The 72089-nt window shown below is 42.0% G+C and overlaps 1 protein-coding gene across 3 annotated transcripts; it reads right to left on the minus strand.

Annotated features, from left to right (window-relative positions):
* Nucleotides 1-3646: 3646 nt before the first annotated feature.
* Nucleotides 3647-31100, minus strand: C3H15orf39 (chromosome 3 C15orf39 homolog). 3 transcript variants are annotated; one of them, XR_010090465.1, is made up of 4 exons: nt 30714-31100; nt 14165-17605; nt 3928-5672; nt 3647-3891 (listed from the first exon to the last, which is right to left on the minus strand). XR_010090465.1 is itself a non-coding variant. In XM_063449270.1 (4 exons), the coding sequence occupies exons 2-4, from the start codon at nt 17556-17558 to the stop codon at nt 5669-5671; spliced, it is 3432 nt and encodes a 1143-aa protein (XP_063305340.1). In that variant the 5' UTR covers nt 17559-17605; nt 30714-31100; the 3' UTR covers nt 5583-5668. The 3 variants fall into 3 exon arrangements, 2 of the variants coding, with proteins under 2 accessions (XP_063305338.1, XP_063305340.1); XM_063449270.1 differs by lacking the exon at nt 3647-3891 and adding an exon at nt 12795-12828 and having other exon boundaries at nt 5583-5672; XM_063449268.1 differs by having other exon boundaries at nt 3647-5672.
* Nucleotides 31101-72089: the final 40989 nt, after the last annotated feature.

The following is a 72089-nucleotide window of genomic DNA, read 5'->3' on the forward strand; positions in this document are numbered from 1 at the left end:
CTCCAATCTAGGGGACCAACATATCCAAAACTCACCCAGATCAGTTCAGGGGTTTGGGATTTCCATTGAAGTCATAGTTTTGATCAACTGTTCACATGGTCCTATGCCCAAAACAGTTCCAGGAAACTAGGGATAACGGTCGGTCTCTCTTTCTGGAGTACATAAGTACATAAATTACATAAGTTTTTAAAGGGCCAATAGTCGTTTGGCAAGAGGCTGGCCAGCAGGCCCCTCCAGAAGCCCACGGCGAGGTTAGTTTCGCCACAGGGAGCCATAACCACATAGCCCAGGACCCTTCTTTTCCATTTGGCAGGATTGTTGGGCATGAAGGCGCTCCGTGATTCGGATTCTGGTTACTTGGGCGACTGGTCGGAGATATCTCTAGATGGGGCTCCAGCCCAGAACAAGGTTGGTGATCCAATACAGCATTTCCAGCTTAGCAGGTACAGTATAGATGTCAGGTCGACGGTAAATGTACTCCCAAAAATCAGTATTAACAATAATTTTAACTCTTGACTTATTATAGTGCTACTCATGATCCTGCTGTATTTATAGTTAGGTTATATTTCCTTTTCTGAAGGGTATCCTGAGCACTTGGTCAGTTTGAGCAATATTTAGTTAATAGTCCCCCTACTCCCCCCGTTTCACAGGAACTACATATACTGTAAGTATCAGCAGGTGCTTGTTTTCCCTGTTTTTTTGCACCCACTACACAAACACTCACCATATTCACTATACACCCTGCATCCACTACACACACACACACACACTTGACATCCACTGCACAAGCTCTGCATTCTCGTGGCCGGATTCAGGTTGGGCCCGGTGTGCAGACTCAGGGGCCGGTGCCAGGGGCCAAGACATTGAGCTGCGTAAGGTGCCCCAAAATGTCTGATGGCAGTCCTGCTGACATTATACAAAACTAAATTTGTTTGTATTCAAATTGGTAGAAGCCTTCTGGTTCAGGGAACGTATTTAATTCAATACTCTTTCAATATCGTAAGCCATACAAAAACAGTTTTAAAAACCTTTCTGCACCATACTTTTCAACTTAACAATTGGTATTCTTTAAGATATCTTCGTGGGAGACCGCTGGTTAAACTTGGATAGCGGAGAGGGATGGGGTAACTTTATTAACATTTTGATTTGGCAACGGTTTTATCTTGGTTTGTGGTATGGTGGCATTCTATGCTTTCATATGGAACCACTTTTGATTATGTGATATTGAATGTTTGTTTAATTAATGTCATTGGATTTTGTGTGTGTGTATATATCTTGTAATTACTTTCACAGTGGCAATTTTATTTCTGTGTTTAGGCACATAAATCCCCACACTCACTGTCTTCGCTTTCAATTACCAGCAAAATATTTCATCATAGCTTATTTATCCACATAATAAATATAAAATAATGAATAACATCATCACAACCCTAGTTCAGAATTACCTTATAAAAGCTCCATTATCTCTCAGGTTTTGGGATTGTAATTTTTTTTTTTTATCTTTATACAGCAGCTTTGGTTATTTGATATCCTTGGACAACACAGACAATCTAGGTTGCTGTAGTCTAACACACACACACACACACCATACAGTTCTACAACACAAATTCTTACAGCTTGGATGGAATAGGCATTTTAACCATAGCACGTTTTGATGGAACTTAATAGTTTGGTGTAGAAGACACCAAAACACTATATTACATAAATAACAATTCATTTAAGGCTGAATTGACTTCATATTTGGAAAATTCTATTCAAATATAACGCAAATTCTTCATCATATACAGTAAGATCAAATGCCCTAAAACAATACTCAGGGATGTGGAATTTATATTGCCTGACTCCCAGAACTTTTCTTCCAAACTATCGCATTTTAACACCCCTGATTCTCTGCAAACCAAAGAACATTAAAAGCAATCGGAAGATGGGTACCAAAATATTCCATGTACCCAGCTCAAATGTTTTGTAGTTATGAAAAAAAAACAGGAAGCAAGGATAGGAAGGAAAAAGATTTTATTTTTTTTATTAAATACAAAAGTTCCTCCTGTAGGTCAGTACAAAAAAAAAACAAAAAAAAAACCACATTAAATAATTGTAACAGCTTAATAACATTATATACAACTCTGTACAAACCAAAGTACAAAAACTCCCGAGATTTGTCAATGCACAAACTCAAAATGCAACTCACAGAACATCACTTTTGAATAAATATTACATTACGTAATATAAGAATAAGAGTATAGAACTGTTGTGGCTACTTTCGGTCACTGGAGATCGACATTCTCCAAATGGCTGGCTAGACAAACAGGAGTGCTAAAGTTAAGCCGTGATTGAGAGTGATTGAGTTTAATTATAAAAAGTACAGTGTAAATCGCTTGAGCGCTATAAATAAATGGCAATAACAATCACCTTTAAAACTGTGTAGCTCTTCTATGGCCTGGAGTTAGGGTAAGAGCAAGAGTCTAAGTAATAAACTACTAAATTCTACATCCTTACAGTATTTAATGTATGTACAGTTTGTTATACTGGAGCTCTGTGTAAAGAAATACCCAATGAAAAAAACCAAAAAAATAACAAATAAACAGTTTTTAATTGCACTTTAAAGGGATAATTCTAAAAGGACAGTTGATATTGTAATTAATTGCAAGCTGTGTCCCAAATTCACAAGTAAGCATATCCTGTCTCGGGGCATAGAGCCCTGTCTTAACGAAATGACACAGGTGATCATTATTATTTCGCAATTTGCAAGTTATTTGATGTAGTTTAGTAGTCATAAGTGAACATTTTTACATTTCAAAATAATTCACCAGTACCAAGGTTGTTAATTTTACAGCACCCATTTTCCAACACCCAATAAATTAGAGTTCTTGTGTTCCATAAAATGTGGAATCTTTTTTTTCCCCGTGTTAAGAGGTCTCCAACCAGTCCACATTTCCCTAATCACATCTAATGAAGATTCATTACAAAGCCTCATTGTATTTATTAGACATCTGGTTTACAGATGGCTAAAACACTGGTAAACACATGGATGTTCTGGACTCCAATGGGACTTCAGTGCCTTCGAGATTTGAAGATAAGGCACTTTGTAGTATTATAGGGAGTATGGGACCTTGTACTGTACAATCTATAGGAAAGTAGAGAGAATGTATTTTTTGTTTTTTTGTTTTAAAGACATGTTACACCACGCTCATGGAATTTGTGTTGATAAATCAGATACAGTATATAACATTTCTATTTTCTTATAAATCTGAAGTTATTAGCAATATTGGTCAAGAAGTTGTAGCCAAAGGGACACTTAAAAACATAGCCTTTGACATTGAAAAAAAAAAAGGGGGGGGGGGGGGGGGAATTCGTTCTAGGCACCAGTCTCAGTGTTCAGGAGCATTGGAAGCTCCTGCATGGAGCTTCCATGACCTCTACTCAACTAGGACCTACAATCTTTATTCATTGGCTCATTGGAGAGTGTAAGTTGAGCATAATAAGCCAATGACTTGAGCCCTGCACTGCCAGGCATACTTAGTGTAGAGATCTTCCAGCTATCCTGGACGAGGTGAAGACACAATCAAAATCTAGTCCTGAATGTGAGAATAACATGTTCACCATAGACTGTGTATTAATACCCTTCAGAAAAAAAAAAGTCCCATACGATAAAATAATCTAGATTTATAAAACAATAACTTAAACACAGAATACAAAAATGACAGAATCAGAAGTTTTAGAACAAAACAAAACACATGACACTACAGATTAAAACATTTAATTCAGTTGATCAAGGCCAATTGGTATTAAGTGTTCTCTGACCTTTGGTTATGCAGTATAAGTACACTAAACATTTCAGTAGACAAATCTGTTAAGACTCACAAGTTACTCCCCAAAGAATATTTCTAAGCTCTATGAAATACCGGTAAGTGTGCCTTGAGATCTTACCACGTTGAAGTAAGGAGTACCCCAAAGTTGTGGCCAAGTTCAATTTAGTGACTGCAAACACATTGGAGCAGGGCTTAGTGAGTGCCTATCATCATGTTGTAGGGTTCTGTAACAGTTAAGGTTTTAACTTTATTTAGTATAACTAGCAAATATAAGATTCTATGAAGTGTTGAAGAAATGTATTATATTTGAACATACATGTTCAAAATCCAGGTAAAAACTGCACACACCAATACGAAAAGAACAATATTTGTGCCGATTCTGGATTCCGTGGGACTGTCTAGTTATGACCAGACTTCTGCGGTGCTCAAGTAATTTTCAAGTTCTTCTGGAGTGGTGTGTATATGTGGAAATGTTTTCACATGACTGCACATGTGCATCATGGGAAAACAGGTAGACATCAACACCAATGTGTATAGACTGGATTGAGACTACCCAAGTTTTAACTATATGGATAGATCTGGATTGCTACCTCCCAATGTCAGTGATATACCACATGCTCTTGCATATAAGCAGCAAATATATCTGGCACTCAAATGGGTGGCATATGCCAAATTTGAATTGACACAGATATGAAGGGCTGTGTTTTTTGTCCAAAGTGGGCATTTGTCAATACAGAAATGTCTACCCATCTTGGTGTAAATTAAGTCACCATAATGGAGTTCTCCGTACTTACGGTTGCCTTTTAAGGTAGACCTGTCATTGTACATTTCAAATGTTGCAGCAGCTATAAGGCACTGAGAGAAAATATCACCTTTTCCCGTAGTAAAAGCAGTAATTATTACCATTGCGACCTAATCTCTCATGTGGCAATGAAAAATGCTGTGGTTTAAAAAAATTAAAAACAAATTAAAATAAAAAAATAAAATCGGCTTTTCAAAAACCCGAAAAATTTACAAGAATATGTATTGTTAAAAACATTACAAACACCTCTTATTTAATATTACAAGCAATGTTTTCTCATCTGAAATGAACATCACAATAAATAAAGCCGTTTATCGGCAACATACTAGTTTTAAGAAACATAAGTAAAAATTACAATCCTCTTATCTTCCAACCATAAGCAACCCTCCTCCCAGACGTTGCTCTTGGTTCCACAATATTCACCATTTCAGCCTTGGAATAGCCCAAAGCACAGACCCCATTGAGTCTATAAGACAAATCCAGGTCTGCCTGTCTGATTACAAGTTATGCCTTGGCTTTCTTAGCAGCAGACTTTTCAAATCTGAGCCAGCCTTTCTCATAGTCCTGCAGAAGTTCTAAAAAGTAGCGAGTACCGGGCTCGTCATCATACCACACCTCGTACTGAGTGTCTTTAGGATTTTCCGAGGGTCTGTGAACCTGCACAACTTTTCCACGAAACCAGGTTTCCCGCTTCCCATCATCAAATAAATGAAGGATCCGTCTTCCGACTAAGTTCGGATTTCCCTTTCCTGTACGTTTTCGAAGACCCCTCCTCCTCTTTCTGTAGGGGCATTTTTTATACTTCCTGGCAACTTTTTTTTTAAGGCACATTTGTTTTTTCGGCTTTCCATCTGCTCCCTTATCCTGGGAAAGCTTTAGTTTTTGAGCTCTGTACACATGGTTTCCACAGGGTTGTGAAATCCTATGTAGCTTCAGGATCAGGGAGGAGTCTCGTTTCTGGGCTGAAGCCTCCTTTTTGGGAAATCCTTCTGATGACGATTCTAAAGTTTCTTTTGGCTGGGACTCCCCCTTCTCTTTCAGAGAAATCTGTGCGCAATTACCTGTCAAAAGAAATACACTAAGCATCAGACGGAAGTCTGGGGGACACACAGTAAATTCTATTAAAAAAAATAAAAAAATATATAGAATAAAAAAAAAGAGGGAAGGATAAAAATGAAGGATGAATGAAGAAAGGGGGGGGGGAGAGAAAAAGGAATGAAAAAGAAATAAAAATTAAAGAAAACTAGTAAGCAGGTGAAATTAAACATATTGTACGTATTGTAAGAGGATTTTAAAAGAAAAAAAATTACCAAGAAGGACACATTAAATATCAAGTAATATTTGAACATTAGAAGTGCAAAACACAACCCCAAATATTAGGCTGCATTAATACAACACAAAACTAGTGTTCAACTGAATGTGAAATTGAAAAATAACATCTGAGATCTGGATAATATACAGTTAAACCAATTACACTGACTATTGTTCTTTCTAGGCTCAGTTATCCTAGAGGCAGGGGTCTATCGAGATCTTTACATTTACTTTAACTCCATTCCATACACCACAACCATAGTTCATTCAATCCCAATTTGCATACATATACTAGCAGTCAAATATTTCAGCTTCTTTGCTTGGAAGGGTCTTGGGTTTAAAGCGACAATGTAGGCACCCAGACCACTTCAGCTCATTGAAGTGGTATGGGTGCAATGTCCTTAACCCTGCAATAGTAATTATTGCAGTTATTGATAAACTGCAATAATTACTATCCAGGGTTAACTCCACCTCTAGTGGCTGTCTATCAGACAGCCACTAGAGGGCTTCTTGGTTTGAAACGGACCTTTGGTTTGTTATCGGATGCTGGAGAACCTCCAGTGTCAGATTTTTTTCCTCATAGGAAAGCATTAAATAATGTTTTCCTATGGGGAAATCCTAATGTGAGCGCGGCCACTGAGGAGCGTGGGCGGAGTCTGACCCAGCACTGAGGGACATCGGCGCTGGATTCAGGTAAGTCACTGCTGCGTGAGGGTGGGCGCGAAGGAGAGGGGCACTGTAGGATTCTATAGTGCCAGGAAAACTGCTTTGTTTTCCTGGTACTATAGAATCCCTTTAACCACTTAACTTCTGGAATAAAATAAAGGGGTTAAGCATTAACTCAATTTTTTAAAAAAAATATATATACTAAATTGGAGCAAACTCCTTCTAAAAACTGTCTTGAAAAATGGATAACTAAATAGGTGGCAACATCCAGTACAAAAAAAATAAATTAAAAAAATATATTATAATCCCCAAACAAAGTTGAAGTTTAAAATCTAATGGGATAACATTGTTTAAAGCCAATTTAAATGTGCTTACTTAAAATATGTGCAAGATCACTATATTGTAATGTCACAGATACAGTTGTGGTTGTAATAGTTCCACTAGACAGATGGTCCTCTGTGTGCTGCTGCTCTCAATCACCACTGTAGTTAGCAGCGTGAGGAAGCTCTGCCCATTTGGAGATGGCATAGATGATGCGCTTCACCCTGATAAGCTTCTTCAGATGACCGTGCCTCCAAGCGTGCAGTGGTAAATTCAACTTCCCAGTGTGCGCCAACTAACTAGCTCAACCCCCAATTTAAATTCGTGTCTGGGGTTCTATTGCCAATGAAACACTAATAAATAACTGTCGCGCAAGTGGCCTTTGCAGTAAGCCGCCATTTAGTAGAATTAAGTGTATGTCTGTGTTAAAATAAAATACAGCTTACTGTAATAAAAATATGAAAGATATAAATTGTAAATAATAAAAAAAAACAAAGATAAAAAAAATTATGAAAAACTCGGAACACTTGCAACAACAACAACAAAAAAACTATTAAAAAAAAAACTAAATAGATCAATAGTGCCTAACTACACTAAGTGGACACAACAGTAACTTCTTTCTAGTGGAAAATCTGAAAATAAAAGAAATAGGAAATAGGACATTAAATATATAGTTCAGCGTCAACATGAAGCCTATCGGAATTTAAAATGTTTTATTTACATGCAACTAATATCCTGCATTCCCAGCTTTGCACTCAACTTTTTAAATTCCTCTACTCTTTCCCTCTTTAGATAGAATTTTTTTCATTCAGCCTCTAACTATTTTTGATATTGCATTTATGTTTTTTTTCCACGCACTTATATTATCTAGTCCACTGTGCTAAACCAGTAAGGGCAAGTTAGGATAACACTGTTTGTGTAGCTGATCACTATTTACTTTTTATATAGATTGTTATACATTTTAAATGCATAGTTTCTTGTAAAATATTACTTTGCGGGTCTGACTGTCACATTTAAGAGATTCCTCATTTTTATTCTTCTAAAACACCTTTTTGTAAAGTAGGTTTTTAAACTCTATAATCCCCTAAGGATATGTCACTGATAATGGAATACAGAGAAGAGAAGAAATGAAACAATGTTTCTATAACTCCGCTTTATTTGCAATGGGATTATGATGCAATTTGCTTAAAGGGACACTCCAAGCACCCAGACTACTTCTGCCCATTGGAGTGTTTTAAACGACGCTGGACGTCCTCATGCTATGCTTGAGGTCCTCCACTGTCGCCGGAATCCCCATAGGAAAGCATTGTGTGCGCGGCCATGCGCATTAGGTCTCCCCTGCCGGCTGATGTCGGCGGACGAGGAGCGTAGGCGGAGCCTGACCCAGCGCCGAGGGACATCGGCACTGGATGCAGGTAAGTCACTGAAGGGGTTTTAACCCCTTCAGCAACATTGGATGAGGGGGTGGGAGGGAGAGGGGCACTGCAGAGTCTTGCAGTGCCAGGAAAACTGATATGTATTCCTGGCAATGGAGAGTCCCTTTAAAGTGCAATATAAATTGTAAAGAAAATGGAGCATTTAATGATTTATTTATTTTAACACCTGTAGATGAATTTTAATGCTTTATTCAGTAGTGTAAAGAGTCAGTTTCTCATGGACTACTAAACGATGTTAGGACATGTCAGCAACACCATTAGGGCGAATTGACATGTCCTAACGTCTTGGTGTGAGCAGGGATAAATCAATCAATACCTGGCACTCGCCTCGGTCAGCTGGATCCGTATTTAGTGGCCCCAGACTGACAGATGAACGGTATGCAAAACTCAAAGGTATTTAAATACCAATTGCTGCAATGCGGTGAGAGCAGGGTTAAATTCCTGCTCACACCAGAAATCCCAGGTATCAATCGATACCGGTGGCTCCAATCAGTCAGAAAGGGCCACCCAAGGCTGACTGATGATCTGTATGCAGCCATTTAAATACCTTCAAAACATGGCCGTGTTTCTGGGGTTCCATGGGCTTAAATAAGTCTCCTAGGGATAGAGTTAGGGGTAGGGTTATGGCAGACATAGTGCTACGGTAGGATTAGTGATAGTGAAGGGTAAAGGTAAATGGATAGTGTTGGTGTAAACGTAGGGTTGGTATACCGTCAGGTAGGGGTTGGTATACAGTTGGCATTAAAAGGAACACTCCACTTCCCATATTAACCCCTTAAGGACCAAACTTATGGAATAAAAGGGAATCATGACATGTCACACATGTCATGTGTCTTTAAGGGGTTAAAGAGAAAATAGAAATCGCTACTTAGTAAATAAATTCGCAATGCTCTCCTAGGGGGTTTTAAAAGATGCTGGACGTCCGACTCCTCATGCAAAGTGTGAGGACGTCCAGTGTGGTTTCATGCACTCACGCTCCATGAAAGGCCAGGAAGTGCCTCTAGTGGCTGTCTGAGACTCTGCTATGTAAACATTACATATTCTCTGAAGCTGCACTATTTGCAGCTGCAGAGCTAAGGGGGCACGGAAAAAGAGAGTGCACTTAGACCACTTGAATGAGATGAAATGGTCTGGATGCCTATAGTGTCCTTTTAACTACCAAAAAGTATTTTGACCATTCATAACACTGGATGCGTGAAAAGCATTATAAGCTAAATGTAATGTAAAAAATTAGCTATTGCAATGCATTACTGGCTGCTGCTTGGCTGACAGGGGTTGTTATTAGAACCAAAGATTGAACTGAAAATGTGCTTTGAACACACAAGTGTTAATTACATTAGCAGACACATTGGGATACTGAATTATGAACCACCAAAAGAATAGAGGAAGAATCATGTGAACAATTCTACATGGTATTCACACATTACGTTACGTAGGTTAGATTACAACTCATTATTGCCATTTCGTTAACCCCTTAAGGACCAAACTTCTGGAATAAAAGGGAATCATGACATGTCACACATGTCATGTGTCCTTAAGGGGTTAAAGACTATAGTGTCAGGGATACAAACGTGTACAGGGAGTGCAGAATTATTAGGCAAATGAGTATTTTGACCACATCATCCTCTTTATGCATGTTGTCTCACTCCAAGCTGTATAGGCTCGAAAGCCTACTACCAATTAAGCATATTAGGTGATGTGCATCTCTGTAATGAGAAGGGGTGTGGTCTAATGACATCAACACCCTATATCAGGTGTGCATAATTATTAGGCAACTTCCTTTCCTTTGGCAAAATGGGTCAAAAGAAGGACTTCACAGGCTCAGAAAAGTCAAAAATAGTGAGATATCTTGCAGAGGGATGCAGCACTCTTAAAATTGCAAAGCTTCTGAAGCGTGATCATCGAACAATCAAGCGTTTCATTCAAAATAGTCAACAGGGTCGCAAGAAGCGTGTGGAAAAACCAAGGCGCAAAATAACTGCCCATGAACTGAGAAAAGTCAAGCGTGCAGCTGCCAAGATGCCACTTGCCACCAGTTTGGCCATATTTCAGAGCTGCAACATCACTGGAGTGCCCAAAAGCACAAGGTGTGCAATACTCAGAGACATGGCCAAGGTAAGAAAGGCTGAAAGACGACCACCACTGAACAAGACACACAAGCTGAAACGTCAAGACTGGGCCAAGAAATATCTCAAGACTGATTTTTCTAAGGTTTTATGGACTGATGAAATGAGAGTGAGTCTTGATGGGCCAGATGCTCCATCACACGCGTCCAAGTACTCCACAGCGTGGCTGGCAAGAAAGTGTATAAAAGAAGAAAATCTAATGACATGGCCTCCTTGTTCACCTGATCTGAACCCCAATTGAGAACCTGTGGTCCATCATCAAATGAGAGATTTACAAGGAGGGAAAACAGTACACCTCTCTGAACAGTGTCTGGGAGGCTGTGGTTGCTGCTGCACGCAATGTTGATGGTGAACAGATCAAAACACTGACAGAATCCATGGATGGCAGGCTTTTGGGTGTCCTTGCAAAGAAAGGTGGCTATATTGGTCACTGATTTGTTTTTGTTTTGTTTTTGAATGTCAGAAATGTATATTTGTGAATGTTGAGATGTTATATAGGTTTCACTGGTAAAAATAAATAATTGAAATGGGTATATATTTGTTTTTTGTTAAGTTGCCTAATAATTATGCACAGTAATAGTCACCTGCACACACAGATATCCCCCTAAAATAGCTAAAACTAAAAACAAACTAAAAACTACTTCCAAAAATATTCAGCTTTGATATTAATGAGTTTTTTGGGTTCATTGAGAACATGGTTGTTGTTCAATAATAAAATTAATCCTCAAAAATACAACTTGCCTAATAATTCTGCACTCCCTGTATTCCTGACACTATAGGGTGAAAGTAACTTGTAGGTCCCCCTTGCATTGCGTGGAAAAGGTGATTTCACTCAACTTTTTTTCCCACGCCATGGCAGTTTTGCTCCGGCTGGCTCCGCTTCAATGGCTGAGATCATCAAACGTGATGATCTCAGCAAACCTAATGCTTCCCCATTGGAAAGTATTGGGAGGCTATCGCGGCAAAACGCCAAAAGTGCGCCAGTCAGCATCTCCTCACAGAGATGTATTGAATCAATGAAAATGCTATGGGGAACTAGGAAGCGCCTCAAGTGGCCATCTTAGTGACTGCCACTAGAGGTATTATTAGACTGCAAAAGAAACACTGCCTTTTCTCTGAAACGGCAGTGTTTACATTAAAATGCTTGTAAGGACAGGCTGTAGGCACCAGTACAACCTTTTAAATCCCCCTTTGTATTATTACTTTCAAGCTATAAGTCCATTATGCTCTGTTTGTTGCAAAATACAGTGCTGTGCAAGATGCATTGACTGTTTTTTTAGGACTGGGGGCAAATAGATTGCAGACAACAAAAATAAAACTTTTCAGTTAAAAAATAATGCACTGCTTTGGTCAACACCAGTGGGGAAGAGAGAGAGAGAGAGGGAGGGAGGGGGATGGGGGAAGAGAGAGAGAGAAAGAGAGAGAGAGAGAGAAAGAGAGAAAGAGAGAGAGAGAGAGAGAGAAAGAGAGAAAGAGAGAAAAAGAGAGAGAGAGAGAGAGAGAGAGAGAGAGAGAGAGAAAGAGAGAGAGAGGAAGAGAGAGAGAGAAAGAGAGAGAGAGAAAGAGAGAGAGAGAGAGAGAAAGAGAGAGAGAGAAAGAGAGAGAGAAAGAGAGAGAGAAAAAGAGAGAGAGAAAAAGAGAGAGAGAGGTGTGGAGGAAGAAGGTGAGGGAATGAGAGAGAGTGAGGGTGAGGAAGAGAGAGGGTGAGGAAGAGAGAGAGGATGAGGGAAAGTGAGAGATAAAAGAAGATGAGGGAAAAGAGTGAGAGAGAAAGAAAGAGGGGGAGAGGGAGGGGGAGAGAGAGAGAGAGAGAGAGAGAGAGAGAGAGAGAGAGAGAGAGAGAGAGAGAGAGAGAGAGAGAGAGAGAGAGAGAGAGAGAGAGAAGGGCAAAGAGAGGGCAAAGAATAAGATGGAAGGAGGGAGCAGGAGACCGATAAGGAGGTAGTAAGCAACAGAAAAGGCAAAAGATAGTGAACATGAGCACTGCGTGCTAGGAGGGGTTGTTTAATAAGTTATATTTTTGCTTTATTATCTTATCATTATAATACCATCCTGCTATAGGCGAGGTCTGACTACATTACTGTATGTTCCAAAAAAACACACAGTAAAAAGCCATGTGATCTCAATCATTTCCTGGGGTTTCCTACAGTTATCACTTTGGTAACAAAAGGATCTGGGACATTGATACAAGAAGGAGACAAAGCACACACACACACACACACACACACACACACACAGGTACATACATACACACAGGTACGCACACCTACACTCACATCCCCACAGCTTGGTGTTGTGTGGTTTGAAAGGAACTCATACGTACTTGTGTGTATGCAGCCCAGACTGTGTAGTGGAACCTGGAAGAAATAAAGTATAGGGACATGAACCCATCGGGCACAGCAGAGAAACAGGAAGGTCCCCTGAGAGCTAATCCCACTACAAACAGTCCCAGAGCAGTCTGTAGAATCATGTGCAATCATTACAGTCAATGTATCCAAATATAATAGTGTGACGGCAAAGTGATTTCTGGTAGTAAGGGATTAACCAGGAGTGCAAAAACCCTCTCGGCAGTCACAAATAATGTGGGCAGAGCTTTAGCAAAACAAACCTGCTGAATTTCAGCTGACAGGTGTCTATGGGCTTTTTCACCTTCAATCTCTCAAAAATAGGTTAGAGCTAAAATAAATAAATCAGCTGACTTTCCCATTGGGCAAGATTTTTAGCATAATCCTAGGAGCGCAATAATTAAATATATAAATAAAATAAAAAAAGTAAATGGGAATTTCAATTAAGTTTGCTATAGAGATTAATAACCCGTTAAAGATGTATATCTTAAAAATAAATTAATAAAATAATAATTTATTTATAATAAAAAATAAAAATAAAAAATAATTATAAAAACAATTGCATGCTGGATCAGGGAATTACCATAGCAACTGTATTCTAAGATATCACTGGGAATATATCATTAGAATATAATATACAAAAAAGGATGGATGAAATTCACATTATAGAAATGATAGGTAAACGGTAAAAAGGTAGAAATGATAAGGCAAAACCCAAAAGAAAAAAAAAATGTCAGCATATTTTTTAATAGTTCTTTTTAAAGACTCTTGCCAGTTCTGCCGCACTGTTAGATGTGACGCCTAAAGGTCATGCATAACTAAATCTTTGTTCTTTAAATATTAATACATATATATATATATAATATCATTCTATCAACACACAAAAAAATTTTTGATTTTGTAGTACATCCTAAATGTGCTTTCATTGTCAATGTCGGCATTATAATTGATGGGTAATGGTTTTATAGAGCATATAATTGTACAGACCGCATCCTACAGTGCGCTATATTTTTAGCCCAAGCACCATTGTAGTATATAGCGTGTTATCTACTACAAGCAGGTAAGGTGGAAATATTGGAGATAGATACAATAGAATTATAAAATTCCAGCAAATGCACAACGGAGACAACAAGGATCAGTCACGGAAAACAGCACCAAAGGCAATATTGCAGATGTACACAGTAATTTTGTCACGGCATAGCAGTACGTGCGTTGAGTCAGACTGTTTGCAGTTCCTCAAGACTCTGGATTTTCAGTATCCTTTTGGACCTTACTAATGGTGTACAACAGAATAAGCAAACATTGTGACATTCGTGAATACTGCTGTTCTAAAGAATGCTGTACTCACCAAGCTGATTCTGGACGCAGAATCCCCAGTACAGATGTAGTAAATCCGGATACACATCAGGGAGTTGTTTTAATGCAAGTAATTTTAACAAGCGTGAAGGGCAGTCTTTCAGCTTTTTCTCCCGCAAGAGTTTTTCCTCAGAAAGGGTTGTGGGACGAAGTTCCACTTTGTGTCTCTGCAACACCCGATCTACGGACGCAGACACCAACTCTGTGAACAAAACTTCTTTTACCAGATAGATAGGAATAAAGATGGCACCTGCCCTGATGACATGAGGAAATGGGCATCGTCGTGTGAACATGAAAGTTTCCAAATGGGATAACAGTTTATGTAAAAGCATACGGACTCCGTCAAAGGTCAACCATAGCTCGTGGTCTTGAGATGGTTCAGATGTTCTGGAAATTGCCTTGGACTTTACAGGAGATTTTGGTCTTTCGGTTTCCTTGGATTTTATAAGCCAGTCCTGGAGAAGGGCAGGAGGAGAACATGTAACAGAATTTGAGATGGCTGCACGCACTGAATGGTGTAGCTCGTTGAATTGTCTCCCAGATCCACCCACTGCAGTTTCGCCACCACTGGCCAAAGACACATTGGCCTCCCCAAGTGTTGGAGAGGACTCAGGAGCACTTGGTGGTAGAGAATGCACGGATTCAGAAAGCAGTGGAAAAGGGCTGGGCAAAGTTCTTGTAGCAGAATTACATTCAGTTAATTGTGTTTCTCCTCCATGAGGGCCAAGTTTCCGAAGTTTGTACTTTTTAAACAAGAATGATTTAGAGCTGTGGAAGCCATTTCCTTCATTGTCTGGCTCTGAGGCTGGGGACACGAGGGAAGAATCACTGGGATACCTTGTCCTTTCTCTTCTAGTTTCTTTGGAGCATACTAGGAACGGAGTGGAACAGTGTGAAAGATTGTTAGAAACTGAAGGAGGAACATTTTGTTGGGAGCAGGTAGCATTTGTGTAAGGAGGAAGCAGAGAAGCATGAGATGCACATTTTGTGGGAGACTGGACAGTACTGACAAATACAGATGGTGAGAAGCAGGAACTGGAATTTTGAGGAAAACATAGGACTGATGTCTGTGAAGAGCTGCCAGTGGAAGACTGCATAAATGTAGACTTAAGACAGGAAATTGTGGTCTGTGGGAAGCCATGTATTCCTGCTTGAGCATTAACTTCTGTGCAAGCGCCCATGGAGACCTTTGCGGAACTGCATGCAGTGGAATGCTTTGTGGTGCTCAATGGATATTCTGTGACCACCTGTGAGGTGGATGTCTTGGAAAGCTCTAAGGTACTACTACATGCATTATGAGAGTGGTATGCTCCTTTATTATGTGGAGAGCAAGGATGTAGTGTTTTTTTCAAGCTTAGATCAAGAACCACTTCTTCTACTTCTGTTGGGTTTAATGAATCAGGTTCAGCATCAGTTTCTTTAATGTTCTTAGATTTGGTGGGGGATTGATGACCATGATGTTTCTGAACACGGTCAGGTGTGGAGGGTTCAGTCGATACCTTCTCATTTTCCTTTTTTCTTTCTGGTGTACTTAATCGTAAAACAGACTCTTCATTTTTCCCTCCATGCCCTCTAAGTAAAGGAAAAGGATGGGGAGCTGTGCCCTCCAGATAATCCCGGTATGGAGCAAGGCTGAAGACATCATTAATCACAGGCATGGGAGGGGAACAGGGACCATTATTGTCTGATTCAGGCTCCAAAGAATCTGAATGGCAGTGAACTTTGGGACTTGGCAACGCAGGCTCTTTCTCATTGGATCTCAGTTTTTCACCCCTTGTACCAAGCAGGTGGGATTCCTGAGAGGACCTCTCCGGGGTGGAGAGACAATGTCTTACATTTTCTGAATTCACTTTGGATTGCTGAACAAAAATACCATCACTATTTACACAAACACTTGCATCCTTATTAATGTAGGAAGTGTGAGAATTGAAGGTGCTGTTCTGTTGTGAGGCTAACAAATTCTCTTGCACAGTCTTTGTAGAATGCATATCTCCACTGGAGACAGAAGTAAGAAGATGTGAACTCTGGCCAACTTTTTGCATTGAAGAATTTCCATGAGCTGCACCAACATGACGTTCTTTGTGGGACTCACGGATCTCTTTAGATGGGGTTACCCAAATATTTCTGTTCAACTGGGTCATTCTAACTTGAAGCTCCTGGTCCATGGGAACAGAACTTACACGCATATCCCGCTTTGCACTATTTAAAGCAAGCTGCATCTCTCTATTGACCTGGGTTGAGCACACATTTTGTACTACATCTTTCTGTATGGTGGCCATTCGCTCTTCTCTGTGAGCATACTTCTCATTCATTTTCAAATGCCTACTTGTGTCACTCATGCCCATGCTCAGATCTCTGTTTACCTGGGCCAGTTTTACACCATGTTCCTCATTTGGGTTAACAATTGTGCTCATGCCAAGATATGGCAAAAAATTTGTATTTTCATTGTAGTTGTAGAAGGTGGATTGGTGTGGATAACTTACTCCATCAGAACTGTAATGTGACCTTGGGTGTACTGGTCCCAATCTGCTGTCAATATTGTCCTGCAGAGCACCAGACATGTAGTTTTGATGCTTGTGAGTGATTGGATTAAATGCAGAGCTCTTTTGCCTCCCTATAGCAGTCTCACCCTGTGCATAGAGAATTAGAGGATTTGGTTGAGCAAAGGGGGTGTAGCGATCTATAAAAGGCTCTTGATGGGAAGATGGTACTGCTAAAGCCATGCTTACATCCTCTTTTTGCCTACAACTTCCGGTCATTTCCGGTACACCAAGTGGTAATTTCCCATGTTCAGCAGTGTGGGCAGAATGAAGTTTCTTGTTTACACCAGTTGGATATATGGGGGGAGATGGATAAGCAAAGTGAGCAGAGTTCCATTCAACAGTTTGAGCGTGTATGTGAGGTGGCCTTCCTTGGACAGAGAGACCACGTGTGCCATAGTTTGTGTCCACAAAATTAGTGGGATTCATATATATGGGACGTGGCACTGCAAGTGGGGGGTAAACATGAGAGGAAGGCAAGGGATAGCGCAAGACTTGATGGTGTTGCTGCACCTGTAGGTGATTCCCTGACATTTCATGGAACTGTGAGTGGTTGTGGAGCCTCTCTGCTTCCTGCCTCTGGCACCTTACAGATGCTTCTTCTGTTCTCAAGTGCTGATTTAACGCATTACCCGTATACTGCAAATAGGCTGTGGTCGAACTCCACGGGTTGGATGTACTATGCTGGTCGAAACCAGGCATAGAGTAAGTGAGAAAGGATTTGTACGACAGCATATCTTCATGGGATGTCTTTTTCATAGGACATTTCTGTGGTTCGGCTGCCACCCGTGACATCTTACCATAGACCAGGCTGTCCTGTTCACTTGTTTGCCTCTTGCCAGCCATTATGTCCACTGTTTCTGTAGTTCCACTTTGAGGCAAAAGCCCTTCCCCTGGGGGGGAAAAAAAACAACACAATAACATTAAAATACAAGCAATACATTGTAATGAGCAGTAGCAGAACAATGAATCAAATAGTAACCCAGTAGTATACAGTGTGAATAAGAAAGATATTTAGATACGTATTGTGGGTGAAAAGACACGCATAGTAACAGTAAGATGGTATTAAAATCAAATCAAAATAGGAACCTCTAAAACGAACAATGTATCAACAAAGGTGGATAAAAACAAACAAAACAGTTGGCAATAAAATCTGGCACCTATTTAATGCAAGCACATCATTTCACAATGCCAAGATGCCATATGCCCCTAGGACTTTTCTCAGAATCCGAAAACAGTTGGAAATAAACGCCAAATGGAAATCACAACACAAGCCAGCTCCACAAAGTGAGGATCTGAGAAACGGGAAAATACATTGCCCAGATGATGAATATATGTTAACTTGGTACATAGGGAGGTCCATATTTTTTATTTACACGTATGCACTTTAAATGCAATTTGGCTGCATAACACTGGACGAACCCGAACCGTGATGATTTTAATTGAGCGTCATCAATCTGTTTATGCAGCTTGTGATTGAGGAAGATGTGTGCAATTAATAATCTGAGTACACACTGGGATAGTGGCAGCTTTATTAAAACGCAGGAGATATATTTGGCAAGTTTTTTGTTTTTGTAAAGAATGTTCTTCACTACAGTCTGCACACTATCAGCACATTGATAATGCAGTCTGCTACACCAAACTTTCCAACATTATAGCCTCGGTTCTCTCCAGTAAACCAACATATCAATTCAGGATTTATGTAGTTAAGGTGAAGCTAATAATTACACATTAAAAACACAGTAGATGTGAATTTTGACGACTTAGCATTGGTTTGCTAGGGAACCTGTCTGCTATTTCCTATATTTTCAAAATTGGCTTTTGATACCAGGCAGAACGGTAATGAAACGTAGGTGTTAAAGGCCTAACAAAATATCTGGCTCTATTTTTGCAAAGTAATCACACAGACGCAAAACTCAGCATGAATAATTTTATCACAAATTCTAAAAGCAAGTTTCTGTCTTATATGTCATTTCCTACATACTTCAAAGAAATGTAGTCAAATGAACACTTGCCAGAAAGATACAAATATTTGCTTCCCAGGATTTTTAATATTATGTTTACTTATAGTCAACTGTGACAAAAGCTCCCATGCCATGGACTTTTGGAGAAGCTTGAAGGCCAGCCTGCTGGCCACTATGGGCCTGGTCTCAAGAGTCTTTGAAAGGGGCTATAGTCACTGTAGGGAGGTGTATGGGGCTACGGACACTTTCTGTATTTCCCACTCTGACTAGATGACCTCTTGGAATTGTCTGGATTCATTTTAAACATCGAGCACATGACCTGGAGATACCCTCAAACACTCTGGAACTGTTCCTCGGTTTAGGACTGTGCAGAGGTACAACCGACCTTTATGTGGATATCAACTCCAAATTGATTGCTATTTGGAGGGGAGGTCGGGAAGGCACGGAGGCATCATAAGATACCTGGGTCTTAAAAGCGCTCCCCAGAAGTAAAGGAACCCCTTTTTGGAGACATGAACTAAGATGCCACGTGCCTGGAACTCCTCACTGGATCTGAGATTACCCATAAAACTTGAACATACTGTAACTTGGCAAGGATTCTCCGATCAGGGAACTATTTGGACACATAGGGCACTTAATGACAAACTTGCCAGGGATATACATTGTGTGGGGTACGATCCAAGAAAAGGGAGTTCTGTTGAACATTCTGTATGTTGTGCCTCTAAGACTGTGAGGGCACAGCATGGAGCCAATTGTGTTATCTGGGGTTAAGTTCCCAGACATAACGGCACCAGGGAGGGACAATTGTACTCCACATTGCTTTGTATGGAGACCCCCCCTGCGGGGAGAGTCAACACCGTTCTGTATTAACGGCTTTGTGCTGTGCAATAAAGGTTATTCTACCCCCTCTATTCGGACTTGTATATAGAAATCTACAGTCTCTGCTTTACAGGAGAGAAGGTCTCCTGAGCTATAAACACTGCAGCCTGGTCCGGTGGAAGAGGTCATCAAGAGACCCCAGTCTGAAGTGTTCCAGTATCCCTGGCAGCAGGAAGGAAGCTGACCTGGTAAAGGTACTCAGTCAGTCAGAGTACAGGAGGTCCATCACACTAACAAATATTTGAGATGTGTGAAAAAAATATATTTTTATCCTGCAACTGAAAATCATTCATGTCAATTGTTATAAGCGGTGTACTTTGCACCTGGCCTTCAGCATAAAGAAAGTATACTAAAAATAGGGCAACATTAAAAGGTACACTATAGTCATCAAAACAAGTCAAACTTGATGAAGCAGTTTTGGCATATGGATCATATCCCTGCAGGCTTATTGCTCAATTTAATTTAAATCCTAAATAGTAAAGAATTGAGGAATGAGATGGCAGAGACATGACCTATACACTAAAACTGGGCATATAAATTAATAGTGAATAAACCCAGAGAGATTTTTTTCTCTCAGATTTTTTTTTTTGCATTTGTTTATCTTTCTATTTACTGCAAATAGTGCCTAACCTGCAGTTATTAGTCTAACCCTGTGCCATAAAGATCTACACCATTAAATATATATTAAAAAAATCTTACTTATCACTAATCCAACAGCAAAGCCATGTATTCGCAGCAACTGTCTCTGAGAGATCATCACTACTAACGATCTATCATCCACCCACTCCAATGCTTCTCAGAGAGAAGCATTGGGACACATGATGCGTGCATGGTCATCATCAAAATCTCCCAGCAATGCATCTAAGAAGTATTGAAACCATTCCCTCAAAAAAAGGGACAGAAAGCCAGCTGGAAGGTGTTAACAAGAGGATGTGTAAAAGTGACAATTTCTCTTGAAAACAGCACACTAATAAAATAAGAGAAATGGATCATTAACTCGTAAAGCAATTCAGCAAGATCAGGTGCATTAGGGGTTTAGAATGCACCTTTAAAGGACTTTATACAGAGCCACAATGAACCCATCTCTTCCTAAAGGGACACTATAGCTACCCAGACCACTTCAGCTTATTGAAGTGGTCTGGGTTCAGTGTCCCTATTGCACTGCAATGTAAAACATTGCAGCTTTAGAGAAACTGCAATGTTTACATTGCAGCACTATGACAGCCTCTAGTGGCTGTCTACTAGACTGCCACTAGAGTGGACGTCCTCACACTCTGCTGTGCTCACTGATTCAATACTTTCCTATAGGGACGCGCAGTGCGCGCTCAGCACTTGCCACGCATTAGTGCCCACATGCCAAGTAACATCGGAGGATGCGGAGCTGCAACCAAGCGCCGAGCGAGATCGGCTCTGGGATCAGGTAAGTAAATAAACCCATTATTCACCACGGCGGGTTGGGAGCAAGGAAGGAGGGAGACAGAGGAAGCTATAGTGCCAGGAATACAGCTTTGTATTCCTGGCACAATAGTATCCCTTTAAGCCCCATTCCTACTATGCACCCTATGTGCAAAAGCATAGAAGCCGACATTGGTGGTTTCTGATTTAACATTCACACCTTGCTATATTTGCACCCCTGGTAAGGCGTCCTGCCTTAGGAGGAAGTGGTTTATATGAGGAACATGGTCGTTACAAGTGATCCTCATCACACACAAATTTGGTTATAGATCAGTGTGTTGCAAGAGTCTTCTCTCGCTCTGCTAAATAACAAGAAAAAATTATTTGTCCTCCATTTATTATTTGTCCACAATATTTATGACAAGATGTTTTTCATCTGGGCAGGCGTGTTGAAGCTAGACCTTGAGAGGAATTAGCCTGTGTAATATTGGTCTATATCAACAGATAATATTTTGACAAAATATTCCGCTTAGTTTATCTAAAACTATATTAATCTTGACATCGAGCTCCAGGCTGTATTCCTAAACAAACCTTGGATCTGCATTGTTTAAATTGGGTGTGAATACAGAGCAAGATATGAGTTTCCAATATTTGTTAATACACAATTTATGCAAACTGACATTAAAGGCATCCTAAAGCATTAGGAATGCAAGCCTGTGTTTCTAACACTTTAGTCTCTAGTTATATAGGTCCCCCGATGTGTATATAAAAGATTTTTGCTTACTTTTTTTTCCAGGGTTGAGGCTCCCTTGTCGCTACTTACCTCTTCTCTTCCCGTGATGTCATCGAGGAGGCATGCTCTCCTCCGCCGTAGTTCAATCCAAAACCCCTTAAAAAAAAGATCATTGGGGGCCTGGTGCACATGTGCAGTGAGCGCCATGCAAGTGTCCAAGCTTCTCCATAGGAAAACACTAAATTAATGTCTTCCTATGGGGGCTGCAACATCACGTGACCAAGCTTTACTCTGTCATTGCAGCAGAAGCACCTCAAGTGGCTGTCTGGAAGGCTTAACCCATCAAGGTTTAACCCAGGGGTGCCCAAAAGGTAGATCCTCAGAGGTTTTAAAAACTACAGCTTCAATAATGCTTTGTCATTCGAAAAGTATTTTCAAGGCATCATGGAATTTGAAGTTCTACAACATCTGGGGATCTACCTTTTGGGCACCCTTGGTTTCTGAAAAACGGCAATGCTTTACCCTGAATAGTTAAAATGACAGGACCACTGCACCCAGGCCACTTCACCAAGTCAAGTAGCTTGGGCGACTTTAGAGGTCCCTTAATATTGACCTAAAAACTGTTATTAAACAATCTTAAAAGGAACTTGCCACTGTCCATGATTTTTAACATTATGTTCACTTACCCCTGTGGTCAACAAATATTTATGTATTTGTCAGTTGTGAAAAAGAAAATTATCCCGTATGTTGGCTATTGCAAAGTTATGGTTCTATAGAAGGAATTCACTATAGCACATGTTCTCACACCTGTAAGTGTTGCTCAGGTAAGTGTGTTTTGGAGTTACCTCTGCCGTACTCTTCAACCCAGTAAGTTCTTCAGTAGCCTTTTCTGGTGTGATGTACCTATAAACTATCACTTTGACATAAGTGAGATCTCCTCTTTAAATCTTTATTCACAATTAAATATGATTCAACACAATCTACGTAGACAAACTCTCTCTTTAAAGCGCTACACTAATTGTGTAACGCTTTGTGTATTTGTGTATGCGATGGGTAAGCTGATCATACAGCCCAGGTTTTAATGCATTGCCTATTTAGTAATTAACATACAGTATAACTAAAAGGCAATCTATTCAGAACTCTTAACTCTGGGCTCTACCATAAACGGTTTCGTTTAACCATCACTAATGCGGTAGATCTCAGTGATTACTTAATACAGACACTAGTCTGTTGCCAATTTTATTTCCAAAACACAGGGCTCAAAACTGCATTCTTAAGCGGTTTCTAGCTATTTCTGTTTCCGCAACACATGCATGTGGTTTTATTGTAGGCCGTGCTGTTGAAAAATTGCAACACAGTCAATACTACGAGCAAAGAGAGAATTTTTTGTAACGTTTTTAAGATAATGTTTTTTTTTACTATAAACAGTGGCAGAGTCAAATTGTTGGAACATATTAAATTGGGAATATAGAATATAGAAGAAACACTCTATGTCAACGTGACAATGTTTCTTGGAACCTCAACCCAGAAAATGAATTGAAGAACTTAATGGGTCGAAGAGAATGGCAGAGGTAATTCTAAAACAGATTGCCTTTTGGGCACATGTTAAACACTACATGGGGCAAAGGATTAATATTTGGAATGCATGATCATCTCATCCATAGAATGTACCGAGAGTTATTCTCTGAAGTATAGACTATATTGAATTCAAAATAACTTTACAAAGAATTTTAAATTTTAGGTTTAAAAAGCCAAATTGAAAACAAAGATGGACTTGAAGAATTTTTCCACATCTGCAATTTGGCCTAAAATTTGAAATTCTCTTTGAATTCCCAACAATTCACGCTTTCGTGAATAACCCTGAAGCATAAAAGGAGATATGGTGTGTGCACAGGAATTGCCAATCACTACTAATCCAATGTTTGTCCATGAAAGGCACTGAAATTAATGCTTCTCAAACATTGGACATCAGCACAATTTACATGTCATTGAGTCCGGAGCCCATAGTGGCTGTCTGCCTGTCAGACAGCAAAATGTAAACAGTGCCATTTCTAAGAAATGACACAGTTTTAATTTGCAAGGCAACAGAATCAGCATCTATGTCCTGAATCACTTTATTGAGATCATTTCAATTGGCTTTGGCTGTCCCTTTATGTATCTTTTTGTATTAAAAAAAATATAATAAATGCAAAATACAATAAAAAAATAAAATAAAAAAAGCATATCTTAAGCTATTACAGAGAATTTGGAAGTGTGCGAATCTTCACAAAATTTATTTTTAATAAACCGACTTGTCACATTTTGGGTTTACCACGTTTCCTTACAGAGGGCTGCTGTTGAGCACTATTCTTACTGTGTGGGCTGCACACATGTGCGTTTCAACACTCAGCACAGACCCTGTTAAATAACTGATGTAACATAATGAAACCTGTGGGATTTTCGAATTGTACATAAAACCCACGGGAGCTGCAATAGTACAGCACTGCTTTGGAGCATAAATAGTCAGAGTGCTGACAAAAACACCGAGCCCCTAACCACCTAACCAGGGATCTGGGATGTATGAATGTATTCTCCATATAGACAAGAAAGGGATACTAAATTATTTGACATTACTGGGGCAAGGTATTTCCTTAAAGAGGCACTCTAGGCCGTGCCATGGTTACTGGACCAGGTGTCCCCTAGTACCATCTCATTGTCAGTGGAGGCTCCTCACTCAGTGAAATCAGTCCAAAGACAGACAGCATAGATTGATAGTGAAGAAGTAGGAAGTTCTGCTTTCGTGATGTGTGTGAAGAAAGGTGCATTGAAAGCACCCTGGGGTAGTTTTTATAGAGTATATAGTGCTTAGAGTGACCTATTAAAAGCAGCCATCGACCATGCAGGACATGGTGCTTCACAAACCGTGGTAACCCAAGGAACACTCCAAACATAACAACACGGCTCTGTATAGCCAGTGTGCCCCACCCCCATTTTAGTAGTCAAAGCGTTTTTGAACGATTTGAATTCTTCCATGGGCTTCGCCGGACACCGGACACACATACTGCTCCAGTATGTTATACAACATATTGATTTAGAGTTTAAGGTTTGTCTTGTTTAGCTATTGTACAATGCTGCAGAATATTTTGGAGCTATACAAATAATTGTATTTGTATGACTATTGAACGCACTAAAGAGATGATTTGGTCTGCAAACTAATAATGTCTCAGCTTGGTATGAACTTTCAGTATACCATACCAGAAGAACTGGAACTACGTGAAAGAGAGAGGAAAGGGTCATACCGTGCCTTTTAGAGGTTATGCTGCTCATAGTAGGGCTCACAATTTCCGAACAGCGCTAGCAGTGGAGAGTGAAAAATTTGCCCGAGCCAAATAGAAATTCAAGGCTTGCAATAGCGAGAGACTTTTTTGCATGGCTACTAGCGCAAGACTTGAAAAGACTTAGCGTGTCCCTTTATTAACAATTTACAGCGTATAGCAGACAGTTGACACACAACTGAGTTTTCTGAAATGCATTTGTCACATATTTTAATACTTTTATCTCTCACTCTTCTAGACGAATACAATGTAAACAAAACAAATCCCAGGTCTGTTTTACAAAATGTATCTTGAAGTAGGATTTCTCGAGACACACTGACCTTGTGCAAAGATTATGTCTAAATGCTCTAGACTGGAGATAGTGAAAGGGTAGATCCACAACTGCTGCAGAACTAGCCTCCAGTATGTACCTTTAAGGCTGGCAATGAATCTGGGGAGTTGAAGTTCTGCAGCAGCTAGGGGTATTTTTTGGCTACCCACGTCCTAATTAAACAAATATTAAACAAATACAGCAGCTGAACAGCTGGCTTACACAGTCAAATAGAAAATGAGATTCTGTAAGATGGTCGTTCTCCATGAATACAATTTGCTATAAATTGAGGATACAATTTTATTTGTGTTTTAATTCTACCAAAGGAAGAGCAGGCATGTGCTACACACTGACCTAAAAACAAATTCTTACTCTACTACAAATACACATTTTAATGGCCCTGCTCCTGGTGTAAATCTGCCTCTGTGGTTTCCCTGCTGCAGGAAGGCTGTGCCAAATGTGTTTAGCTATGAAATTTTATTATATTGATGTCATTACCATACGCACTCACACAGAAGCAATCAAGGAATATTTATATAATGCATTGCTTCATGGGATGTACTGCTAAAAATGAAGGTTAGAGGGCAACTATCAGCTCCCATGATATTTAATACAAGGTTTACAAAATGTGTTTTTATAAGGTGTGAAAAAAAAAAAAACGATATGTGGAAATCCACACCACTTCATCATGTGACTGGGCAACTCCATCTTAGCTCCCTGTCAGTCATTGTTATAGGCTCTGTCCTGCGCCTGGCAGTCAGTACAAGAGGAGAAATTAAAGAAGGTTTCTATTTCTGCTCCTAACTTGCAGCGCGTGTCCTCAATATGTCAGGAAGGAAGGAACTGGGTTGCAACATAATTTAAAATAAGTTACAAAAGAAAGCCAAGCAAATCTGAATGGTAAAATTTAGAATGAAAAAAAAAACTCTGCTATATCTCAAAACAGCTTGCAAAAGCTTCAGATCTCTTCTGAAGCCTTTGCAAGCCCTCCCCTCCTAATCCCGCCCAGACTTTCTATGACTGTCCAATCACAGACTTCCTAATGCAGCTCAATGAGAAGTCTTCGCAAGTCTTCTGCCTCAAGTGTAGCTTTACTGTGTCAAACTAAACCAGGAAGTAACAGAACCTGCTTGATTGACATGGATGGGTGGTGCCAATTTCTATTGAAATCTGAATTTTTTTTTTGTAGAATGAATAAACAGGAACATGTTTCACACATAAAGCACTTTAGCCATCTAAAAGTTCTTTAGGGGTCTGGAATGTCCCTGTAAGATGAGAAGTGGGAATAGGATACCTCTTCATGGATTGACATTACTTAACTGGTCTAGGAGACCTGGAATTGTAAACATTATAAAACAAGTGAAAATATTATAATTTTCCGGCAATAAACTCTGAAAAGCTTTCCTATCATTTCCTAATACACAGATCGGCATAAGGGAATGTGGCAATGCGATCTTAAGGCATGTGAATTCAGCTGACCCAGTGTATGTGATTTGTAACATGATCTGCATATAAACACGTGAGAATCGCGGAAGCGCCTCTAGCGGTTGTCAGTGAGACAGCCACTAGAGGCTGGATTAACCCTCAGTGAAACATAGCTGTTACAGCTGCAGGTTTAAAACCTGGGGGACCTGGCACCCAGACACTTCATTGAGCTGCGGATTTTATTACAATAGTTTTTTTATAATGCCCTAAGAAAAGGTGAAATGCGTTGTGAGTGGACATATAGAGAGGGGAGTATGTAGAAGATCAACAGCTATTCTGAGTGTATTAAGATGCTGGAATATTTAAAGGGACTCTATAGGCACCCCGATCACTTCATATCAATGAAGGTGTCTGGATGCCATGCCCCTGTAGTTTTAAACCTGTAACTGAAAACACTGCCATTCTGTAGGAATAGAATGCTTATATCGCAGGGTTAAAAAGATTCTAGCGGCTGTTTTCCTGACAGCCAGTACGGGTGCTTCAACCCCAACAGGTAAATTAAACTCCGGTATTTCAATCAGATGGTCTCAGAGAGACCATTTGATTGGTGCAGCTTGGGGTCTCTAAATGTTCTCATCCGGAGAAACAATGGACTGGCTAAGTTCATCAACACCAAAAATGTGGACCGGCTAAACGGAAACCAGTGTGGCAAGGGGTGAAAGGTAAGTAAATCACATCTTTGAAATGCTCGTACGGCTGGGGGGGAGGGGGGACCTAAAAAAGTAGCGTTAGGAATGCATGCTTGTATTCCTTATGCTATATTGTTACTTTAATACAGTTTCTGTGACACTAGAGGTCTGAAGATTGCTGTCTTAAAGCGTCAGATCGGAGAAGACCAGCACCTACAAATATCACTTGTTCAGGACTGTAGAAGTATAAAAACAGTATAAATTTATCTTTCAGCTTACAACACCTGGGCAACACAGAAATAATAATAGCAGTAATCATTTGCATTGTTTATATTAAATCAGGTGATTTGGGACTATGCTTTGCATGATATAGTGCTGTGCTTACACTTAGTTGTTTGAACGGATTATAAAAAATAAATAAATAAAATTCTTAGTTGCAGCCCTACACATAATTAAAAAAAATTATTTTACTATAGACCTCTATAGATCAAATAGTTCCCAGGTCCTACATAAGTATATCAGGCTCAGTATAAAAAAGTATGGGTATTTCAAGGGCCTTTTCTGGGAATAAATATCAATATGTGATTATTGAAAAGATGGTGCACTGTTGCAAAATGAGGGTAATCAACAATGAGATGCCTCTGCGGATTCTATTAGTTTCCATGGTGATTGAGCCATTTGTAGAACTTTGCAGCACTTTTGAGAATGACACTTTAATATCTCCCCTTATGTAACCAAAACATAAACCCTAATCAAGGGGTAGACAACCTCCAGCACCTTAGATGTTGTGGACTATATCTCCCATAAGTCGTCATGCTGGCAAAGCATCAAGGGAGATGTCGTCCACAGCATCTGGAATGCCGAAGGTTACCTACCCCTGCGATGTGTCCCTCACGGACACATAAGTGCTGAATTGAAAGCTCATATAATGTCAGCATATTAGGCAACTGCCACATATACCCGTTACAAGACTGTATGACCTAACCAAAAAAGACTGATAATCACCCTGCCATTGCTCATTCTCTTAGCAAACACTACCCAACCAAGCACCCTGAAATTTTAACACCCGGTCGCCTATTTGTGCATAGTATACACTCCGATGCAGTCTGCAAGCTCAGGCTGGCCATTTTGAACTATTCTTTGGATCGGACCAGCCCCGGCTGTTCAAACCATTAACAGAGTGGTGATTCTACATCATGCATGGGATCAGGGCAGTTAGAGCACTCGGAGCCGAGCTATCCATGGACGCCTTATATGTGTATGTGTATGTTAAGGCGCCCTGCTGTCTAGCGGTTAATTAGATTAGCGGTAGTCAAAGATGTCTGGGTGGGATCTAAATTGTTCTAGTTAATGTGCATAAATATGTGCATTGTAACCCAATAAAGCATTCATGTTTTCACCTTTGATAAAGTCTCAATTGACGTTTGGGTGGGCTGCTACATATCATTGAACACTCCGCGGGAAGAGGAGAGAAGCTTTGGTGGAGATACTCTGGTCGAATATCGGAGCTCCGTCACATAAACCCTAACCTAGACAGCCTGGGGCAGTAGATTAGGAGGGCGTGCGCACAACATTGTAAGAACTAAAGAAAACCTGGTGTAGACAATCAAAGCAGCTAGTTGGTTTATTTCTTTCAATAGATTGTCAAGATTAAGCCCTACTCAAATGCAGATAAGAACAGGTGGGATGCATTGATGTGTCCCCAAGGGACAAAACAGCTTAAGTCACTTAAATGACCCAATTGAAAAAGGGTTGTTTAGGTGTGAAAAAAACCAAAAAAGATGTCCTCAGGTAATAGCAATAGCCTCCTCCATCACAACTGTAATCAGAGCAAGTCACTAAAACACAAACTGCAGGAAATGTTTATTTATAAAAGATTTTACCAGGAAGGATGCATTGACATTGTTCTTGTTTTCAAGTGTGTCCTGGGTCCACAAAACAATATAACGAGAATGTAACATTGTGGGGCTAAGTTATGGCATAGTTTCTGAGAGGATTATACCGATTTGACTATTCTGGGGTAAAATGTTAGTTCCTAATCCCGTAGTGAGTTCTCCTTTATTTTAGTGGAAATAAAAATGGGTCTAAACATAAACACAGATAAACCAATGGATAGATGGTATTTGGTGCTATGAAACACATTTGACTAGAGTTCTGTTTTGATGCTGCTGTGTAATAAAATAGCTGCATCTCAGAGGATGTGTTTATGGGAGCAGAAATTCCCAAACAGGCAGCGTTTGACCCCTGGTTAGTCTGATTCATATACTGCCCTTACACAATAATATTATGTGGTCCAAACATAACTGCAAATTACAATACTACCTTGCCTTCACCATGTGCTACTCACTCCATAGCAACTGCTCACTGTATACAAGCTGTGTATGTGATCACAAAACCAGGGTCCCCAAGAGATTCCAGAGCTTGTACACATATAGATGCAATGCAAAACAGATCACTGTACTAATATGCACATACACAAAATGGAAATAGAAGCTTATTATCATCAGTATATTAGTGTCACTATTTATGTATGGGCATTGAGTCAGCTGAATGGTAAATACACTACACTAATAAACACAGTCTCTCTCTTTAACCCCTTAAGGACCAAACTTCTGGAATAAAAGGGAATCATGACATGTACACCCTCTAGCATGTAAGCTCATTGAGCAGGGCCCTCAACCCCCTCTGTTCCTGTACGTCCAGTGGTCTGATCTCAATTATGTGTCTGTTAGTCCACCCATTGTACAGCGCTACGGAATTTGTTGGCGCTATATAAATAATAAAATAATAATAATAATAATAACATGTCACACATGTCATGTGTCCTTAAGGGGTTAAAGAGCCCGACACATTTAAAGCCACATATCCATCCGTAGACACATGCAATACTTGTATTGCTCCCTTTAAGACTGCACTGTATATATTTCCAACAATGAGCTGGGGATTAAATAAAATCAGCATTGCCTAATATAGAATGCAGATGCCACAACTCAAAGCAACAAACCTATCATTTTCCAGATAACTATATATACTGCATTATGCACACATAATTAACTTAACCCTGTGGAATCTAATAATAATATTAATGTGAAACTCAGTTGTAGGGTAAAGCAGCACACTTAGAGCCCCATAGAAATCAATGAAGATGTCTGAGTGAACTAGGAATTTATACCTTGATACATAGAGACCTTTAAACCAGCTCACACACCAAGTTCTCTAATGTGGTCAGAATTCTAGCCACCACATGGGCACATCTCCTCCCACCGCCAGTATGTCAACCTCACTTACTCACATGTGCTTTTCACGGATAGCTGGGGAATGTGTTGGCTGTGCGATCCTCAGTGCTGCAGGGAAGGCTGCCGGAAGAGTTTGTCCCCAGATAACGCAGCTTGCTAAACAGCTAGTGGTCAGTAAGCAGGCTGGTGGTGTAGATCTACTCCAAGTCGTACAGTGATAACAGGTCCTGCAATGATGCAATGCTGCTGGCTGAACTTCTACTTGCAGAGCACTTTGAAACTTTGTGCAGAGCCTTTCCCAGCAGGGGTCCCTGGTGATGTGCTGCAGCCCCACGTATTCCTCTGCAGCCTGGACTGTGCTGTGAGATGCTCTACAGGGGACCATGGTGTTAGAGGCACATTGTGAGCCTGGACATCCTGAAGGTATTAGGTGAGGGGAGATACTGCACACAGGGGCAGGGAGGTGCAGAGCATGGGCAGGAGGGGAGGAATCAGCATGTGGGGGAGGGGTGAAACAGCCCAGGGAGAGGGGGAGGAAACAGCTGGGAACCAAGAGGAAGCTTGAGGGAGGAGGCAAGAGGTCTATGGGGAGAGCTGATATTGTGGGAGAGAGCACTGATAAAGGATGTGAGAAGCATAAAAAGGCAACTTGGAGAGTGACCTGTTACTACAGTAAGATGAGGAAGGTGGAAGCAGTATTAACAATTCCTTATGATTATTATTTGTAAAGCACCAACACAGTGTAGCGCTGTTAGGAAAATAGAAATCATGGGGTTATTATTATTATTATTATTATTATCATTATCAAGGGATTGCAGAAGTGATCTGGGAGAACGTTCTAAACGTGGAGCAGTCACCATGGAAACCAATGGAATGTTGCTCCGCTTCTAGAAGCTTGTTCCAGAAAAGTTATTGTGCAATCTGGCACTGAAACAGTAACATTTCAATCTGTATACAACTACATCGTGGTGTTTGCATAAGCACAAAATTGCAGGAACATGTTCTCTGAACAACAATTGCTGCATGTAGTTGTTAAAGTGGATTTTTCACTTTACTTTTTGCACAACAATAAGTTGGTTGTAATTTGTTTTTTTTTTCTATATAAGGGTGCTCTAAGCACCATAACCACTACAGCTGTTTAGATTTGTTATAGTTCTAAATGTGTTGGGACACCATTTAGCTGGTATGTGTTGACGCATTTATGACCAATTTGATTTAAAAAAAATCACAGCTGTTTTGTCACTTAAAACCCAGCCTCTGTATCGGCTCTGCTAAATTTGATGATGGCTAAACTGGATGTCCAAATTAGCTGTCCAGGTTTGGATAGAAATATAAGGTTAAGACAGAACACTGAGCTAAACCCGTGACAGCCCAGTCTTGGTCAAACAGCTCAAAAACGGTTTGACACCAACCTAAAGACTCTTTTGAGGTTATGTTATGATATGAGTTGTGTTTTGAAAAGTGATGCAACACAGAAAAGGGGTAGAGTCACTATGCAATGTGCTGACTGGTTTCTATGGTGACCGCCCCACTTTTAGTTTTCAGATCATGACATTATTTATACATAACCTACTATGTATCATAACCACTACAATGTGCTTTACTAGTCATTGTGGTCACTGTGCACTTATATAATAAAATATTTCATTTTCTTCTTATACATATTGTATGTCAGGTTGTATGTCAGGTTGTCCTGGCACAACCACGAACCGTTTAACCCCAATGTCTTCTTTCCAGCGCTTCTTAGCTCTGCCCCTGCCTTTCTGCTTCTCTGAGATTCTACTAACAGGAAGCCTCGAACTGCCGTGGCCAGTGGCATCTCTGATTAACTGAGAATATCAGCTGACACTGTAAGCCAATCAGTAGAGACCCATTCATAAAAACCGCTTGATAAAAATACATAGGTTTCTCAAGCTGTTTAGTGAATAGGGATCTACTGTAGTATCATAGAGCAATGATGGCATCCATCTCTGCTGCATCTGGATATGCTAAAGAGGTAAGTATGATGGGTTACCTCAGTTGCACTCCTTAACCCACTAAACTGTTACTCCAAGCACCATGACCCAGCGTTTTGAAGTAGTTATGGTACTTGGAGTATGTATGTGCAGAGTTTTTGCTTTGAATAGATGTACATACACAGTCCAACCACTATGAAACTCCACCTCCAGCAGCATCATTGAATGGCCGGCAGCATTGACTTCCACTTCTGCTGCTCTACATAAACTTGATGTTCTCACTGGCCACTGGAGGACCTTTGGCGCCAGGTGGGACCCAGGTAAGAGGGCAGACTGTTGTAAAATGGCTTGCCCCATTACCTCCAAACCGGTGGAAGGGGTACTCCTGGCATCATAACAGCTACAGCATGGGAGTAACCCTTCAATAGCTTTTACTTGCATGCAGGCCCGGACCGGCCAAACGGGCAAATGCCGGACAGGGGAGATAAAAGGATCTCCCCGGCTGGCCCCTTTAGGGCTGGTGCTGCCTGGACTCCGGCCCATAGAGGGAGCTTTGTACGGTAGGAAAATCAAAGATCTCTCTCACCAGACTGCACACTGATGTACAGCGCAGGCCTTGTGCACATGGTCTACACCTGTCAAGGAAAATAATTCCTCCCCAGCATCCTCTCCTGCCAAGGATCAAGGTAAGGAAGAATGCATGTCAGGCTGCCTGCCAGTCATGCATGCTGGCCAACAGCATCCTGAGCTTGGCATAAATGTGTCTAATGATGCGTTTGCTCCATGCTTTCTAAGGACTGTCCCCTAGCACTTTCATGTTCACTTGTCTCCTTACCTTCTTACTAGCAGGCAGAAGCTCCTGGTTTACAGTCTGAGACAGAGAAAAGGTGGATGTAGTGAGTGTAGAAGAAAGTGAACATGCCACAGTGTTAGAGAGACCAAAGTCAGCATTACCTTAACTAATTTCATTTTAGTTAGTGCACACAAGTTTTGTTTCCATATATCCCTCTTAAGTTTGCATACTTAAGTAAGAGTATGTGAAGAGTAGTTAGGGTTGCCGAAGGGCAGGCTAATTGAGCTGTTGTCCGTTCTCACCTCTCGTGCTACTTGTTTTTCTCTCCTTAAGTTTAAAGGGCAATCCAGACGTGGACCCCTTGCTCACGGTTCCCTTAGGGATATTGGCTATACCTCACTGATGATACCATACAAGGTTGAAACGATCGTCTGGGGTTGCCATATCTCTCATGCAGAGGGAACTTGCTGGCATTTCGGATCTGGACTGCCCATACGGGTGGGACCAGTCTGATATGCTTCAGATATGTTCTCTCTGTAATGGCACAAGTTGAGCTAAAACCAGCTTGAGATCTGAGCGGGGACCCAGCAAAGGGCAGGCTAATTGAGCTGTTGTCCGTTCTCACCTCTCTTGCTACTTGTTTTTTCTCCCTTTTACTTAGGGTTGCCACCTTTCTTTGAAAAAAATACAGGCCTTATTAATTTGCATAACTAATTAAGTATGCGTGACTATACATGATCTAAATGACAAGGAGTGGCATAAGAGAAAATTCTGTAAAATCACCAAAAAACTACTTACAATTTGATTAGATAGATTGCTCCCAGTGTTTCTGTCAGGAATAGCTGATACCCAACACGCAGAACACGTAGATATGAAGAAAATTCCAAAGACGTATTACCGGGCCTTAGAACGGCCGGATTTAACGTATAAAGGAAAAAACCACAAGAGAGGATAAAGACAAGACACAGAAATAACGGAAACAATGCGCAACGTAAGCTACAGCTTAATAATGTATACATACCTTCACCTATATTGCATGTAGCAAGCATATTTACACCATACGCTACAGACCGATAGCATCACTTTAATTGTTCAGGCGCAGCCCACAGGGGACAAAGCGCTATACCTGCAGGCTTTCTAATACATTATTATTATTATTTTATTATTTATATAGCGCCAACAAATTCCGTAGCGCTGTACAATGGGTGGACTAACAGACACATAATTGAGATCAGACCACTGGACGTACAGGAACAGAGGGGGTTGAGGGCCCTGCTCAATGAGCTTACATGCTAGAGGGAGTGGGGTATAGTGACACAAACGGGTTAAAGTAGGGGAATTAAATAGTTTGTTAGAGAAGGGTTTATTGAGTGCTTGGTAGGTCATTTTTGACAGTTGCAGGAAAGGAGTCATGGAGTGGGGGATGAGAAGCCTGCTGACAGTTTAATTGATACGCTTTAACGAAGAAGTGAGTTTTCAAAGATTTTTTAAAGGAGTGGAGGCTGGGTGAAAGTCTGATTGAGGAGGGAAGGGAGTTCCACAGAATAGGTGCAGCCCTAGAGAAGTCTTGTAGGCGAGCGACAGAGGTGGGGATCCGGGCAGAGGATAGGCGTAGGTCTTGGGATGAGCGCAGGGGTCTCGACGGGACATACTTGTGTATGAGGGAGGATAGGTATGTTGGAGCAGCATTATGTAGGGATTTGTAAGCAAGTGCCAGAATTTTGAATTGGGCCCTATATCGAACTGGAAGCCAATGCAGGGACTGACAGAGCATGGAGGCGTGGGAGGTGCGACCGGACAGGAAAATAAGCCTCGCAGCCGCGTTCATTACAGATTGCAGCGGTGCAAGCTGGGAACATGTAAGACCGGTCAGAAGGGGATTGCAGTAGTCGAGGCGAGAGAGAACAACAGCATGAACCAATATCTTAGCCGCGTCCGGCGTTAGATATGGGCGGATGCGCGCTATGTTCTTGAGTTGGAAGCGACAGGATTTGACTATCGATTGGACATGGGGAGTAAAAGAGAGGTCAGAATCGAAAAGAACCCCTAGGCAGCGAGCCTGCGAGGTAGAGGTGATAGTAGCACCGTTGACTTGGATGGAGACAACAGGAGTAGCAGCACTTGAGGGAGGAAAAACTAGAAGTTCTGTTTTGGACAGGTTGAGTTTAAGGAAGTGAGCAGCCATCCAGTTGGAAATAGCAATGAGGCAGTCAGAAACACGAGTCAAGGTGGGCGGAGAGAGATCAGGGGAGGACAGGTAGATTTGCGTGTCATCTGCATATAAATGTTATTGGAAACCAAAGGAGCTGATGAGTTTACCAAGGGAGGCAGTATAGATGGAGAACAATAGGGGGCCGAGGACAGATCCTTGGGGGACGCCGACAGAGAGGGGTTGGTGAGAAGAGGCAGAACCAGAGAAAGAAACACTGAAAGAGCGCTGGGAGAGGTAGGAGGAGCACCAGGAGAGAGCAGTATCCCTTAGACCAAAGTTACGAAGAGTGTGAAGAAGCTGTTGATGATCAACAGTGTCAAATGCGGCAGAAAGATCAAGGAGGATTAGGATAGAGTATTGGCCGTGAGATTTAGCAGCAATTAAGTCGTTGGATACTTTGGTCACAGCAGTTTCCACAGAGTGACCAGCGCGGAATCCAGACTGAAGGGGGTCAAGCAGAGAGTTGGATTCGAGAAAGTCTGTCAATCTGGCGTACACAACTCTCTCGAGGATCTTGGAGGCAAATGGGAGTAGCGAGATAGGGCGGTAGTTGGATGGGGAGTTGGGATCAAGGTTGGGCTTTTTCAGAATCGGGGTTACGGTTGCATGTTTGAAGGGTGAGGGAAATGTGCCAGAGGAAAGGGAGAGATTGAAAATGCTAGCGAGAGGAAGAGCAAGAAAGGGAGACAAAGTGCGGATGAGATGCGAGGGAATAGGATCGAGAGAGCAGGTGGTGGGGCGGGAGGACAGGAGCAGTGCAGAAACCTCTTGTGCTGTAGCAGGTGCAAATGTGCATAGGATGGCAGGGGGAGTGGGGTTGGGTGATATAATGATAGGGGAAGGAGAGAGATTAGAGATCTCTTTCCTGATTGTAGAGATCTTCTCAGTGAAATGAGATGCAAAGTTTGTGGCGGACAAGGTGGTGGAAGGAGGGGTAGTCACAGGGCGAAGAAGAGCATCAAAAGTGTGAAACAGGTGTTTGGGTTGATGGGACAGTGTGCTTATGAGGGTTTTGAAGTAGTTTACTTTTGCAGAGGAAAGAGCCATGCTGTAGGAGCGCAGCATAAATTTATAGTGGACAAAGTCAGATGCAGAGTGAGACTTTCTCCAGCAGCGTTCAGCAGTTCTGGAACATTTTTGGAGGTAACGGGTCAGCTTAGTGTGCCAGGGTTGTAGTTGGGGGCGCTTGCTGCGTTTAACTGTAGGAGGTGTCATGATGTCAAGTTGAGAGGAGAGAGTGGAGTTGTAGAGTGAGGTTGCAGAGTTAGGGCAGTTGAGATTTGAGATGGGTAAAAGGAGTGTTTGGAGTGTGGTGGAGAAGTGCTGGAGATCGAGGGAGTTGAGGTTTCTGCGAGGTTGGAGAGTTGAAGGTGTTGACATTTTGGTATGAGGTATGCCGATGTTAAATGTTAGCAGATGGTGGTCAGACAAAGGAAATGGATCAGTGGAGAGATCAGAGGTGGTACAGAGATTGGTGAAGATGAGGTCAAGAGTGTTTCCTGCGGTGTGAGTTGCGGAGGAGGAAATCTGTGTGAGTCCAAAGGAGGAGGTTACAGAGAGCAGACGGGAGGCATCAGGGCAGTTGAGCTTGTTGATAGGGATATTGAAGTCCCCAAGTATGAGAGAGGGAGTGCTAGAGGAAAGAAAATGGGGTGGAGGAAAAGTGTTCAACCAGGAGGAAAACCAGGAGGAAAAGTGTTCAATAAATAGTTTAGGGTGACCGGGGGGGGCGATAGATGATGGCAATTCTTAAAGGAGTGGGCTTAAAAAGGCGTACAGTGTGAACTTCAAAGGAAGTAAAGGATAGGGCAGGGGCAGGAAGGATAGGTTGAAAGGTGCATTGAGGGGAGAGAAGGATGCCTACACCACCTCCTTTACAGTCGAGTCTAGGAGTATGGGAGAACTGTAGACCACCGAAACATAAAGAAGCAGGAGTAGCGGTATCGGATGGGGACAGCCAGGTCTCAGTGAGTGCCAATATTGTGAGCGAGTTAGAGATGATGAGGTCATGTATGGCTGTAGATTTGATGTTAGTGCAAATGGAGCGAGCGTTCCAGAGTGCACACTGAATTTTGGTAGAGTTGGATAAACTGCAGGGTATTTGGAGGAGGTTTGCATGGTTTCTATTTATTTGGGTGTGAGCAGATGAGGTATAAGTTTCACTGTACCGACAGCACAATCACAGGCTTAGATAGACATAGCTTGATTACACAGTAAAGTAAAGTTTATGTCCAATGTAGATTACCTTCTTACTAGTACGTATAGATTCTTGCTCTCTTACCTAGTTACCAGCAATTGAAGTGCACACTAAGGTGTAAGTCGACTATACATAACAATCAGGCATTAGCCTTGTTTAACCTACCCCACTTTTACTTTGGCGTGATAAAACGCCCGGAGATACGTGCATCGAACCAGACCCAAGGGAACCCGGAGATAAATATACTCAGCAGCTCACGCTAGGGCCTCCACGTAATCCCTTCACCCTATTCCTGACTCCATGGAGAGTCTGGACATTTATCTTTTCATTGGTTATATGGTGAGACAACTATAGTGAGGATTCCTTGGGTCAAAAAGGACTCTATCATTGGACGGACAGCATGTACCTTTTGGTCAGACAAAGGGTATTGTTTGAGGTAGATTGGATTGGAAAACCTAAGTTTAGCCCTGTATGGTGTGCAGTTAACAAAACCTACATCTAACTTGGAAGAGGCCCAAACAGTGGAGGGGATGGATGACAGATCTATCTGTTCTTCTTGTTGTGCTAACATGGTAAGATCTAAACCCCCTGGGCTTGTGCATAATATCTTGGCGCCCAGAACACCCAAGAGATCCCTCCCCAAAAGGCTCACAGGACAGTTAGGGATTAGGCGTAAAGAGTGGAGGGTTTGGGAAGAATTGAGAGGACAATAGACAGAAAGCAGGGGGGTACAGAATGTTGGAACAGACACTCCATTAATTCCCACAGAAGGTTCTGCTTTTGACCTGGGTCCTTCATAGTAGGCAGTGCATATGCTGGAGCAAGTTGCTCCAGTGTCCACAAGAAAAGGAATTGGGTTACCTTCAATGTGTAATACATAAAAGGGTTGAGCCATACTATTACTGGACAGTTGGAGAAAAACAGGAGTGTCTCCTTCCGGGCATCCCTATTGTGGCCATGGAACGTGATGGGCATGCTGGGGTTGGGGTGGAGGTGGAGGAGGAGGAGGGAATTGAGGTGGTGGAGGTGCTGGGAATGTCATTGGAGCGGAGTCTTGAGAAGTAGCTTGTGCATTTTGGGTCAAATTTGGACTTATCAGGGTTTTAGGGGGAAAAGGGCAGGCACTTCGCCAATGACCCTGTTGGCCACAGTTAAAGCAAGTATTGTGGTCAGGGTACTGTTGTTGGTGCTGATACCTTCCCCTCTGGGGACGGCCCCCCTTTTGAAAACCACCACCTCTGGGTCTAGCCCTATGTGTCCCATCCCATCCTCGGGGTCTAGAGTTGAAGGGTTGAGCGTGTGCTAAGGTACTGGGTTTAGTGGACTGGGGTGGGGGTGTAAAACATCCTGCATTGTCTTTTTCTTGGATTTTCACAAGAAATTCCTTACTAGTAAGGGATGGCCATTCAGAGATCAACTGTTTCACCAGGAGACCAATAGAGGGTATCATGTTTCCTATACATGTCTGTAATTGTAATACATCCATCTCCTTAGTGGATGACAACCCTGCCTCCTCTTTCCAACATTTAAAGAATCTCCTTACATATATTACAACATCTTCCCCCTTTCTCTGTTTACATGACAAGGCTGTAGACATGGAAGAACTATCTCTATATAGTCGTGCTAATTCTTTTTCAATTTCTTCCCACATTCTATCAATCCCCTCCCTTGTGGCTAACCCATATGGCTCTTCTTTTTGGTCAGCAGGGGTAGTTGTATTGAAATCTGGAGCATTAATGGAAGGGACATGAGACCAGTCCCATCCAGATTCCGAGTCATATCCCAGAATACCATCTATGATTAGTTTCATATCAATCTGAGTCATATTTTGACCTTGACAACTTCTCTTCAAATACAAGAGACATGCAGAAGGGTTCTTTCTGGGATTTGGGGCACCCTTGACAATTTCTCTAAGTACATTAGGGACCAAGGGTTTTATTATAAGTTGTGAGCCAATAGTCATAAAAGGAAATGTACCTAGATCACTTACTGTCATACCTGCAGACTGAGAGGTTTGGGCTAAGTTGGGATTCTTGTCTGCCTGGTCTACTTTACCTGTTGACCTAGTTACTATTTGCTTGGCTGCCTTGTCATGGTTCAGTCCTGTAATCTTGCCAGTTCCCTTTTGTTTGTCCTGTACTGTAGTATATTCTAAAGAAAGGCAACCAGTGTCACCCTTACATTTCTTTCCCTCTTCTTCTTTGTCTATGCCTTCTGCAGCTACACTGGCAAAGATTATCTCATCATAATCATCATCATCATTAGTATTGGTGAGTCCTGTGAGACCTTTGAGGGATGGATATGTGCCAGTAGAGGCAGGAATGGCTGAGGCATAGGGAGGTGGAGGTGCACTAGGGATCTGATTTGCTGTAGGGGATGTAATAGGTGTACCTGTGCCTAAACGTGAAGCTTCCAACTTTCTTTTCCCTTTTAACACTTTACCATCAGGGTCAGTAGGATACCAATGTGGGGCTACTCGGAGCCAATTTATTCCACCTTGTTCCATATATTCTTTATCCCAATCTGGGTCTGGGCCATACCATGGCCAAGCCTTTTTTTCACCAAGACATAATCCTTTGATCATGTTCATGTGATATTCATCATTAGCTCCTAATCTGGGGAAAGGAGTGGCGGATTCCATAGCCTCGGTCCAACCTGCAAGGTTGGCCACAAATGGTATGGTATAGAAGCCACCAGTAGGACTGACTTTGGACACACATTTGATACATGACTTCCCAGGGTGTGGTGGAGGGTAGCAAATGGACTGGTTATTTCCCATTGTAGGACCAAGGTTATAGGACAGATATCTACTTACAAAACCTCTGTCCTACACAATTTCCCACAACACAATAAAGTTGAAAAATTACAACTAGGGACCAGAGAAGGCAAGTGATATTACTTGTGTACACTTATCTCTAACTCTTGTATATTCACTTATATACTAAGAAATCACCTATATCTCTTTATAGGCACCTTAAATTACCACAGTCTAGTTCCCTTACTAGACTAAGATCTGGACCTTTATGTAAACTGAGTCACAATACATGTATATAAAATAGCCTTTCCTAAATGAATGTAGACTTACAAAACCACGGGGATCAAAGATTCATGGCCTCAATAATAGACACAAGGAATTACTACTCACCCGTAATGGTTTGGCTACATCCCACCGCTACCACCAAGCTGAAAGGCAACTTCTATCCTAAGTGACTCGGTCCCACTTAGGCGTTCTCTGGTCTCCGTTGCCGGCTGAATTCAGGGAAGAACGATGGAGCAAATAATGACACACGCACACAGTTTGCTTTTCAAAGATCTTCAAATGTATTAGGGATTGATTGTTATATTTATACAGTATTGGATATGAACTTTGACTTACATAATATGCAATAAATGGTTACACAGGATACATGTTTATGCAACAAGCGGATATAGCTGATCTTGCACAAAAACCACACATACCTTGTGGTCAAGCATGTCTTATTCCGCGTGATTCTTTTCACGGAATTATCAGGTCAATGTTAGTTTACGGATGCGTTTGGTTGTTATCAAAAGCAGAAGTTTAAAATCAAAACACAGAAGTCCAAAATCAAAATAATCCTGTGGTTAGTCTGGTATTTAGCTATTGAGTAAATCATTAGAAATAGAATATATTATCTGAATTTATAAAATGAGATTCATTAACCCACATTAACTCTTTCTATCCCTTCACCGGCCGCTGTGACAGGAAGAGGGGTGAATGATGGGCGGCATTCCCATAACCACGTGGGAATGCCACCGGACCGAGATGTGCGCGCAGTTCCAGACCGCTCCCTGGTATGAGTGTACCCAGCGTGCAGCGTCCAGACAGGTAAGAGACCAACGGCATTCCCCTTAGCGTTTGGGAATGCCGCCTCAACGATGCGCGCGCGCCCGGGACCTATACCGCCCTCTGACAAAAGCGGGTCTCCCAGTGTCCCCATGTCTCCCAGTTTCCCCATGTCACTAGGGGACACTGTGAGACATGGGGACAATGAGAAACTTGGGGACACTGGGGGACACTGAGACTATGTATCACAGTGTCACTATGTATCACAGTGTCTCAGTGCCCCATGTGTCCCCTAGTGTCTGTATACCCATGTCTCCCAGTGTTCCCATGTCACTAGGGGACACAGAGATATGGGGACACTGGGGGACATGGACACTAGGAGACATGGGGATACTGAGACACTAGGGACTCTGGGAGACATGGGGATACTGAGACACTAGGGACACTGGGAGACATGGGAACACTGAGACACTAGGGACACTGAGACAATGGGAGACATGGGAACACTGAGACACCAGGGACACTGGCTAGGAAACATGGGGACACTAAGACACTTGCGTCCCTAGTGTTTCAGTGTCCCCATGTCTCCCAGTGTCCCCATATGTGCCTGTGTCTCAGCGTCCCCAGAGGTCTCCCTGTGTCCCCATGTCTCACAGTGTCCACTAGTGTCTCAGTGTCCCCATGTCTCCCTGCAGCCTTTATCCCATTCCTCACTTCCCTGAGCTGTAGGCTGTCACTGCAGGCTGGGAGCTGCTGTCTGGACTCTCTGTGCTGTGTAGCTTCTCCCACGCGGATTAGTAAGTATAGAAAGATGCAGGTATATGCTGTAACTTCCTAACCCTGCCTCCTCTCTGCACACACACAGCGACCACTACTGGCCAGTGCTGGTATTGCAGAGTAATCTCTGTTTATACTGAGAAAAATATCTGCAATATCTGCACCGGCAATTACTGCAATATCGGCACTGGCCAGGCAGCCTCAAATAAATACCGGCCAGGCAGCAACCCTAAGAGTAGTGTGTAATTTTTTTTTTTTTTTTTAAATCGATGGGCCTATTCTATGATCATGGGCCTGGAGCTGCAGCTCCATTAGCCCCTATGTTAATCTGGCCCTGGATACATCTCCCACAGGCAGCCACATTCCCGTTGGGGAGTTTATTGATGTTTTAATACTTAATTGTTGGATCACTACCAGTTTTATTTTTTCTTTATTCTCACAATGCCCAGACAAATGTAACATTACAAATGTAACATTATGGAAACATGGACTTGAAACATCTAAACGAAGCAGGCATAAATATAGGTATAACAAGATACAACAAATACAGGGTGCGCTAAGTAGGACAATGAGAGATAATAAAAAAATTATATAAAGAGTCTCTTAAAGTACAGCGAAGACCTGGAGTGTATATTCTTCAGTTCTTGCTTTGAATCCTCAGTGGTAAATATGAAATACAAAAGCAAAAATAGAGACCAATAGTGCAAAACCGTTTTAGCAAAGCTGGATCACGAACAACATAGAAGTAGAGAAGTGCCAACTCACAATTTAAAGAGCTGTGCCCAGCTCTAGGTAAAACAGCATACAGTGGTATTTAATACTCCCCACATGTAGGATATAACTGGACACTTGGAGGTGTATCCTCAAGACTTCTTACAGCATTCCAGATAAGCGTCAAATACATAAAAGGGGGAAAAACCCAATGGTGCAATAACGTAGGTTAACTGCAACTACAGACAACACTGAGGTCCTAAAGTGCCAACTTACAATTGGGAGAGCTATAACCAGCTCTGAGTAAAACAGCATACAGTGGTATTTAATACTCCCCACATGTAGGATATAACTGGACACTTGGAGGTGTATCCTCAAGACTTCTTACAGCATTCCAGATAAGCATCAAATACATAAAAGGGGGAAAAACCCAATGGTGCAATAACGTAGGTTAACTGCAACTACAGACAACACTGAGGTCCTAAAGTGCCAACTTACAATTGGGAGAGCTATAACCAGCTCTGAGTAAAACAGCATACAGTGGTATTTAAACTCCCCACATGTAGGATATCCTTCTAGCGATGCTTGCAGTGCCGGTCTTATGAAAATAAAATCACAAGAGAGGGTTTACCGTATAAAAAATAGCCGTAAAAGGTCAAATGAAACGTACTTACAGTGTTCAGAGCAGCCACACTGCTCTATGAACCAGGCGTAGGTGGAATAATCCCCACCAGGGATTTCTTTTGTAGTACTGAATCTTTAAAATGATAAAAAAAATCAGCCAGGATAAAACAGCAACAAATAAAAGTAAGTGTGCAAAATACTTTTATTGGATTCTTATAAAAACACAACGCGTTTCGCCAAAACAGGCTTTATCAAGTGTATGTATGTAAGGGGACACACAACTACATGGACAGTAAAAAACTAATTTCACACAGGTGTCCCTTATCTTAAAAGGACACTCCTGACCACTAAAATACTTAAGCTTGCTGGAAAGCTTTATCTATATTTTTACTTTTTTCCTTTTGCAAAAAGTGCAGATTTCAATAGAAATTTACACTTTTAAGAAATTAACCTGACTACACCCCCTGGAAGCAGACAACAAGTCCTGTTACTTCCTGGTTTGGTCAGCTCGGTGGATCCAACCTCAACAGACTGGCAATTGCCATTAGCACTGTAATGAAGCCCAGGACTCCAAGTTGAGTACCTCCATCAGTAGATCCCTCTAGCTAGAAAATATTGCACTGTAATTTATTTATTTATTTATAAAATATTTTACCAGGAAAGATACATTGAGATTTCTCTCGTTTTCAAGTATGTCCTGGGTCCACAAATCATTGCATTTTTACATTAGGATACAATAAAATACAAAAACAATATTAATACACAATAAATACAAAATTTAACATAGAACAGGTAGGAAATATATAATCAACCATGACAGGTGCATTCTGTTTTGAGGTATGTAGAGAGGGATCTCTTAAAGGACTTTAGGCTTAGGGAAGATTTTAAATTGTGCGGGAGGTCGTTCCACAATTGCGGTGCTCTGTAGGAAAAGGAGGATCTGGCTGCTCTCTTTTTGTATTGAGGTAGACTAAGTAAAGTGCTGGTACTAGATCGGAGGTTATAGGAAGTGGGAACAGCCAGGGAGAGCATTCTGCTCAGGTAGGGTGGGAGTTTCCCAGAAAAGCTCTTAAACACAAGGCTGGAAAGATGAAGGGTGCGTCTGGATTCCAGCGACAGCCAGTTTAATTCTTTTAGCATGTCACAATGGTGAGTCCTGTAATTACATTGTAGCACAAATCAGCAGAACGAGTTATACAATGTCTTGAGTTTATTATTATTATTATTATTGCAATTTATATAGCGCCAACAGATTCCGTAGCGCTTTACAATATTATGAGAAGGGATTTAACTATAGATAGGACAATTACAAATAAACTTACAGGAACAATAGGTTGAAGAGGAATGTGGGAATGCGATGCAGATGCATATACTACATCCCCATAATCAAGGATTGGCATCAGCATTTGCTGTACAGTCTTTTCCTTTACTGTAGGGCTTAGGCAGGATTTGTTTCTGTACAGGGCACCTAGTTTTGGATAACGTTTAAATGCAAGCTTTTCTATGTGCAGGCCAAAAGATAGATTGGGGTCTAACATCATACCCAAGTATTTGAAAGAGTGGACTGCGGTCAGTGTGCCATTTGAATTTGTTTTGATGGATAGGTTGGAATTGTGTAATTTAGGTACTGTTCCAAAGATCATTGTGACAGTTTTGTCAGTGTTCAGGAAGAGTTTGTTTTTTGCGATCCACTTTTCTACCTCTGTAAACGGGTCTTGGAGCACAGCCTCAAGCTGCTGTAGATCGGAATTGTTCGCATAGATTACCGTGTCATCTGTGTACATGTGTACATTTGAGGATTTGCAGACATTAGGCAGATCATTTATAAATAATGTAAATAGTAGGGGGCCGAGAATGGAACCTTGGGGAACACCACACGTGACTGGGAGAGGGAGGGAGTCGCTGTCAGAAATGGATACATATTGTGAGCGATCCGATACATACGATCGAAACCAGGTTAGCGGACAATCACCAATACCTGAGTTTTTGAGTTTGTGCAGTAGAATGTCGTGGTCTACTGTGTCAAAGGCCTTAGCAAAATCAAGGAAAATAGCTCCAGTTAGGTCTCCTTGTTCAGTGCCAGTTTGGATGTCATTGCAAACTTCTAAGAGGGCAGTTGTAGTGGAGTGATTCTGCCGAAAGCCAGATTGATCAGGGGTCAGATAGTTTGATTGTTGGTAATACTCACATAGTTGCGTATGGACACATTTTTCTAAGATTTTTTACAATACCGGGAGCAATGATATAGGGCGATAGTTAGAAACCAAGGTAGTGTCACCACTTTTGATGATTATAACTCATCCCCAAACACTAGACGACACATAGTGACGGGTACAACAACATCATATATTGTCACCAAACAGGCATATTTATAGGGATAACAGCAGGGGGTCCTTAACTGAGACAACAGGTCTCTGCCCAGGTGTTTCTTGCTGCTGTGTCTTGGAGATAATACACTTATTTATTGCTGACTTTATTTAACTCCAGACATGAGGGCGTTATATAACAATATAGTACAAATTATGAGTTTTTATTTTATTTTATTAATATGCTATTATGATTTCCTGTATATTTTGTGACAAGTACTGGTTATTTTAAGTGTATTATGTTTGTCACAGCAATCTAAATGTAATGATCATATGGGCTATTCCCAAGTAAAATAAAGTTACATTTGGAACTGTGTGGATTTTTAGGGATCACAGTTACAGAGTCCTTGGACCTGTTGGCTGGTGGTAGGATCCCTCTAGCCCTGGGCTAAATCAAGTGAGCTAGGCCGCAAGTGCCTTTGTAAAGGCAATAGCTATAATCACTGTAAGCAGAGCTGTAGAGGAATAGGCAGAGGGGATGATACCTGCCTGGAAGAAGGGACAATACCTGCCTGGAAGAAGGGCTGCAGTAGATTAGACAGAGGGGTCGATACCTGCCTGGAAGAAGGACTGCATTGGAATAGGCAGAGTTGATGATACCTGCCTGGAATGAGAGCTGCAGCCTGGTTGGGTGGAAATGCTCCAGAAGGACCCCAGTCAAGCTGCGGCAACTGGTGGCAGAAGAGCTGTAGGTTTCCCCTTTCCAGCTGGGGAGCTAGCTTGGTAGAGGTACCCAGCTGGGGTACAGGGAGCTCCGTAACAGTGTATATCTACAAAACAGTGATTTTTTAATCTATTTTTTATATTTGGGCAGTGGAGTGTCTCTTACGTCTTGGGATCCTGTACTGCTCCTTATGCAACATGAATTCAGCAATTCCAGGTTTGAAACATGTTTTTGGCACCTACTTAATTTGACCATGTAATTTCCCAAAAAACTGGAAGTGATTTGCGTGGGTGGAATTGTGGTACATGTCGGACATAAATGAGCACAAATTGGATGATTTGATTGTAGTTACACCAAATATATGTCATGATTTTAAATGTGAAATGCATCATTATGTTTGTGAAAAACATAAAAATGTTAAATATTATCAGATAGAATGGCAGAGGTTTGTATACAAATTCTGCATTAAGAGTGTCACAGTGGATCTAGTAAAATACCTTTGGGGGTCTTCTTTGTACAAATATATACTTTTGTGTATCTTTAACGATAAATAAAAACTTCTTTCCAGAACACAGAAAATTATACGTTCTGGTGGGCTTTTTTGTTGTTGTTTTAAATAATGTGGCATTGAAGAAGTTTATCTCTGAACTGGATAGGACCCAAAGCTTCCGTGGATCTATACCCTGTAGAAAACAAGCCATTAAATAAAATAAACAAATAGCAACTCCATTGATGTGTGATTGATAGTGATCAGGGTTACATCAAAGGACAATGTGCGCTCACATTATCCTTTAGGGGGGAGGGCGGCATCCTATCTGTTGATTTACGCGCTTGAACGTAAATTCCTAAATCTTTATTGTGTGAAAATATAGAAAAGGTCACCAATGTGCATTCCCTGCATTGCCCCTTCCACCCACCCCCCATTTTTCAACTATATTTTCTACTGCACTCACATTGATATTAGTATTCAGACCCTTTGCTATGACACCTAGCTCATATGTTTCCCTTTGAGTTCACCTGTGGCAAATTCAATTTACTGCCCATGATTTGGGAAGGCACACTTGCAGAAGAACAATCATAACTGCAACACTCAAACAATCAGACTGGCTACATAGAAGCCTCTCCTCACTGCAAGACACATGAAAGCTCACTTGAAATTTGATGGGGAAAAAAAAACCTCTCGGAACGTGAGAAACTAGATTCTCTGGTCTCCTGAAATAAGGATTCAACTGTTTGGCCTCAATTAAAGCCATACAATTTGTAGTAAACCAGGCATTGCTCATCACCTGCCCAATACCATTCCAATGGTGAAGCATGGTGGTGGTGGTGGTAGCATCATGCTTTGGGTGTGTTTTTTGGGGTAGGAACTGGGAGACTGATCAAGGTAGAGGGAAAGCTGAACACCGCTTTTTGCTTTGTTAAAGGACCACTCTAGGCACCCAGACCACTTCAGCTTAATGAAGTGGTCTGGGTGCCAGGTCCAGCTAGGTTTAACCCTTTTTTATATAAACATAGCAGTTTCATAGAAACTGCTATGTTTATATAAGGGTTAAGCCAGCCTCTAAATCCTCTAGTGGCTGTCTCACTGACAGCCGCTAGAGGCGCTTGCGTGATTCTCACTGTGAAAATCACAGTGAGAGCACGCAAGCGTCCATAGGAAAGCATTGTAAATGCTTTCCTATGCGACCGGCTGAATGCGCGCGCAGCTCTTGCCGCGCATGCGCATTCAGCCAAAAGGGAGGATCGGAGGCGGAGAGGAGGAGGAGAGCTCCCCGCCCGGCGCTGGAATAAAGGTAAGTTTTAACCCTTTCCTCTCCCCAGAGCCGGGCGGGAGGGGGTCCCTGAGGGTGGGGGCACCCTCAGGGCACTATAGTGCCAGGAAAACAAGTATGTTTTCCTGGCACTATAGTGGTCCTTTAAGAGGCATTGAGTATAGATTGATGTGAAAAATATATGTGTAACAGGGTGTGTATCGGTGAGTATGTGTAACAGTTTGTGTCTGAGTGTATGAATGAACAGTTTGGTACCCAAGATCAGTAATAGCAGACTGCATTCATTAATTAATATTATATATAGAAGCCATAAAAAGGAATCCTTCTCCCCATACAGATTTGAAACTTAACTGACTGAGGAGCAGACACTGGACTAAAACAGAGGTGCCTAATAGAACTTTCAAAGTGGACAAAGCCCATTACAGCCTTGTTCTCATTAAAACATTCTTTATTTTCATCATGGTTAAAAATCAGAAAACAGCAAATCATCCCACAAAAAAATCAAAACAAATAGAAAAAAAAAAAACAACAAGATGGGCACTGACAGCCTAACGCGTTTCGTGAGTACGCGCATTTTATCAAACGATAATCCCAGTTTTGTTACCGTTATTTTTCCTACGTTTTTCCCCCCCACTGAATACCTATTTTATGCAATACCAGAAAACCTACTGTAAAACTGTAAAATGGCCAATGTGAACATATTCTACCATTAAGTGCCTATTAGAGATGGTGTAAGTGCAAGGCTGGCTAGCACATGTGCACATTATCAATATCACACTTCTCATTTCTAAAGCCAAGCTCCTCATATTCCAGACTGAAACTTGTCAACAATAGTCTGATTGATCTTCTGGGCTGCTCTTTAACTACAACCCCCTTCACAGGGGTGCCAGTGTACATAACATGTAAACTCATTATGGTTATTTCCAGATAAGGCTGTCCACTTTGCTGAGTTGCTACTTCTTATCTCCCCAACCTTTATGTATGCTTATTTATCTAGAATCCCTTGACTCTGACCCATAAGAACTAGAAAGGATTATGAAATGAATCCCTGAATGTGCTTTAAAATGATTTGTGTTATGCTGTCCACTTGTCTGCCCGTTATCTAATAATTGAAACTCGAAATATTTTATCACTGTAATAAATAAATTAAACTTGGGTGCCATCATGCAGCTCAGACGTATTGTGATTACGTAAAGGAAAATGTAGGTGCAGTATTTAAACTGATAGAATGGAACCGTACCCAAGTACACATTTTTTATTCTTAACACGAAATGTCAATTACGACCCACGTTATGGGTGTAAGAATAGGGACTGATCACTGATCGTAGTAATCAGCAGGCAGGTACTGAGACTTCAACACAAGAACCTTTTTTAGGGTTATGTGAATTGCCAAGGATTTAAAGTGAATTGAAAAGTTTTGTCCAAAATTATTGTAAACATTCTCCATTTCAGTAATGTGTTCTCTGTGCATATTTCTGCCTAAAATTAAAAATGTAATTTGAATTGCTGTCGAATTACTGTCATTTTCGGATTTTAAGCACTCATAGATCTTCTATGTTTCATTTCTCAAGAAACTCTGTTCGCTCCAGATCAAGGGATTGGCAATGTTATGTGCATGCTAAAATGATTGTGTGATAAGAAAAGGTATGTGAAGTTACCATGGTTACAGATTTGTATACTAATAGCAAAGATTCATACAATAATAAGTGCTAACCATTAATAAGGCAAAAGGTAAAGTCATGCCACAACTTATAAAACTATCACATGACCAACATATTTGCACTGATCAGCCACAACATAAAAACCACTGACCGGTGAAGTGAATAACATTGATTATATCATTACAATGCGAGTGAACAGTCCTTACTTGAATTTCATGTGTTGGAAGCAGGCAATATGGGCAAGCAACAAGATCTGAGTGACTTTGACAAGAGCCAAATAGTGATGGCTAGATGACTGGGTCAGAGCATCTCCAAAACGACAAGTCTTGTGGGGTGTTCCTGGTATGCAGTGGTTAGTACCTATCAAAAGTGGTGCAATGAAGGACAACCAACAAACCGGTGGGTGCCATGGTCATGGGCACCTTATAGCATAAAATCATATAATCAATCTGCCATTGTGTAACTAAGCCTCCATTTACTGCTCAAATCGTTTTAAAATAATCATTCCTATATAAGGACATTATTAAATTGTATCTTATTCAACAGCTTGCGCAAGCTATCTTGTTATACTGAAATCCGCTCTTAACAGGTGCTCCCCGTTCAGTACATGTTTTATGGAACACACAAAAACAAAAACCGTAACTCGGTCAAATTGACCCTTACATTTGATAACGCTCTTCCTTTTAATTAATGCCAAGTTTAAATGTAATGTATTTGATAATGAGCAATCTTTGACAAAAGTCCAAAACAATTGCTGATTTTGTGTAATGTGATGTAATATGATATCATAATAAACCTTCTAACCATATAATCTGAAGATTTTTTTATTAATAAACGCAGAGTTGATTTGAACCTCACATTGGTGTTGTTTCAGTCAATTCTCCGGGCCAATATGTTTGGTGTGCTGATTGGAATTCTTGGAACTGTAGCTGAAATATTACCTGGGGAAAGAAATATAGCTCTAATCACACCGAAGGCTCATCGAAGCACGTAGGGAGTAAAGGCTAGCCCATCTGGTCCGATCACGCAGAACTGCTACTGTAGCTCAAATTGCTGAAAACTGTAATGTTGGCCATGACTGAAAGATTGCACATACAGTGCATCCCAGTTTTCTGTGTACAGGACTGTGTTGCTGCAGATCAGTCAGTTTTCACCACTAAAAATACCTTCAATACGGATGTGAGCGTCAAAACTGAACCATGGAGCAATGGAAGAAGGTTGCCTGGTCTGATGGATAATGTTTTCTTTTAGATCAGATGGATGGCTAGGTTCATGTGCAACATTTACCTGGGGAAGAGATGGCAGCAGGACGCACTATGGGAAGAAGGCAGGCCGGCTGAGGCAGTGTTAACCTCTGGACAACGTTCTGCTGTAAAACCTTGGTTCTGGCATTCATGTGGATGTTACCTTAACACGTACCACCTACCTAGAGCTTGTTGCAGATCATATAAACCCCTCTGTGGCAATGATGTTCCCTGATGGCAGTGGCCTCTTTTAGCAGGATAATGCAAACCTTTCAGGAATGGATTGAACATTCTTGGTATCTTGGTGCCAGATATTACAGGACACAATCAGAGGTCTTATGGAGTCCATGCCTCAACACATCAGAGCTCTGTTGGCAGCACGAGGTGGACCTACACAATTTTAGGCAGGTGGTATTAATGTTGTGGCTGATCAGTGAATGTATAAATATGTTTATAAAGCATTTAGCAAACCTAGGAAGTAGGAGTGACAAAGGCTTGTTGAAGGAGCCAGAATGGAATTAAGTCCCTTGTACTGCCACGAGTGCCTGCCAAATTTTTCTAAGTTATGGCATTGAAACGGTGTTGGTGGTGTGACCTGGATCTGTGACTCCAAGGGAGTCATAAACATAATGTGCCATTCTTTAAAAATGCCATTTCTCTTTCTAATCTAAATTCTTGCTTTACCCATATTTCCTTTAATCATTGATTCTATATATCTAACCTCCTCATCCAGCTTGTATGTCTGGTACGGTTTCTGAGCTACAGGTAAACACCTTCTCTTTTTGTTACTGATTTAATTCCGGTGTAGCCCCTTCAGGATTTTTTTTTTACCGTTCTTGGGTAGCTAAACCTGGTCAGGAGAACAGTTCCTAAAAAGAGCCAGGAGCTGTTCTTTTTTTGTTTGTTTTTGCTTTATTTATACCTGGTATTTTAGGTCCCTGCCAAGATGCCTTTGCAAATAGTATGACAATGTTTTTTTTTCTGTGCATTAACTCATCAAGATTCAAGGTCGAAGCAAAAACCTAGTGTATTTGGCCCTCAACACACCCCTTGTTGAAGATTCCAACTTCTGAACCATGCCAGCCTGGCCCTTCTATCCACCCCCCGTCGTTACAAGTATTAGACACCTACCTGGTATCTAGAACTAATGCATTTCACCATACCTCTAGTCTAATGGACACACAAAATCCTACAATAACCAGTAAACCATGCCAGCATTATTCTCATTTCCATGTGATATAAACAGACATATTTCCCACCTTTCCCAGATCCAGATGGACAGTCCTGATTTAGAATATTGTCTCTCCATCTACGATTATTTTCAATTTTTTCTTTACATTTTTTTCCTGATCCCTGAAAAAGAAGCAAAGCTTTAGAGTTCGAAATTTCCATATTCACAGCAGGTTAATCCTTGTCTACTCTTGAAGAGACCAAGGTTAATGGGCCTTACAATATAACTAATACACAAGTGTCAAAATACTTGTGCTTTGTCCGACGTGTCTTTTTAACCCGTCTCGATAATTAGCTTGCAGAAGCATAACTGATGCAGACTGTGTAAAAGGAGTATCAGCTAACCAGTTAATATTTTCTCCTACAAAATTATGCATATCTGGATCCACTCTATTTTCACTTTATGTAATGTTACCTAGCAATCAAATAATATTCTTATGGTTACAGAATCCGTTTTATACTGATGACATAGAGATATAAGTCACGAGTAGGGAGGATGTCAGGGGAGAAAGACATTTTTCAGCCAGTGGCAGGAAGTTTATGGAGCGGGAGATGTGGACATCCTGAACGGCAGTGGATTTAAAGGTTTTACGACTGAGCATGCATTCCAAAGGGCACAGTGAAAGGAATGGGAAAAGGTTGTTTTGGTGGAGCTGTGCGTAGAGTTGAAGCAGGACGGCCAAGATTATGAGACATATCCCCAGCTGCTAAAAACCAGAGAAAGAAGGTGGGAATGGGACTTAACACAGTAAATGAGTCTAAGCATGCGTGGGATAGGCATAAGGCTATCCTAACTATAAGATAAGGCCAGAGACTAATGAAAGTATTTAGAAAATTGGGCAGACTAGATGGGCCGAATGGTTCTTATCTGCCGTCACATTCTATGTTTCTATGTTTCTATGAATGTATTTATTGAACTTTTGATTTTAGACGCGGGAGGAGAGGATTAGCAAATGTGTGAAAAGTTGGCAGGATGAAACAAGGGGTGAAGAAAGTAGAGAAGGAGCAATGCAGATTAGGTTACTTGGAGGTGGTGGGTGGTAGGAAAATATAAATTTTTGAAAAAGAGAACAATTAGAAAGAGGAAAAGAGCACAAATTAAAACATTAGATAAGCAGCTTTATAAAGGGATCAACATGTCAGCTAATGTAGCAGTCTGACAGCAAGGCTGGAATAGTTGAGAATGAAATTTGGGAGTAATCAATGTGGAAAACTGCAAGAGTGCCAGTTTGAGGAGTCAATATATTAAAATGGGACCTGGGGGTGGGGATTGAGAATGTACAGTTGCCAGGCTTGTTTGGAAGAGACTGAGTCTGTAAAGGAGAAGAGATTAAAAGGTACAATTTAGGATATAGAAAGCACTGGGAATTAATGGTCCATAGAGTTGAGAAGAACAGATAGTTGGATACTCCCAGTGACATCTGTAAGCGTTCAACATAGAATTGTAGTACAAAAATACGACACAGCAGAATTGGCCAAATGGGAGTACAGCAGATAAAGGTTGGTTGATCTAGATGCAGTATTTAGCAACTACAATATACAGAGAGAATTGGTCTTTAAATGATCACAAATAGAGGGCTTTTAGATGAAGAGGGGTGAAAGAGGAAAAATAGAGATGGGGGCTTGTGAGTGGGAGACAAAAACATGAAAATGGAAGGCGACTGTGGTATTTACAAATCACTGTCCAAAGATGGGACATTTTAGAAGGAACATTGTTTAGCAGCAGGGACATGTGCAAGTCATGCCAAGGATAGAAAATTGAGTTGCTCTTACCTCATCAGCCATGTTTAAAGGCCACAATCTCCTTAATTAATTTCACATCTTCCATATGTTGCAGCTGCTGGCTCAGTGTAGGGGTGAGGCCAGGGCTTTCCTCCTGGTGGCATTATAACCCACTTCTTTTGGACTTTACTGTTGGTTGAGCACAGCCTTTGTCACCTCTTGTTCCTGTTATAGATGGATTTCATCTATGTATTATTTATCTATTTTACAGCTCTGCCAAATATCTTGGTTACTTATGAATAGGACAACAATATACATATTAGCTCTGAATGAATTAAAATTCAAACAAAGTGCAATGAAACTACTCATAGGTCTACAGTCGTATTGTGTATGCTGTTTCCATAGCTGTACACTGGGGCAGCCCTATAAAGCATCTGATTAGGGCCATTTGTCCCAAATGCCAACTTAAAGGGAAACTATAGTGTCAGGAAAACAATGTTGTTTTCCTAGCACTATAGTTAGCTATAGTGCCCACCTGCCTCAGCTAACGACGCAGAAGTCCCTCTAGTGGCTCTCTCGTAGACAGCCACTAGAGGTGGAGTTAACCCTGCAAGGTAATTATTGCAGTTTATCAAAAACAGCAATAATTACAATTGCAGGATTAAGGGGCCTGTGACACTACACCCAGGCCATGTCAATCAGCTGAAGTGGTCTGGGTGCCTATAGTGTCCCTTTAACGAGAGAGGCAAAATGGTAGTCCTCTAATGCAGAACTAACAACAAGCATGCAAATTGATTTAATAACAGTAAGGCTGTGCCAGATACAGTGGTGGGGGGCACACCAGGGCAAATGCTCATTCTAATAAACCAGGAACTTATATACTGGGCTGACAGCAGGGCTGGCTGAGTAGCCATCCAACACTCAGTCCCCAAATACCTGCATACAAGCTGTTAAAAAATACTGCAAGGTGTTCTATTCAGCAGGCCTGTATGTACAGGGAAGGGGGTATAAACTAGATTTTGGGGGGCAAAGAGCAGGGTACTAGTATCAGTGTCTTTGCAGAAGCTACATACACAAATATGTATGGGTATTTATCACTGTATACATGCTTGAAATGTGTGCGTAGGGATTCATGTAGATGTATGTCTCCACTTTTAAAAATGTGCCTTGCAATCTGTCAGGAGTCTGCCTTTGGACTCAGTCCCTGTCTCTGGACATGCTTGACTGCATATGTTAAACAGATGATGAATGGCATCAATAACAAACAGCCTTGTAATAGCTCTTTAAAAGGTTAAAGGTCCTCGTCAGCCTCAGAGATATTCCAGTTACACCTGAATCCTCAATGAGTTTTTCTGGATACCTAGGTTATAGTTTACGTTTCAGCATATTGTATTTCAAAACATTATGTCATAGTTATATGTATTTATTTATTTACTTTGAAAGTTACCATGCAGGATACGTTGAGATTTCTCTCGTTTTCACGTTATAGTGTCATTGTGACCAGGTGCCTTTAACAGCCTCCAGAGTTTTATTTAAGGTGTTTAAATATTATTCATAATTTATTTTCCATCACTGCAGGGAATTTTAAATCTCTCTTAATCATTTTCAGATTTCCATTTTAAATGATTTGGTCTTTCTTCTGGATCTAATAGCTCCAGTAAAAAGATGTGAGTGTAGGTATAATTACAGGGTTATTCACTAACATCACTAATCTATTACAAAACTGAAGCTAAATAGCTAATTTGTCACAGCTTGGCTATTTTAGCTTTATTTTTTTGCAATCTGGATTTAATTTATTATGTTTCTGAGTTTAGTAGCCTCATAAAGTGTTAATTTTCATGAGTTTAAAGTGAAATAAAAATGTCATATCACTCTGTGCTCAGTGTGTTAAAATAGGCCGAGTCATTTGCCTAAAAATGTAATTGAAAATATTCAGCAAAAGTTGCCAAAACATAACATTTAACTGCACTGGACCATCTTGTATCCCTCTCTTGCAAGACAAAGACATAGACGAACAAAGGTTCATTCAGTAAACCAGAAATGGTCACTAATTGACCAGGAAATTCCATATTATAGGTCAGAAAAGCCAAATTGGAAAATGGCCAAAGGGTTATGGAGACCAAAGGTCAAGACTCAGGATGAGAAGTGAGACCTATTGGTTCTTGATAGAATTATAGTTGATTGACGTGTTACAAAACCCTGCTCACTGTGTAGGGCAACGGGCCTAATGAACAAATAACTTCTACAACTACAACCCAAATCTGAAAAATTCTAACCAAGCTCTGCTGCTCTGGATTTTCTCATTCTGCCCAAGTGGAATCGAGGAAGGGAGAACACGTCTGTACCTTAAGGTCCAAGTCCCAACCCACAACTATAAAAGTGGACAATCTTTCACAGCTGCACGCAGTACTACTCTACCTCAAAGACAACTGTCTAATGGATAAGTTAACTGCCAAAGTCAGAAGCTCTGTGTCTAACTTTCACAACATCTGGCAATTCTAATATTCTATCTTTGATGATATTCTGGTGTGCTTCTATTCTGGTTACTACGGGCAGGGCCATCGATAATATTAATAGGACTCTGGGCAAAGCATTTTCTTGGACTTCCAGGAGGCACCCTTAGGGCACTATAATGTCAGGAAAACGGGTTTGTTTTCCTGACACTATAGTGATCCTTTAATAAAGTATCCAATTCTTGGATGCTTTCTTGTTAATTTGCAACAAAGGAATTCCATTTATGTGAGTACATCTAGAGCAATAAACTGCACAAGATAAGAGTAGAAAATGCCAGACTGATACAGATGATTTACACCTAATGGCCCCATCCTCCTTTGCTCTGGGTGTGTGGGGGGAAGGAAAAAAATTGTGCTCAAAGCTGCACATTTCTTTTTGGGAAATCGGGAGGCTGAAAAGATACTATCAGTTCCTAGACTTCTCTCTCACAGTGGATGTTATTCTGTCACAGCAAAAACAAGCTTATTATTTTAATTAGTATAACAAACGGTGTGTGGGAACGTAGACTGTGATCTCCAGTGTGCGTGTAGCTTTGGCCTTTTTACTTTACTTTGCTACTTTAACTGGGCAATAATAACTTTTATTATCTTGTATTTCGTTACAGGGAAACCATAGTGAGTTGGCGGGGGGACCGAATGTGCATGCTCATTGGCTTCAGATGATGCCGGATGTCTTCATGCAGAGAGTGAGGATGTCCAGTGTCCTTAAGCAGACCAAATCTCCCGGATGTGCCTCTAGTGGCTGTCTGGTAGACAACTAGAGGAGGAGTTAATCCTGCAAGGTAATTATTGCAGTTTGTGTCCCTTTAAATCAATTATCCATATAATACCTAATTAGTCATGTAAATGGCACGGCCAATGTTCATGACACTCCTTACAAAATGTTACCTATACAGGGGCAGATCCAGAGCCCAAACTCGAGAAGGGCACTGCAGGAGTTGAGAGAGATTCTAAAAAGTGGGCAAAAACATCTGCATGAATACAGATATACAAATATTCATCGTGACATGTGCCTGCTATTTCTTCAATGGCAATCTAATGCCCTACTTCCAATGTGACAATTGAAATGCCCACTTTTCCCTGGCAATTTTTTTTAACAACTTGGATGCAGGAATTCGGAGACATATCTGGGATTAGGCAATTGCCCTTGTGTTTTCCCCCTGTTTCCACTGAACTTATGTAGCAAAGAGAAGCCAAATCAATCATTTACAGTCCGAAACCAAATTAGTTCAATTGAAAACATAGCGAGAATTTTTCAAGTTTTGGCCTAAAATTTTAAATCACGTTTGAATTCTCAACAATACACACATAACGCAGTGAAATTCAGTTTATGCTGCCTTGTGTATGTCCACCAACGGCTCACCTGGGTGATATGCAAAAATAGGACAACACGTGTTCACATGTCTGCCTCGCTCTCCTGTCGTTAAGACACAGAAGACGATTATTAATAGACTTGTGGAGCATTGATAAGGGAATAGGCAAAACTGAAAAAGTAGCTGAGTTTGTAAATTTTTCTATTTATCAATTTAGGCATAAAATGGTCAATTCCTTTGTCTATTTTTCACAACTGCTGATTCAGTCTCACATTCTGTAACAAATATTTATGCAGTGGTTATGGTGTGGCCTAATATTATCTTGTAGATTAGAAGCACCGGGAACTTATCAATTAAAAAGTAAATTCACAATTAAATGTTTACAATTTGGCTAGTAAAACTATAACGGGGCTATTAACTTAGGTGAGGATTCAAAGTGAATTTCAAATTTAAAGGGCAACTGTCATAAAAAAATATATATATTTTTACGGAAAATTAGTCCTTGTCCTGAGTTTTAAAAACATACTACGAAAACCTCTAAAGCAATTATATAGAAAAAAAATTGGGGGGGGGGGGGGAGGTAGTAAAAAACTGATCTCAGACCCATAATGAACTCCCATGTGGTTGATCCGCCGATTGGTAACTGACTAACTGACCCTCATGTGATTGGTCAGTCAATCATTGTAGCCCCGCCCTCACCACATTGTAACTCCGCCTCCCTCCAGCCTCACAGTAGTGTAACTCGGCCTCAATCCAGCTTTACAACATTGTAACTCCGCCTCCCCAGCCTCTGCTCTCTGCCTCCATGGAGGTGGATCAGAGGCGGCTCTAGACTTTATGAGGCCTTAGGCGAAACTCAAACATGAGGCCCCACTAACAAAAAAGTGTCACATATACACATTGATGCACAGTTTACCTGTGTATGTGCTGAGAGTGTGTCTGACGGAGTATCCTTGTGTGTGAATGTATGTCTCTGTGAGCATGTTTGCATTTTTGTCTGAGACCCTATGTGTATGGGGTAGATGGTGAGAAGGAGAGGCGGGTGATGGTGAGAGGGGGTGATGGTGACAGGAAGGTGATGGTGTGGGGGGTGATTGTAATGTGAGAAGGAGGGGGGGTGATGTGAGAAGGAGGGGGGGGTGATGTGAGAAGGAGGGGGGGGTGATGTGAGAAGGAGGGGGGGTGATGTGAGAAGGAGGGGGGGGTGATGTGAGAAGGAGGGGGGGGTGATGTGAGAAGGAGGGGGGGGTGATGTGAGAAGGGGGGGGGTGATGTGAGAAGGGGGGGGGGTGATGTGAGAAGGAGGGGGGGGTGATGTGAGAAGGAGGGGGGGGTGATGTGAGAAGGAGGGGGGGTGATGTCAGAAGGAGGGGGGGTGATGTCAGAAGGAGGGGGGGTGATGTCAGAAGGAGGGGGGGTGATGTCAGAAGGAGGGGGGGTGATGTCAGAAGGAGGGGGGGTGATGTCAGAAGGAGGGGGGGTGATGTCAGAAGGAGGGGGGTGATGTCAGAAGGAGGGGGGGTGATGTGAGAAGGAGGGGGTGATTTGAGAAGGAGGGGGGTGATGAGAGGGAGGGGGGTGATGTGAGAGGGAGGGGGGTGATGTGAGAGGGAGGGGGGTGATGTGAGAGGGAGGGGGGTGATGTGAGAGGGAGGGGGTGATGTGAGAGGGAGGGGGGTGATGTGAGAGGGAGGGGGGTGATGTGAGAGGGAGGGGGGTGATGTGAGAGGGAGGGGGGTGATGTGAGAGGGAGGGGGGTGATGTGAGAGGGAGGGGGGTGATGTGAGGGTTGATGGTGAGGGGGGTTGATGCTGAGGGTGGTGAGGGGTGAGGCTGAGGGTGGTTTGGGGGGTAGTGAGGCTGAGGGTGGTGTGGGGGGTAGTGAGGCAGAAGAGAAAATAGCACAGTCAGTAAAAAAGGGGGACAAAACTTTTTTTAGATACATAAATGAGAAAAGAAAAGTAAAACAAGGATTAGTTAGATTAAAAACAAAAGAAGGAAGGTATGTAGATGAGGATAAAGGTCTAGCTGACTGCCTCAATGAATATTTTTGTTCGGTATTTACAGATGAAAATGAAGGAAAGGGACCTCTGTTAACAAAAAGGATAAATGAGTCATTTATTACACGTGAGTTTACAGAGGAAGAGGTTCTATTTCAACTGTCAAAAGTAAAGACCAATAAGTCAATGGGACCTGATGGAATACACCCAAAGCTATTAAAAGAGCTTAGTGGTGTACTAGCAAAACCATTAACAGATTTATTTAACCAATCATTGAAAACAGGAGTAGTCCCAGAAGATTGGAAGTTAGCGAATGTTGTGCCCATTCACAAGAAAGGTAATAGGGAGGAGTCGGGCAACTATAGGCCAGTAAGCCTTACTTCAGTAGTGGGGAAAGTGATGGAAACCATGTTAAAGGATAGGATTGTTGAACATCTAAAAACACATGGATTTCAAGACCAGAGACAACATGGGTTTACTTCAGGGAGATCATGCCAAACTAATCTTATTGATTTTTTTGATTGGGTAACTAAAATTATAGATCAGGGTGGTGCAGTAGACATTGCTTACTTAGATTTCAGTAAGGCTTTTGACACTGTTGCACATAGAAGGCTTATCAATAAACTACAATCTTTGAGTTTGGATTCGAATATTGTTGAATGGGTAAGGCAGTGGCTGAGTGACAGGCAACAGAGGGTTGTAGTCAATGGAGTATATTCGAAGCTTGGGCTTGTCACCAGTGGGGTACCTCAGGGATCTGTACTTGGACCCATTCTCTTTAATATTTTTATTAGTGATATTGCAGAAGGTCTTGATGGTAAGGTGTGTCTTTTTGCGGATGATACTAAGATATGTAACAGGGTTGATGTTCCAGGAGGGATAAGCCAAATGGAAAATGATTTAGGTAAACTAGAAAAATGGTCAGAGTTGTGGCAACTGACATTTAATGTGGATAAGTGCAAGATAATGCATCTTGGACGTAAAAACCCAAGGGTAGAGTACAAAATATTTGATAGAGTCCTAACCTCAACATCTGAGGAAAGGGATTTAGGGGTGATTATTTCTGATGACTTAAAGGTAGGCAGACAATGTAATAGAGCAGCAGGAAATGCTAGCAGAATGCTTGGTTGTATAGGGAGAGGTATTAGCAGTAGAAAGAGGGAAGTGCTCATGCCATTGTACAGAACACTGGTGAGACCTCACTTGGAGTACTGTACACAGTACTGGAGACCCTATCTTCAGAAGGATATTGATACCTTAGAGAGAGTTCAAAGAAGGGCTACTAAACTGGTTCATGGATTGCAGGATAAAACTTACCAGGAAAGGTTGAAGGATCTTAACATGTATAGCTTGGAGGAAAGACGAGACAGGGGGGATATGATAGAAACATTTAAATACATAAAGGGAATCAACACAGTAAAGGAGGAGACTATATTTAAAAGAAGAAAAACTACCACAACAAGAGGACATAGTCTTAAATTAGAGGGACAAAGGTTTAAAAATAATACCAGGAAGTATTACTTTACTGAGAGGGTAGTGGATGCATGGAATAGCCTTCCAGATGAAGTGGTAGAGGTTAACACAGTAAAGGAGTTTAAGCATGCGTGGGATAGGCATAAGGCTATCCTAACTATAAGATAAGGCCAGGGACTAATGAAAGTATTTAGAAAACTGGGCAGACTAGATGGGCCGAATGGTTCTTATCTGCCGTCACATTCTATGTTTCTATGTTTCTATGTTTCTGGTGTGGGGGGTAGTGAGGCTGAGGGTGGTGTGAGGGATAGTGAGGCTGAGGGTGGTGGGGGGGTAGTGAGGCTGAGGGTGGTGGGGGGTAGTGAGGCTAAGGGTGGTGGGGGGTGAGGCTGAGGGTGGTGGGGGGTGAGGCTGAGGGTGGTGGGGGTGAGGCTGAGGGTGGTGGGGGTGAGGCTGAGGGTGGTTTGGTGGGGGGTGAGGCTGAGGGTGGTTTGGGGGGTAGTGAGGCTGAGGGTGGTGGGGGTAGTGAGGCTGAGGGTGGTGGGGGTAGTGAGGCTGAGGGTGGTGGGGGTAGTGAGGCTGAGGGTGGTGGGGGGGTAGTGAGGCTGAGGGTGGTGTGAGGGATAGTGAGGCTGAGGGTGGTGGGGGGGGTAGTGAGGCTGAGGGTGGTGGGGGGGTAGTGAGGCTGAGGTTGGTGTGGGGGGTAGTGAGGCTGGTGTGAGGGATAGTGAGGCTGAGGGTGGTGGGGGGTAGTGAGGCTGAGGGTGGTAGCGGGAATGAGGCTGAGGGTGGGGGGTAGTGAGGTTAGTGAGGCTGAGGGTGGTGGGGGTAGTGAGGCTGAGGGTGGTGGGGTATTGAGGCTGAGGATGGTGGGGTATTGAGGCTGAGGGTGGTGGGGGTAGTGAGGCTGAGGGTGGGGGGATGGTGAGGCTGAGGCTGGTGGGGGTAGTGAGGCTGAGGCTGGTGGGGTTAGTAAGGCTGAGGCTGGTGGGGGTAGTGAGGCTGAGGGTGGTGGGGGTAGTGAGGCTGAGGGTGGTGGGGGTAGTGAGACTGAGGGTGGTGGGAGGGTGAGGCTGAGGGTGGTGGGGGTAGTGAGGCTGAGGGGTAGTGAGGCTGAGGGTGGTGTGGGTGGTGAGGCTGAGGGTAAGGCTGAGGGGGGTGAGAGCCTACCTTTCCTGGTGGTCACCCTTCCCTGGTGGTCCAGTGTGGGCTCCCTGGTGGTCTGGTGGCCATTGCTGCCTTCCGGTCTGCAGCTCCACAGAGCTGCAGACCATGTAATCTCGCGAGATGTGGTAACCCGCGGCAACGCTCTGATTGGCCGGTTCTTGCGAGACACATGGTCTGCAGCTCTGCTGACTGCGGAGCTGCAGACCGGTGTCTGCGGTGGCCGGGCAGCCAGGAGGGGCCTCGCACCCGCCGGGCCCCCTCCTGGTGTCAGGTCCTCGGTCACTGACCGAGGACCTGACACACTCTGCCAACAGGCGGTTTAGGCGGCCGCGAGGCCCCAGCCAGCGCGAGGCCTTAGGCGGCCGCCTAAACCGCCTAATTAGAGGGCCGCCTCTGAGGTGGATGTTATAGAAAGGGGCGGAGTTACAATGATTGACTAACCAATCACACGACGGTCAGTTAGATGTGGAATCTGTCCGAAGGAGCAGCAAGATGGCAGCTAATTATGGGTGTAAGATAGGTTTGGAGCAGTTTTTCACATTTTCAATATAATTTTAGAAGTTTCCATAGTATATTTCAGGACAAGGATTCATTTTCTGTAAAGCTATTTTTTTTAATGACAGTTGTGACAGTTGTCCTTTAAGGTCTTTTTTTTTTTTTTTTTTTTTTAAAGCATGACTGAGTTAGAGAACTTTTCCAGTTTGGCTATTTTGGCCCTAAGTTTGAAAGCCACTTTGAATTCTTGTTTTAGGGAAAAACCCTGTTAAGATTTATTCACTATACTGAAATAAAACCCAGTTGCTCACATGAGTGCTAGGCAAAACACCCATATAGCTTCCAACACTGCGAGCTATGAAATCGGGATGGAGTCTGCAAGCTTATAGGCAAGGCCGGTGCAAGGATTTCTGCCGCCTTATGCAAAGATCTATTTTGCCGCCCCCTCATGAAAGCAAATACAATCTCACAGAGGTTTATTCACTAAACTCTGAATTGCAAAGTTTAATTTAAGCAAAAACAGCTGAACCGTGACTGTAGCCGAATCAGAGAATTCTTCTAGATCAGCTATTTTTGGTTGAATTTTGTCTCATGTTTTCCAGTTAGACCTGCCTAATACACACATACTGCTTAATGCGCACATCCATACACACACACTGCCTAATACATACATTCATACACAAATACTGCCTAATACATGCATCCATACACACACACTGCCTAATACATACATCCATACACACACACTGCCTAATACATACATCCATACACACACACTGCCTAATACATACATTCATACACACACACTGCCTAATACATACATCCATACACACACACTGCCTAATACATACATCCATACACACACACTGCCTAATACATACATCCATACACACACACACTGCCTAATACATACATCCAAACACACATACTGCCTAATACATACATCCATACACACATACTGCCTAATACCTACATCCAAACACAAATACTGCCTAATACATACATCCAAACACACACACTGCCTAATACATACATCCATACACACACACTGCCTAATACATACATCCATACACACACACTGCTTAATACATACATCCATACACACATACTGAATAATACATACATTGTACATTTAATACACAATTTATCGCTGTTAATGATGTAATCAATGCATTTGGTGAATTTAATTTATAATAAGCACAGACGAGCACATATACTGACAGACTAGCACACACACTGACAGACCCACACTGACACGCACACTCACTGACAGACACACACACTCAATGACAGACACACACACACATTCACTGACAGACACACGCACTCTCTCACTGTCAGACACATACTCAGTTACTGACAAACACTCAGACACACACTCACGCACAGACATACTCTGACTCATCGACGCACAGACACACACACACAGACATACACTCACTGACATACATACTCACTGACGGAGACAGACATACACTCACTGACACACATACTCACTGACAGACACACACACACAGACGCTCACTGACAGTCAAAAACTCACACAATTCTATTTTTTGAGGCCCATCCAGCCTCCCTACCTCCCTGGGGTGAAGTGTACAGCTTCCATGATGCTTTGCTTGCATTTAGAATTCTTTTAGAATGACAAAGCATCATGGAAGTTGTAGTTTTAAAACATCTGGGGATCAACCTCTGCTCTACCTGGTCTGACAGGAATCTGCACCCTGAGTGCACCAAGTAGATTCCTGTTGGACACAGAATATCCTCTATCAAGGCCCACGCAGCCACGCTACATGGAGACAAGCAGACAAGTAGGGCAGAGAGGGGGAAAAGACCACAAAGGGAATGGAGGCAGGGGGAGAGAAACAGTTACAAAAAGGGGCTTGGGGAAGGGAAAAAAAAGACAAATGGGGGGGAGACACACAGAGGGGCTGGGGGAATAAGGAGATACAGATGAGCTGGGGGGCAGCAAAGACACACAAAGGGACTGGGGAAAGAGACAGACACACAAAAGGGCTGGTGTAATAAAGAGACACACAAATGGGGTGTTGTAAGAGACACACAAGGGGATGTAAGACACAGGGAAAATTGGGAATAAGATACACTAAAGTGGGATGTAAGACACAAAAGATGGGTAAGAAACACAAAAGGGGTAAGAAATTAAATAGGGGGGCTAAGGCACACAAATTAGGATGCATTGGGGGGGCGGACAAATTGCATTGCCGCCTGTGTAGCCAAAAATCCTTGCACCGCCCCTGTGCCAGTGGTGCATGCCAGGCTAATTGGCCCTGTTGCTGTTCAGCCCATTTAGGGCTGCACATGTCAAAGTGCTATTGAAGCACTCTAACCATAGTGGCCTGAGTGCTGTTGAAGCAGAGCAACACGTCTAAACATCCTCTTTTTCCTGCTGTCCCTAGCTGTAGGACACCAGAGACGAAATGTGTGACAGCCGGACGTTTGGGAGCTATGCACCAGTGAGAGTTTATTTACTAAATAATGAATTACAGTGAAATCAGAAATTCAGGCAAAACTAGCCAAGCTGTGACTACTGCTGTTCTGGATCTGGAACACTTTCCTGGGTTGTAGTAGTTATAGTACTTAGTATCTTGTTTGTTTTATAACTTGCATATTGTTTAATGCATTCGGTATATAATTTATGGTAGGTCACTTCTTGCCTGGAATGTCTGCTTATCACTTGCATTACCAAATTGTGTCTAAAAATGGACTATCAGAACCAGTGGTTTGTTTATTCTTGCGTACAAAGTAGCTGTTTACTTTCATGTCCGCTTGTATTAATAGCACATTAATTACTGGGGAGGGATTCATACCTGCACATCTGGGAGATACTTTCTGGTTGATGTTTAGCTCTTCCCCCCCCCCCCCCCCCATCTTCCTCCTGCTTCTTCCTCACTGACACACTCACATAAGAGCACAGTGAGTGCGTTGTGGTTGCTTGCATACTCAGCACTGAAGAGGTTAATAAGCAGAGCAGCAATTAACAGCTCAGCTACTGTGCCTGTCATTCCCCCCTCCGCCCCCCTCATGCTGGCACATAGAGATAAACTTCTAATGCTGGGAAGGTTTATAGAGGGACAGCAGGCCTGCTAAGTTGTGAAGTTGGGGACACTTAGGGACATAAAGATACCACTATGCGCATTCACCTAAATATACAGCAATATACATTTCTATCTTATTATTATTATGATTATTTATAAAGTGCCAACACATTCCGTAGCGCTGTACAATTGGTGGACTAATTAACAAGTATTTGTAACCAGACAATTGGGCGCACAGGAACAGAGGGGGTTGAGGGCCCTGCTCAATGAGTGTACTTCTGATATAGTGTACTGTAAGGATTAAGTTGTACAATTGATTAGCCTTTTTTTTTTTTACTATTAACCCCTTGGTGAGAAGGGTTGAAAAGAAAGAGAGCCTTTAGTAAATTTAAGGAGAGAGAGGAAAAAAATTTTTCATGGACAATATATAACTTATGAGAGCAATAACATTACATAAATAAAAGATATCTACAATAAAACACAAACAGACAGTAAATAAATAGAATTGCCGTAGCTTTTATTTAAAGGGTTTGAGAGGCATTGCACATAACCATCCAATAAAAACATGACCAAACATGAAGAAATAAACCTTAAAATAACTGTAAAACCAAGCTTAAATGAATACAGTCCCCCCTGAGAGCCAGATTGTTATCATTGCGCCTCCGTCCACCCTCAAAATTGGAGGCGACCTTACTCCATGACTTAAGGCCTACGTGAGATAATTTGGAGGTTGGTTGGGATGCTTGTCCTGGTGAGCTGAGGGAGGAGGTTTAGACTGCCTAACATGCTGCCCTATATATAACTACAGTGCTGCACCAACTTGAAAAATATAATACAATCACATTATTGGATTTTTGCTTAAAGGACCACTATAGTGCCAGGAAAACATATTAGTTTTCCTGGCACTATAGTGCTCTGAGGGTGCCCCCACCCTTAGGGTCCCACTCCCGCTGGGCTGAACGGGGAGGAAGGGGTTAATACCTTACCTTTTTTTCCAGCGCAGGGCTGCCTCGGCGCTGGGACTCTCCCCACTCTTCTGATGTCATTGGCTGAATGTGCATGCGCGGCAAGAGCCACGCGTGCATTCAGCCAGTCTCATAGGAAAGCATTCGCAATGCTTTTCCTATGGACGCTGGCGTCTTCTCACTGTGATTTTCACAGTGAGAAGCGTGGAAGCGCCTCTAGCGGCTGTCAATGAGACAGCCACTAGAGGCTGGATTAACCCTATTATAAACATAGCAGTTTCTCTAAAACTGCTATGTTTACAGCAGAAAGGGTTAATCCTAGATGGACCCGGCACCCAGACCACTTCATTAAGCTGAAGTGGTCTGGGTGCCTATAGTAGTCCTTTAATTTGTGCCACGTAATTCCGGTAAAAACCTGCCTCTACCTTATCTACCTGTCCTGCATGACCAAAACTTGACCCCACTCTTAACTATGTCCAGTGATACTCACAGTATGCACATCCTGCTACACACACTTATACAATGTATACACGCACTGACACACTGCTAAACACACTCAAAGTATACAAACACTACACACTCATTTAGACAGCATACACACAATGACACACATTACTTATATACAGTACATACACACACAACAAAACTACACCCACTATCAAACACAGCATACTGCCACACTGCTACAAACACACACATCATAAACACACACACAAACAGATGTGGTATACACACAACAATACAATACTATACCCACACTCTGACGCAGTATACACACTGACGCATACTGCTATCACACACGGCTACACACACAATGCTACATGCATAGTCAGTCATAGTACGCACATTGTAAGTAGTATTTTAGTGATATAGGAAACTTTGCGATTACAATTTTTTTTCTCCCTCTATCAGTGGCGTACATACCAGGGTCGCGGCTGCGACCGGGCCCGGCCCACCAGGGGGCCCGGCCGCCCCTGCGACCCGGTATGTAGCCACTGGGCCAGCTTCTTCTCCTGGGGGACCCAGGAGCCGGCCACCTCCGGGCCCCCCGAGGCTGGCCCTGCTGTCACCCGGCTGGCCGGTGCTGCGGGCGCGTGAGGGAGCACTCTCCCCTAAGTGCTTCCTTTTCAGCTCCCTCGCGCACCGCACTGATACCGGAGCCGGAAGATGACGTCATCTTCCGGCGCCGGTATCAGTACGCGGCGCGCGAGGGAGCTGAAGAGGAAGCACTCAGGGAAGAGTGCTCCCTCGCGCGCCCGCAGGACCGGCCAGCCGGGTGACCGGCCCCCCCAGGAGCCCAGCAGCACCACTGGACCCCAGGGAATCCCCTCAGCACTCCAAAAGGTAAGGAGGCTGGGGGGATTAAATAAAAAAAAAAAAAAAAACGTTAGTGTGTGTGAGTGTGTGTTAGTGTGAGTGTGTGTGTGTGTGTTAGTGTGTGTGTAAGTGTGAGTGTTAGTGTGTGAGTTAGTGTGAGTGTGTGTGTTAGAGTGTTTGTGTCTGCTAGTGAGTGTCAGTGAGTGTGTTACTGTGTGTGTCTGTTACTGAGTGTGTTTGTGTGTGTGTGTTTGTGTGTGTGTTAGAGTGTGTGTGTCTGCTAGTGTCAGTGAGTGAGTGTGTGTCTGCTAGTGAGTGTCAGTGATTGTGTTACTGTGTGTGTCTGTTACTGAGTGTGTTTGTGTGTGTGTTAGTGAGTCTGTTTGATGTCTGTTAGTGAGTGTGTGTTTGTCAGTGAGAGTGTATGTTTTGTAAGTGTGTATGTATGTCTGTCGCTGAGTGTGTCTGTCAGTAAATGTGTGTGTCTGTTAGCTAGTGTGTATGCGTCTGTTCGTGAGAGTGTGTGTGTGTCTTCAGCACTTACCTTTCTCCAGCGCCGGACTCCCTTGGCGCAGGGGATCCCTCCGCCTCTCAGCTCCGAATGCGCATGCGCGGCAAGAGCCGCGCACGCATTCAAACCGCCCATAGGAAAGCATTACTCAATGCTTTTCTATGGACGTTCAGTGTCTTAGAATCGCGGAAGCGCCTCTAGCGGCTGTCAGTGAGACAGCCACTAGAGGCTGGATTAACCCTCAGTGAAACATAGCAGTTTCTCTGAAACTGCTATGTTTTCAGATGCAGGGTTAAAACTAGAGGGACCTGACACCCAGACCACTGAGCTGATGTGATCTGGGTGTCTGTAGTGGTCCTTTAAGTGTGTGTGCATCTGTATGCACTGGCGTACATACCGCGGTCGCAGGGTTCGCAACCCCTGCGACCAGGTGCCCGCCGCAATGTGTTGCGGCCCCGGTCCGCCAGAGTAAGCGCGGGGGGTTGGGGGGGCCCACGGATCAATTTTCGCACCGGGGCCCCATGGGTCATGTGTACGCCACTGCCCTCTATGCTACTCCTTGTGATGTTACGTAACATGCGCCGACATAATATATATATTATTATTATATTATTTATATAGCGTCAGCACCGTACAATGGTATTGATTAATTATTCATATTAGAAAGGCTGATATTTTTTTTCCAAGGAAGATGGGAATCATAATTTTTCAACATAGTATGTGTTGATCTTAAAGCTTTGCTTAACAGTCATGACAGAATAAAGACTAGATTACAATAATAAATGATTTTGTATTTATTATATTTTATTATTATATATGCACACACACTCATAAATATGCATACTGTACCTCAGATTATTTTTTCCAACACTATATGAAAACCTTAGTGGTTACCCGAGATTGCGTTTACAATTGCTAATTATCAGACACTCTATTATCCTGAACTCAGTCTGTCCATTACTATTCTAAGGCCCTGTAATACATTCTATGTTCAGGTTTATATGTTATTGTTATTGTACACTTAAGTTCTGCGTGTAGGCTATAGCCTTTCCTAACAGGACCTAAGAGATTATCAAACAGTAAAAAAAACTACTTGACAATGCTAGTAAACTCCATGCACCATGACCACTGCACTGGGCTGTAGTGATTATGGTACTTAGATTGCTCCTTTAAATATTATGTTTGTTTCTTTTTCCCTATACTCAATTTTTTTTACAAATATAAAAAACAACAGAAATTAATTACAGATTTTTTTTTTAAAACGGATACAAAAGGTGAAGGGGCCCTTAACCCCTTAAGGACACATGACATGTGTGACATGTCATGATTCCCTTTTATTCCATAAGTTTGGTCCTTAAAGGGTTAAGCAAACTTTAAAGTAAACTTTTATAGTTTAGACACCTAATTCCGCAGAGGAAAGGAAACTATATCCGCCAGCTGTCCCAAATAGGGCAGAACTATCTAGATTCCTGGTCTCTTTCCGCCATCGTAGGATTTTGTTCTCTGGTGTCTGTTTCTGAGGAAGAAAAGTCACCAACCCTTGCTGACTGACAGAGAAAATTCTCTCTATAGAGAAACCGTAAAGGATACCGCATTCTCCTAGATCCCAGGGTGCAACCAGGCCTGAGGTTGGTAAATCCTCAATGTAATATTTTTCAGAAAATAAATTATGGTCCAGGCACTTAAGGTAAATCCAAAGTGAGCAGATTTATTGGAGCAGATGAAAGCAACGTTTCGGCCCGCAGCTTGACGAAGGCCCCGTTGTGGGCCGAAACGTTGCTTTCATCTGCTCCAATAACACTGATCACTTTGGATTTACCTTGAGTGCCTGGACCATTTTATTTTCTGAGTATGATATCAAGGGCTGCCAGGACACCTAATGTCACCCCTCGGCAGTCAGAGACTGAGGCACGTGCAAGGAACTGGCACAAGAAGTGGAGCGACTGGTCATGCAAATTGCTATCATGCGCCAAATCCTGGCGTTTCCGAGTTGGAGGTAATGAAGAGCTGAAATGTTTTTCAACAGTATGTGTACCTGCGAGTGTATGAGAATGTACTAAGTCATCGATGGGGGGAGAGAAGCTGACCCCGAATATGGGGCCCTTTAGTCTTAATCGCTGTGCATGTACCATGAGGCGTGTTAAGTGGTGGAAATGGAGAGGGGCAGACATGGGGTTTGGGGAGGGGCCATGCGTGGAGCTTTAGAAAGTGGTCACTAAATTATTTTTGGTCTCAAACCCTGTGTATTTTTTTTACCCTAGCTCCTGAGTGTGTATATGTGTAATAACGAATCTATGTGTAATAGTACATGTATGTATATGTTTGTGTATGTTCAAAGATATGGTAGTGTGAGCGCTCCAATTAAATAGATAACATAATAAAACCAACTACTCCAGCAATGAAAGTGTTAACAGGATGTATATAATAAATCCAATATCCTAAATCCACATAGAAAAACGCAATCTGTTGGTTTATATATGGCAAATCATATGATGACTTTTATTTAAAAACAAGAAAATTCAAACAACACATAACAATATCTAAAAAGTAGCTAGATGTAAGCCAGCAAGCAACAATATCTCAGGGTTGTCTCCCAGATAATAGCTAGATATAATTCAGTAAGCTACGATATCGCAGAGTGGCCTTCTAAGCAAAAGCATCAATTGGCATAGCCAAAATAACAGTAATATAACATCAAATAATAAACCAGTATAAGAAAAGGGATTCCCAAAAGGATTAAATATAACTCCAGTGAGGGGCCCCTCCGCTGGAGTTAATACATGTATAGAACCGTTATGTTTGTGTATGTGAAGAACATGCCTTGTGCACTGTCCCTTTAAATGTAAGAGAATGTTATTTGAGTAACTCTTAAAGCACATTTACTGTTTT

The sequence above is a fragment of the Pelobates fuscus genome, chromosome 3, assembly GCF_036172605.1.
Source record: "Pelobates fuscus isolate aPelFus1 chromosome 3, aPelFus1.pri, whole genome shotgun sequence".
NCBI lineage: Eukaryota > Metazoa > Chordata > Amphibia > Anura > Pelobatidae > Pelobates > Pelobates fuscus.

What these genes read in the sequence shown, in the direction of transcription:
- C3H15orf39 (XM_063449268.1), bottom strand. Translation starts at nt 17,558, where the DNA reads ATGGCTGGCAAGAGGCAAACAAGTGAACAGGACAGCCTGGTCTATGGT. An exon ending in CTGCGTCCAGAATCAGCTTG is followed by an intron (nt 5,673 to 14,164) that starts GTGAGTACAGCA and finishes TTCTTTTGACAG; the next exon opens with GTAATTGCGCACAGATTTCT.